We start from the raw sequence: 60,855 nt of genomic DNA, 5'->3' as shown, positions 1-60,855 counted from the left end.
GCTGTCCAAACAACCACATTCTTCTCTGCTAATGAATCAAAAAACCTCCTAGCTTCCACCATGTTGCCTTGCGATGAATACCCCAGAATTAATGAAGTGATTGAAAATGGGTTCTCAACTCCACTCATCAAATGTATCAACTCAGCATACTTCATGTTTTCACACTTGCAGTACACATCAACAATGCCACTAGTAATGAATGGATTTGAAATAAATCGATTCTTCAAGGCCCAGGCATGAACTTCCTTCCCACACTTCAAACTTCTCAAACCAGAACAAGCACTCAAAACACTTGCAAATGTATGCTCATTCCATCCAACCCCATTCTCTGTCATACTAACAAACAACTTTAAACCCTCTTCCATATAACCATTCTGTACATAACCCCAAATCAAAGTATTCCAAGAAACCACATTATTCAACTCAGGTGCCGTCTGAAAGATCTTCAAAGCCATTTCCATCTCGCCTTCTCTACAACATGCTGCCACCATTGCGTTTTTGCAAACCAAATTAACCACGCCATCACTCCTATTGAAAACCCTATACGCATCCTCAAAACATGCACACTTTGAATACATATCAATAAGAGAACTCACAGCGAACCCACTAACATCCTCGCTCGTCTTCACCATAAACGTATGCAACTGTCTTCCATAACCTACATTCAATAACTTGGCACACAAGTTAAGCATTCTAGTAGCAGTAAACTCATCAATCTTTATATTTTCACACTCATTTTGCATTTCTTGAAACAAATTAAGCGCATCAGCTTCATACCCATCTGCACTCACATAACCAGATAACATTGAATTATAAGTTACCAAATCCTTGTGAGGAGCGGAGTCAAATAATGCCCGCGCTTGTTTTAAGTTCTGGGATTTTATATGGGCTGAAATCATCGTGTTCCATGAGACGACATTTCTCTCAGGCATTTCATCGAACAGTTTTTGAGATTCACATAAAAAGTTGTGTTTCGAGTAGACATGAATGAGCTGGTTTGTGGTGAAAGTGGGTAGCGTGAAACCGGCTTTAATGGCTTGTACATGGTACACTAGAGCATCTCTCAACGACCTCATATACACATATGCTTGTAGTATTAATAAAGCTTGAGCTTCAAGACCCAAATCCGAAGCCACAAAAGAGACCGTAAATTTGTACCTCAAGTTTTAACGTTCTAATCACGGTGTTAAAATAAAAAACAAACACGAGGGTTATTATATTAAACAAATTTACAATATTATAAAACACAACTAGATTTAAACTATATAAGAAAAAAATTGTATTTTTAGTGTACTGTTGAATTGATAATAGAATATAAGAGTATATAAATTATTCCGACAATATTTGAAATATATATCCCTTTTATTTCGTTTATCATTACTTTTAAATTATTCAAATATGTTAATTGAGTTTTATTATGTTATAATAAAATTAGTTTGTATAAAAAATCCTAAGATCTTTTGTTTTTGTTTGTTTTTTTTTTTTTTTTAACTAACCAATTTATGCGCATCTTGATTAATTCTTATGGGAGACTAACATAGACTCAGATAAGAAATCGAACTTGAGACTGTGCATCTATTCACATTATCCCCGATTACAAACCTCCACTGCCAACAGCAGGCCAAACACTGCAGACCGTCGTCCGAAAGTCGTTGAAGTCGCTAAAAATGACCGAGAGTCGCTGGAGGCTTCGGGAGGCTTTGATATGACCGTTTCTAGCCATATTGATGGCCGAAAACGGCCATATCAAACTAGATCTGGCCATTTCCGACAAGATCTAGTCTGATATGACTGTTTTCGACCATCAATATGGCCAGAAACAACCATATCGGAGCCTCCCGATCACAGTGGACTACTCAAGGCAATTTCTGATGGTGGTTTGCAGTGGTGGGGGTGATTTTGTTATAAATCAAAGTTTTATATAAGCAGGGGTGTTTTAGCTAAATCTGAAATATTGGGGGTTAAAAAAAATTCAAAAATTAATAATAAAAATAATATTATATTAATATTTAAAAAGAAAGCAATTTAGTAATTTAAACAAGGAAAATAATACAGTTACCGAAGAATACGTATCGAATTCATGTACCGAATGACGTAACACTATCCTAACAGTCTATTAATTATGAATTTCTTTTTTTAAGAAAACAAGATGAAGTTACATCATTCGGTGCATGAATTCGGTGTGCATTCTTCGATAACTACAGCATTACTCTTTAAATAACATACCCACTAATTTGTTCCTCCTAACCAAACATATTAATATAACATACCCACCCATTTATTAAAACTAACCAAACATTTTTTCTTAAAGATTTCCAGCAATTTTCAAGTTAATATAATATTTCAATAATGTAACATTCCGAGTAATCCAATCGCGCTCATAGTGTTATTCAGCTAGTAATATCATGTCAATAATGTAGAATTGCAGAGAACAGGGTCAAAAGCTGAAGTGAATAAAATTATTATCAAGCCCAATTCATGGAATATATCGCTTCTGTTTTGGAGTAGGATCTACCACCAGAGGTAAACATATGAACTCCATTTTCCACAAACATCCAGCTGCAACCAGGAAATTTCTTCACCTTCCCTCTCATTTGCTTCCTTACCCTCCCCATGTCAGCTCAGTTTCCCTCTGCTGCATAGACATTAGCCAACTGCACATAAACGAGCCCCATCACCACCTTCACTCCCAAGAATTTTCTCCTCTACCTCTCTAGCAAGTTTTGCATTCTTACTTAGCCTACACGCATTCAAAATTACCCCCGAGATTACTGGATCCTCTTCTATGGGAATCCTTTTCATGAACCCTAAGGCCTTCTCCAGCTGATTTGCCCTTCCATACAGATCAATCATACATGCATAATGGTCTATCTCGGGCAAAATGTTGTAATCTACTGTCATGGAATTAAAATACTTTTCACCCAGTTCTACCAAACCACAGTGACGACATGCCGATAGGATTGCAAGAAACGTAACCATATCAGGTTTGATTCCGTTTCTCAACATTTCCTCAAACAACTGAATAGCTTTGATTTCATGCCCATGGTGAGAATAACCAGATATCATTACATTGTACAGGATTGTGTCACGTTTAACAACACTTTGGAAAACTGTTTCTGCATATGTCAGATTCCCACATTGTGAATACATATCAACTACCGTGCTAATCAATTTCTTATCCATATCAAGACCCATTTTCAACATGTAAGCATGTATCTCCATTCCAGGATGCAGGGCAGCTTGTAGCGCACAGGCGCCAAGCACACTGACAAGAATCCGAGGTTCAGAAACCATTGCTTCCTTAGACAAATCACTAAAAAGTTCAAATACAGCCTCGTATTGCCTTGCTTTGACATACCCAGAAAACAAAGCTGTCACAACAACCACATTCTTCTCTGCTAATGAATCAAAAAACCTCCTAGCTTCCACCATGTTGCCTTGCGATGAATACCCCAGAATTAATTTAGTGATTGAAAATGAGTTCTCAACTCCACTCATCAAATATATCAACTCAGCATACTTCATATTTTCACATTTGTAGTACACATAAAAAATGCCACTAGTAATGAATGGATTTGAAATCAATCCATTCTTCAAGACACACGCATGAACTTCCTTCCCACACTTCAAACTTCTCAAACCAGAACAAGCTTTCAAAACACTTGCAAATGTACGCCCATTCCATCTAACTCCATCCTCTGCCATACTAACAAACAACTTTAAACCCTCTTCCATATAACCATTCTGTACATAACCCGAAATCAAAGTAGTCCAAGAAACCACATCATTCAACTCAGGCACCCTCCAAAAGATCTTCAAAGCCATTTCCATCTCACCTGCTCTACAACATGCTGCCACCATTGAGTTTTTGGTAACCAAATCAACCACTTCATAACTCCGATTGAAAACCCTATACGCGTCCTCAAAACATGCACACTTTGAATACATATCAATAAGAGAACTCACAGTAAACCCAGTAACATCAGCGCTCGTCTTCACCATAAACGTATGCAACTGTCTTCCATAACCTACATTCAACAACTTGGCACACAAATTAAGCATTCTAGTAACAGTAAACTCATCAATTTTCATATCTTCACACTCATTTTGCATTTCTCGAAACAAATTAAGCGCATCAGCTTCATACCCATCTGCACTCGCATAACCAGATAACATTGAATTATAAGTTACCAAATCCCTGTGAGGAGCGGAGTCAAATAATTCCCGCGCTTGTTTTAAGTTCTGGGTTTTTACATGGGCTGAAATCATTGCGTTCCATGAGGAGACATCTCGTTCAGGCATTTCATCGAACAGTTTTTGAGATTCATGTAAAAAGTTGTGTTTCGAGTAGACATGCATGAGCTGGTTTGTGGTGAAAGTGGGTAGCGTGAAACCGGCTTTAATGGCTTGTACATGGTACACTAGAGCATCTCTCAACGACCTCATATTCATATATGCTTGTAGTATTAATAAAGCTTTAGCTTCGAAACCCAAGTCCGCAGCCGCAAAAGAGAAGAATACACAAAGACGTGAAGTACGGTAAATTTCTATTCAAGTTTAATGTTCTAATCACTGATACTCTTTTAAGTCTATTGCCGTTTGGATGAGATTAATATTTGGTAATTGGGGTAATATTTTTAATTAAATTGAGTAGACAAAGATGTTTGATTGATTTATAAAAAATTATTCTCGAAATCTTTTATGACAAATAGTGGCATTTGGGAGGTAAGTTGCATGAAATATTATTACCTTGGGGTGCTGTTATTAAAACTTACTCAAGGTAATCCAATTTTGTGTCCCATATTGCTCCTAAATAGTTAAGCATTTTGTTCAAATTAGTTTTATATTTATTAAGATTTATAAAACACCCAATTCACTCATGCAGACTCTTTTGTCTTCACTTTTTAAAGTTTTCGGACGACATGGCCCTTGTTATTATCATTATTTACAAAAATCTCATTGTACCCAGAACTAGCCACCATCGCCAGCCACCGTCGACCGTCGTCGGAGGCTACCAAAAGTTGCTATAATGGCGTATGACCGGCCGTGCGCCGGTGAGGCTTTTTCCGACCATGGATCATCCATGGTCGAAAACGACTAGATCTATGGTTGTTTCACAGCTAGATCTGTGGCATTGTTAGTGGCCACCGACGGTGGTGGCTGATTGTCGGCAGTGGCTTGGGGTGGGTAGGGGTGCTTTTGTTAAGTTTAAAATGTTTTTGGTTGCTACGGTGTTTTTGCTAAATCTGAAAAGTAGGGGGTTAAAAGAATTATTCAAAAAATAATAATAAAAAATACTATTATATTAATATTTCAAAAAGAGGGCAATTTAGTAATCGACATAACATACCACCCATTTATCCTCCCAACCAAACATATTATTCACCAATTTATTCGAACCAATCAAACACATTTTCTAAACATTCCCAGTAATCTTTAAGATAATTTTTTATTCCATTAATATAATATCTCCCTATAATAAAATATTATATAATTCAAATGCTCTTTATATGTAATTATATTAAACAAATTTGTAGTATTATAAAAAACAAAGAGACTCATCTCCGAGTAGTCTAGATGGTTAAGACGAATTGAAGATAGTGTTGGTAGATGCACTATCTCAAGTTTGATTCCCTATATCACTATTAGCGATTTAAGTGGGGGATTGTGAGAGTAAGTTATTACACCAATATCCCTCAAAGATTAGTCGAGATGCACGTAAATTGACTCAAACAGCTTGGTTTAAAAAAAAAAAAAAAAAAAAAAGGTGATTTAAAAGATACAAGAAAACAAAAATAATTTTAGTGTATTGTTGAATTGATAATAGAATATAAGAATATAGAAACTATTCCGACAATATTTGACCGAATTTACTTTACTTTTAAATTATTCAAATATGTTATAATGAATGTGTTTCATTATGTTATAATGAAATCAGTTTGTATAAATGATGTTATAATGAAATCAGTTTGTATAAATGAGTTTGTATCAAAACTTCTACATATAATATCACCAAAATATAAATGATAACACAATATAAACATAATAACTAAGTAAGAAGACTCTACTTGTTAATCCACTCGGCTTCACATTGGAGAAGCTCATTTTTTTTATTGTATAAATGAGGTTGTATCAAAACTTCATACATATAATATCATCAAAATATAAGGCTCCGTTTGATACACTCTTCCAAATATTATTCTGGTTTTCTCAATAAAGTTAAACAGTAAAATTGGCTTATTCTCAAAATATTATTCTATATTATTCAATTTCTTATAAACCCCCTGAATTTGTTAATTTAACTAAACATCCCCAATTTTTTTTTTAGAAATTGCAAAAACACCACAACAACCCACATTTACCAGATTCCGGCCACCACTACCGGAAGCTGACTGGAATCTGGTATAATGACGCACTACCGACTGAATCTGACCGATAGTGCACCGATCTAGCCGTAGCCAGTCGTCAACAACAGCCAAGATATGGTTATCGTTGACCATCAACAACGGTCGTATCTTTGGCCGTTGTTGACAACCAAATGCGGCCAGATCTGGTCGTCAATGGCTAGATCTAGTGGTAGATCTGACATTTTTCGGCTAGATCCACCGTGGATCTGGCCGAAAAAGGCCATATCGACTCACGACCGACAAGATCCAACCAATCATGCGTTGATACGGCTCTCCGGCCACCCTCCTGCAGTGGTGGCCAGCTGTCTGTATTTAATGGGTGGATTGGGGTGTTTTTGTTAACTTTTAATATTTTATTATAGGGGTGTTTAGTAAATAAACAAACATAGGAGATATTTTTGTTAATTTTTAAATCTTACATCATAATACCTATCCAATTTAACTTTTTTTCAAAATATTATTCTAAAAAGTATCAGAATAATGAACCAAATGAACTCTAAATGATAACACAATATAAACATAATAACTAAGTAAGAAGACTCTACTAGTTAATCTATTAGGCTTCACATTAGAGAAGCTCATTTTTTTTAGGCAAATGTAAGCCATGGTCATGAATAAGAATGGAACTCAAGAGAGACAAATCAGTTTCAGAAAAGTTGAAGAAATATTGCTGTATAATTCTACGTACTTCAAGCACAAAAGGGTGTATCAATTTATGCACCGGAAGCAGATAATAAACTAGCCATGCATGTTCTACAACTCCAATCTGAAAAATGATGACCAGAAAACAAAGACACTGAGTTGGTATACTCTTCTTTGTTTCAAGGGTTGAGTTCAACCGACTTACAGTGATCCTATGGGAAAAAAACAAGGTCTCAATGCTATCCAAAAAGTTTGTACCCTCCAAATGCTATAATTAACAATATAATATATCTCTATTCATAGGCATCCCATTACCCTCTAATCTGTTTCTCTTTCAGTGAAGTTTTTACTCATGGAGCTGTTATACATTCATGTAAACTGTCAATAAACTCAAGCATACCTGCAATTGCTGTCAAACTAAATTCAGAAGGCACATTGGTCTCTGCCTCAACAGCAGCTTTGGCTGCTGCAATTCCTACTGCCACACTCTGAATAACATCTAAACCTGCACAAACAGAAGCAAGTGTCCCACCAACCAAGCAATCACCAGCTCCAGTAAGCCTCACAACCGAAGCAGGAAGGGCAGGAATATGCATGGCAAAAAACTGAGAGCCTCCTTTTAGGTGCATAGCATCAGAATACCAACTTGAAGGAGAGCCTGAATTTACAATATCATATAACTTTCTACTGAATCCATATTGATTGGTTCTCTCCACACCGATCTTCTTGGAGTTTAGTCCTCCTTTAGAGCATAACATACCCACCCATTTATTCCAACTAACCAAACATTTTTTTCTTTAATATTCTCAGTAATTTTCAAGGTAATATAAGATTTCAATAATCCAACATTCCTTGAAATAAACGCATTCGTAAGGGGCGTTTAGTTCAAGGAATGTTAGATTACTGAGAATGTTGGATTACTAGAAAGATAGATTATCTTGAAAATTACTGGAAATCTTTAGGAAAATGTGTTTGGTTAGTTGATGGGTATGTTATATTAATATGTTTGGTTATGGGGAATAAATTGGTAGGTATGTTATTTAAATCACTAAATTGTCCCCTTTTTAAATACTAATATAATATTATTTTTATTATTATTTTTGAATAGTTTCTTTTAACCTCCAATATTTCAGATTTAACTAAAACACCCCGCTTATATAAAACTTTAATTTATGACGAAATCACCCTCACCCCCTGCAGCCACCGCAAACTGCTGCCAAAAGTCTCCGAAAGTCTCTGTGAGTATCTCACCGTGACCAAGAGGCTCCGATATGGCCGTTTCTGGCCATATTGATGGTCGAAAACGGCCATATCAGGCTAGCTCTGGCCGTTAATGGCCAGATCCCTGGCCATTATCTGCCAGATCTGGGCGAGACGGCCAGATCTATTCCGACCATATCGAAGCCTCCCGGAGCCTCCCACTGAATCTCGTTCTTTTTTAGGGACTCCGAGAACTTTCCGACGGCGGTCCGTGGTGGTTGGCTCACTGTTGATGGTGATGGTTGGGTAGCAGTGGTGGTCTGTAAATTGTTTTAAATATTAAGGCATTATTGTCAAAAAATTTAATTAAACAAGGGTAAAATTGAAATAGGATACTAATGTAAATTTATTTTAAAATAGGGGCACTATTGTCAAAAATTTTATTAATAAGGGATAAAATTATTACAAAAAAAGATAACCCTAATAATCTTAGAATACCTAAGAAAATGGAGATAATCAGATTACCTCCAAAATTACCAATAGTAACCACTATTGGTATTTGAAGATTACCGGTATCTTATATTATTTGATAACCAAACATGATAATCAAGTAATATAAGATGACTTAACCACAGTAATCCTACATAGCCCCCAACCAAACACCCCCATAGTGTTATTCACCTAGTAATATCATGTCAATAATGTAGAATTGCAGAGAACAGGGTCAAAAGCTCAAGTGAATAAAATTATTATCAAGCACAATTCTATCGCTTCTGTTTTGGAGTGGGATCTATCACAAGAGGTAAACATATGAACTCCATTTTCCACAAACATCCAGCTGCAACCAGGAAATTTCTTCACCTTCCCTCTCATTTGCTTCCTTACCCTCCCCATGTCAGCTCAGTTTCCCTCTGCTGCATAGACATTAGCCAACTGCACATAAACGAGCCTCATCACCTCCTTCACTCCTGAGAATTTTCTCCTCTACCTCTCTAGCAAGTTTTGCATTCTTACTTAGCCTACACGCATTCAAAATTACCCCCGAGATTACTGGATCCTGTTCTATGGGAATCCTTTTCATGAACCCCATGGCCTTCTCCAGCTGATTTGCCCTTCCATACAGATCAATCATACATGCATAATGGTCTATCTCGGGCAAAATGTTGTAATCTACTGTCATGGAATTAAAATACTTTTCACCCAATTCTACAAAACCACAGTGACGACATGCCGATAGGATTTCAAGAAACGTAACCATATTAGGTTTGATTCTGTTTCTCAACATTTCCTCAAACAACTGAATAGCTTTGATTTCATGCCCATGGTGAGCATAACCAGATATCATTACATTGTACAGGATTGTGTCACGTTTAACAACACTTTGGAAAACTGTTTCTGCATATGTCAGATTTCCACATTGTGAATACATATCAACTACCGTGCTAATCAATTTCTTATCCATACAAAGACCCATTTTCAACATGCAAGCATGTATCTCCATTCCAGGATTCAGGGCAGCTTGTAGCGCACAGGCGCGAAGCACACTGACAAGAATCAGAGGTTCAGAAACCATTGCTTCCTTAGACAAATCACTAAAAAGTTCAAATACAGCCTCGTATTGCCTTGCTTTGACATACCCAGAAAACAAAGCTGTCCAAACAACCACATTCTTCTCTGCTAATGAATCAAAAAACCTCCTAGCTTCCACCATGTTGCCTTGCGATGAATACCCCAGAATTAATTTAATAATTGAAAATGAGTTCTCAACTCTACTCATCAAATATATCAACTCAGCATACTTCATATTTTCACATTTGTAGTACACATTAAAAATGCCACTATTAATGAATTTATTTGAAATCAATCCATTCTTCAAGACACACGCATGAACTTCCTTCCCACGCTTCAAACTTCTCAAACCAGAACAAGCTTTCAAAACACTTGCAAATGTACGCTCATTCCATCTAACTCCAGCCTCTGCCATACAAACAAACAACTTTAAACCCTCTTCCATATAACCATTCTGTACATAACCCGAAATCAAAGTAGTCCAAGAAACCACATCATTCAACTCAGGCACCCTCCAAAAGATCTTCAAAGCCATTTCCATCTCACCTGCTCTACAACATGCTGCCACCATTGAGTTTTTGGTAACCAAATCAACCACTTCATAACTCCGATTGAAAACCCTATACGCGTCCTCAAAACATGCACACTTTGAATACATATCAATAAGAGAACTCACAGTAATCCCACTAACATCAGCGCCCGTCTTCACCATAAACGTATGCAACTGTCTTCCATAACCTACATTCAACAACTTGGCACACAAATTAAGCATTCTAGCAACAGTAACCTTATCAGTTTTCATATCTTCACACTCATTTTGCATTTCTCGAAACAAATTAAGCGCATCAGCTTCATACCCTTCTGCACTCGCATAACCAGATAACATTGAATTATAAGTTACCAAATCCCTGTGAGGAGCGGAGTCAAATAATTCCCGCGCTTGTTTTAAGTTCTGGGTTTTTATATGGGCTGAAATCATTGCGTTCCATGAGAAGACATTTCGTTCAGGCATTTCATCGAACAGTTTTTGAGATTCATGTAAAAAGTTGTGTTTCGAGTAGACATGTATGAGCTGGTTTGTGGTGAAAGTGAGTAGCGTGAAACCGGCTTTAATGGCTTGTACATGGCACACTAGAGCATCTCTCAACGACCTCATATTCATATATCCTTGTAGTATTAATAAAGCTTTAGCTTCGAGACCCAAGTCCGCAGCCGCAGAAGAGAAGAATACACATAGACGTGAAGTACGGTAACTTTCTATTTCAAGTGTAATGCTCTAGTCACTGTGTTAAAATAAACAATAAATCATCTGATACTCCTTTAACGCTTCTATGACAAGGAGCCGTTTAGATAATTGTGGTAATATTTTTTAAATTGAGCAAGGAGTTATAAAAAATTGAGCCGTTTAGATAGTGGTGGTTAGTTGCCGGTAATGGCTTGAGGTCGCGGTGTTTTTGTTAAGTTTAAAATGTTTTTGGTTGTTAGGGTGTTTTTGCTAAATCTGAAAAGTAGGGGGTTTAAAAAAATAATAATAAAAAATACTATTATATTAATATTTAAAAAGAAAGGCAATTTAGTAATCTATATAATAACATATCCACCCATTTATCCTCCCAACCAAACATATTATTCACCAATTTATTTGAACCAATTAAACACATTTTTTAAACATTATCAGTAATCTTCAAGGTAATTTTTTATTTCGTTAATATAATATCTCCCTATAATAAAACATTATATGATCCAAACACTCTTTATAGGTAATTGTATTAAACAAATTTACAGTATTATAAAAAACAAAGAGATCCATATCTAAGTAGTCTAGATGGTTAAAGCAAATTGAAGATAGTGTAGATAGATGCACTATCTCAAGTTTGATTCCCCATATCACTATTAGTGATTTAAGTGAGGGACGACCGGAAGAGTGAGTTATTACACTAGTATCCCTCGAAGATTAGTTAAGGCGCACGTAAGTTAACTCAAACACCTTGGTTTAAAAAATTAAAAAAAGAAATGTGATTTAAAAGATATAAGAAAAACAAAAATATTTTTAGTGTATTGTAGAATTGATAATAGAGTATAAGAATATGGAAACTATTCCAACAATATTTGACCTAATTTACTTTACTTTTAAATTATTCAAATATGTTATAATAAAATCAGTTTATATAAATGAGTCTGTATAAGAACTTCTACATTTAATATCACCAAAATATAAATGATGACACAAAATAAACATAAATAACTAAGTAAGAAGACTCTACTAGTTAATCTATTAGGCTTCACATTGGAGAAGCTCATTTTTTATAGGCAAATGTAAGCCATGGTCATGAATAAGAATGGAACTCAAGAGAGACAAATCAGTTTCAGAAAAGTTGAAAGGGGGGAATGAAGAAATATTGCTGTATAATTCTAAACACTTAAAGCACAAAAGGGTGCATCAATTTATGCACTGGAAGCAGATAATAAACTAGCCATGCATGTCTACAACTCCAAACTGCAAAATGGCGACCAGAAAACAAAGATGAGCATCTTGGAGGGTTTTCATTCTCCTGTCAAGTCTAATAATTGGAACAAGTCATCTAGTCCCATGTTCACCATTGTTTACAGCATTGAATGATGGTAGAGAACTTTGGAACCGGCATACACCGTCCTTGCATCATCTGCACAAAAGGATTTCACAAAAATACAGTGTTATTCAGCTAGTAATATAATGTCAGTAATGTAGAATTGCAGAGAATAAAAGTATTATCAAGCGCAAATGCGCAATTCATACCATGTGAAATGTTCTGTGCCACTTTCTCTTCCATTTGGATCAAGGGTTTGCCGGAGTAATGAACACTTATATTCAACTCAGTTTTGTTCTACTCCAAATTACACATAAAATGGGGCCTCCATTACAAAAGCCACTGAGTTGGTATACTCTTCTTTGTTTCAAGGGTAGAGTTCAACCGACTTACAGTAATCCTATGGGAAAAAAACAAGGTCTCAATGCTATCCAAAAAGTTTGCACCCTCCAAATGCTATAATTAACAATATAATGTATCTCAATTCATGGGCATCCCATTATAACGGAAGCAACAAAAAATCAAGCAAATCCCTCAAATCAAGCAGAGAAAGTGGAAACAGATTCTTAACCTAAAATCAAGGGTGTAACAGCAATCAAATATTGCATTTATTTCTCTGTAACAGTTAGCGTTTACTCTAGGATTCTTACTTAGAATAGCTTTTGAAATTTTGTATTTGTTTTATGATATACGACTGTAATTGCTGTGTGTAAAAATTCTAATAGTTGAGCAGTAATACAATTTGAGAATTCTCAAACTCCATCATGGTATTGTTATCCAACACCCTCCTAAATAACAAATCACCGTTTGAGATATTATTTCATTAGCCACCAAATTATCTCAAACGCAAAAAATTCGGGTGCTTGTGTTTTCCCCTCACCAAGCTGTACAACACCAATAGGCTCCAACCCAAAGCTACCCCTTGTCTCTTCATGAGCTATTCCTCAACCTAGAATGCTTACAAATGCCTTGACCCAAAAGCCCAAAAACTCTATATGTCAAGGCACATCCTGTTCAATGAAACCCAAACCTATCCCCATCTTCATTCGGTCAAGCCACAACCCCCATTGTCTTCTCCCTCGTTTGCGACAACAGGGTCACCCATCGTTGTGCCGTCTTTGTCGGACCAACCACCAGAATTTTCGCGTCATCCTCAAGTAACTGCCCCATTTCTTCTACTTCTAATTTTTGAGAAATGCATTCTTCCTCTTCTTGCCCTAATTCATCTCAATCTCATGAAAATTTGTCTTCTCACTCACATTCACACACAACTCAAGCTAACACAAACCGAAATTGCGCATGATGACCAACAAATTGAACCTACCCTGCAAAACCCTAACCGAACCTACCCAATGACCACACGGTCAATGAACAACATTCACAAACCGAAACAGTTCAATTGCGTGACCAAACATCCTCTTCCATCAACCATTGAAGCTACTTGTGTGGGACAAGCACTTTGTGAACCTCACTGGAGACAAGCTATGTCCGAAGAACTTACTGCACTGATGCATCATGGAACATGGGAATTGGTTTCCCCACCTAAGAACGGTAATCCTGTGGGGTGTAAATGGATGTTTAGGATGAAAAGAAAATCAGATAGGTCAGTTGATCGCTCTAAAGCGAGGCTTGTTGCAAAAGGGTTTAATCAACGTGAAGGGATAGACTACAAAGAACATTTAGTCCGGCTGTAACAACTGCAACCATTAGAATTGTTTTGATAGTAGTTGTAATGAAGGGGTGGTCCTTGAGACAATTAGATGTTAATAACGCATTTCTGCATGGCTAGTTAACTGAGACAGTATACATGGTCCAACTGTCGGGGTTTAAAGATGCTACCAAACCAAATCATGTGTGCAGAAAAGGCTATTTATGGTCTAAAACAGGCCCCAAGAGCCTGGTATACAGCTCTTAAATTGGCCATAGTGGGTCTCGGATTTCAAAATTCCAAAGCCGATTCATCACTTTTCATCTACTGCCTGAACTCTGTTACATGCTATTTATTAGTATATGTGGATGATTTGGTTATAAGTGGCAATGATACAAAATTTGTGGCTGAGATTATTGCACAACTTGGAAATTGTTTTTCTTTAAAAGTCATGGGGCAGCTCAATTTTTTCTTGGGAATGGAGGTCATTCCAACAAAAATTGGAATTTTCCTATCTCAACAAAAGTATATCCGAGACCTCTTGTCTACAAACATGGCTGGTGCAAAGGATGCCTCAACCCCCCTGTCAACAAGTATAGCTTTGAAGTTGATGGATGGAACATCTTCCACAAACAACACTGAGTTTAGAAGTGTCATTGGTGCACTTCAATACCTGTCCCTCACCCGCCCGGATATCTCCTTCGCAGTATATAAACTTTCACAATTTATGCACAAACTAACAGTGACTCATTGGACAGTTGCGAAGCAATTACTTCGCTACATAAAGCAAACCATTTTTCATGGACTTTATATCAGAAAAAGATCAAGGAACTCGCAACATACTCTGATGCGGATTGGGCGAGAAAGTTTGATGATCGAACCTCCACTTCAGCATATATAAGCTTTCTTGGTGCAAACCCAATTTCTTGGAGTTCAAAGAAGCAAAGGGCAGCAGCACGATCATCCATTGAAGCCGAATACAGAGCCTTGGCAAATGCAGCTTCAGAAACCGTGTGGTTACTTTCACTATTCAAAGAACTCGGTATTCCAATGCGCAACAAACCTAAACTGCTATGTGATAATTTGGGGGCCACACACCTTAGTTTCAATCCCGCGCAACACTAAAAAATGAAACACATTTAGATTGATCTTCATTTTGTGCGGGACATGGTCCAACGTGGAAATCTCAATGTTCACCATGTGAACACAGAGGACCGGTTAGCTGACCTTCTAACAAAAGCACTTTCACGTCAAAGAACAGAAATGCTGAGAAACAAGATAGGCTTAGCTGATGGCAGCTCTATCTTGCGGGGGCGTATAATGGAAGCAACCAAAAATCAAGCAAATCCCTCAGATCAAGCAGAGAAAGTGGAAACAGATTCTTAGCCTAAAATCAAGGGTGTAATAGCAATCAAATATTGCATTTATTTCTCTGTAACATCTAGCATTTATTCTAGGATTCTTACTTAGAATAGCTTTTGAAAATTTGTATTTATTCTTTGATATACAACTGTACTTGCTGTGTGTAAAAATTCTGAAAGTTGAGTAGTAATACACTTTGAGAATTCTCAAACGTCATCACTCATTACCCTTTATTATGTTTCTCTTTCAGTGAAGTTTTTACTCATGGAGCTGAAAACAGCCATATCAGACTAGACCTGGTCATTAACAACCATATCTATTCCGGCCAGAATAGATCTGGCCATTTCCAACCAAATCTAGTATGATATGGCCAAAATAGATCTGACCATTTCTAGCCAAATCTAATATGATATGGCCGGTTTTGGCCATCAATATGGCCAAAAATGGCCATATCGAAGCCTCCCGATCACGATGGACTACTCACGGTGACTCCAAGTGGTGGTTTGCAGTGGCGACAGGCAACGGCAGGGTGGTGCGAGTGATTTTGTTATAAATTAAAGCTTTATATAAGCGGGGTAGAATTGCAGAGAACAGGGTCAAAAGCTGAAGTGAATAAAATTATTATCAAGCACAATTCATGGAATATATCGCTTCTGTTTTGGAGTAGGATCTACCACCAGAGGTAAACATATGAACTCCATTTTCCACAAACATCCAGCTGCAACCAGGAAATTTCTTCACCTTCCCTCTCATTTGCTTCCTTACCCTCCCCATGTCAGCTCAGTTTCCCTCTGCTGCATAGACATTAGCCAACTGCACATAAACGAGCCCCATCACCACCTTCACTCCCAAGAATTTTCTCCTCTACCTCTCTAGCAAGTTTTGCATTCTTACTTAGCCTACACGCATTCAAAATTACCCCCGAGATTACTGGATCCTGTTCTATGGGAATCCTTTTCATGAACCCCATGGCCTTCTCCAGCTGATTTGCCCTTCCATACAGATCAATCATACATGCATAATGGTCTATCTCGGGCAAAATGTTGTAATCTACTGTCATGGAATTAAAATACTTTTCACCCAGTTCTACCAAACCACAGTGACGACATGCCGATAGGATTGCAAGAAACGTAACCATATCAGGTTTGATTCCGTTTCTCAACATTTCCTCAAACAACTGAATAGCTTTGATTTCATGCCCATGGTGAGAATAACCAGATATCATTACATTGTACAGGATTGTGTCACGTTTAACAACACTTTGGAAAACTGTTTCTGCATATGTCAGATTCCCACATTGTGAATACATATCAACTACCGTGCTAATCAATTTCTTATCCATATCAAGACCCATTTTCAACATGTAAGCATGTATCTCCATTCCAGGATGCAGGGCAGCTTGTAGCGCACAGGCGCCAAGCACACTGACAAGAATCCGAGGTTCAGAAACCATTGCTTCCTTAGACAAATCACTAAAAAGTTCAAATACAGCCTCGTATTGCCTTGCTTTGACATACCCAGAAAACAAAGCTGTCCAAACAACCACATTCTTCTCTGCTAATGAATCAAAAAACCTCCTAGCTTCCACCATGTTGCCTTGCGATGAATACCCCAGAATTAATTTAATAATTGAAAATGAGTTCTCAACTCTACTCATCAAATATATCAACTCAGCATACTTCATATTTTCACATTTGTAGTACACATTAAAAATGCCACTATTAATGAATTTATTTGAAATCAATCCATTCTTCAAGACACACGCATGAACTTCCTTCCCACGCTTCAAACTTCTCAAACCAGAACAAGCACTCAAAACACTTGCAAATGTACGCTCATTCCATCTAACTCCAGCCTCTGCCATACAAACAAACAACTTTAAACCCTCTTCCATATAACCATTCTGTACATAACCCGAAATCAAAGTAGTCCAAGAAACCACATCATTCAACTCAGCCGCCCTCCAAAAGATCTTCAAAGCCATTTCCATCTTACCTTCTCTACAACATGCTGCCAGCATTGGGCTTTTGGTAAAAAAATCAACCACTTCAGAACTATTGAAAACCCTATACGCGTCCTCAAAACATGCACACTTTGAATACATATCAATAAGAGAATTCACAGTAATCCCACTAACATCAGCGCTCGTCTTCACCATTAACGCATGCAACTGTCTTCCATAACCTACATTCAACAACTTGGCACACAAATTAAGCATTCTAGCAACAGTAACCTTATCAGTTTTCATATCTTCACACTCATTTTGCATTTCTCGAAACAAATTAAGCGCATCAGCTTCATACCCTTCTGCACTCGCATAACCAGATAACATTGAATTGTAAGTTACCAAATCCCTGCGAGGAGCGCAGTCAAATAATTCCCGCGCTTGTTTTAAGTTCTGGGTTTTTATATGGGCTGAAATCATTGCGTTCCATGAGGAGACATTTCGTTCAGGCATTTCATCGAACAGTTTTTGAGATTCATGTAAAAAGTTGTGTTTCGAGTAGACATGAATGAGCTGGTTTGTGGTGAAAGTGAGTAGCGTGAAACCGGCTTTAATGGCTTGTACATGGCACACTAGAGCATCTCTCAACGACCTCATATTCATATATGCTTGTGGTATTAATAAAGCTTTAGCTTCGAGACCCAAGTCCGCAGCCGCAAAAGAGAAGAATACAAATAGACGTGAAGGACGGTAAATTTCTATTTCAAGTTTAATGTTCTAATCACTGTGTTAAAATAAACAATAAATCATCTGATAGTCCTTTAACGCTTCTATGACTATGAGCGGTTTAGAAAATTGTGGTAATATTTTTTAAATTGAGCGAGGAAGGTGTTTGGTTGATTTATAAGAAATTATTCTCTAAATCTTTTATGAAAAATAGTGGTATTTGGGGGGTAAGTTGTCTGGAATATTATTACCTTGGGGCGCTTATTAAAACTTACTTAAGGTAATCCAAGTTTGTGTCCCATATTGCCCCTAAATAGTTAAGTATTTGGTCCAAATTAGCATTATATTTGTTAAGATTTACAAAACACTCAATTCACTCATACAGACCCTTTTGTCTTCACTTTTTAAAGTTTTTGGACGACATTGCCCTTGTTATTATCATTATTTATAGAAATCTCATTGTACCCAGAACAAGCCACCATCGCTAGCCACCGTCGACCACTGCCAGAGGCTATCAAAAGTTACTATAATGGCGTATGGTTGGTTGTGCGCCGGTGAGACTTTTTCGTGATCTATGGTCGGAAACGGCTAGATCTATGGCTGTTTCACGGCCAAATCTGTGGCATTTTTGGTGGCCACCGACAGTGGTGGCTGGCTGCCGGTAGTGGCTTGAGGTAGGTCGCGGTGTTTTTGTTAAGTTTAAAATGTTTTTGGTTGCTAGGATGTTTTTGCTAAATCTGAAAAGTAGGGGGTTAAAAAATTATTCAAAAAATAATAATAATAAATACTATTATATTAATATTTAAAAAGGAGGGCAATTTAGTAATCTATATAACATATCCACCTATTTATCCTCTCAACCAAACATATTATTCACCAATTTATTCGAACCAATTAAACACACTTTTTAAACATTCTCAGTAATCTTCAAGGTAATTTTTTATTCCGTTAATATAATATCTCTCTATAATAAAATATTATATGATCTAAATACTCTTTATAGGTAATTGTATTGAACAAATTTACAGTATTATAAAAAACAAAGAGACCCATCTCTAAGTAGTCTAGATGGTTAAGACGAATTGAAGATAGTGTAAATAGATGCACTATCTCAAGTTCGATTCCCCATATCACTATTAGTGATTTAAGTGAGGGACGACCGTAAGAGTGAGTTATTACACTAGTATCCTTCGAAGATTAATCAAGGTGCACGTAAGTTGACTCAAATACCTTGGTTTAAAAAATTTAAAAAACAAAAAACAAAATGTGATTTAAAAGATATAAGAAAAACAAAAATATTTTTAGTGTATTGTAGAATTGATAATAGAGTATAAGAATATAGAAACTATTCCAACAATATTTGACCTAATTTACTTTACTTTTAAATTATTCAAATATGTTATAATAAAATCAGTTTATATAAATGAGTTTGTATAAGAACTTCTACATATAATATCACCAAAATATAAATGATGACACAATATAAACATAAATAACTAAGAAGACTCTACTAGTTAATCTATTAGGCTTCACATTGGAGAAGCTCATTTTTTATAGGCAAATGTAAGCCATGGTCATGAATAAGAATGGAACTCAAGAGAGACAAATCAGTTTCAGAAAAGTTGAAAGGGGGGAATGAAGAAATATTGCTGTATAATTCTACATACTTAAAGCACAAAAGGGTGTATCAATTTATGCACTGGAAGCAGATAATAAACTAGCCATGCATGTCTACAACTCCAAACTGAAAAATGGTGACCAGAAAACAAAGATGAGCATCTTGGAGGGTTTTCATTCTCCTGTCAATTCTAATAACTGGAACAAGTCATCTAGTCCCATGTTCACCATTGTTTACAGCATTGATTGATGGTAGAGAACTTTGGCACCGGCATACACCGTCCTTGCATCATCTGCACAAAAGGATTTCACAAAAATATAGTGTTATTCAGCTAGTAATATCATGTCAGTAATGTAGAATTGCAGAGAATTGGGTCAAAAGCTCAATTGAATAAAATTATTATCAAGCGCAAATGCGCAATTCATACCATGTGAAATGTTCTGTGCCACTTTCTCTTCCATTTGGATCAAGGGTTTGCCAGAGTGATGAACACTTATATTCAACTCAGTTTTGTTCTACTCCAAATTACACATAAAATGGGGCCTCCATTACAAAAGCCACTGAGTTGGTATACTCTTCTTTGTTTCAAGGGTAGAGTTCAACCGACTTACAGTAATCCTATGGGAAAAAAACAAGGTCTCAATGCTATCCAAAAAGTTAGTACCCTCCAAATGCTATAATTAACAATATAATGTATCTCAATTCATGGGCATCCCATTATAACGGAAGCAACAAAAAATCAAGCAAATCCCTCAGATCAAGCAGAGAAAGTGTAAACAGATTCTTAACCTAAAATCAAGGGTGTAACAGCAATCAAATATTGCATTTATTTCTCTGTAACAGCTAGCGTTTATTCTAGGATTCTTACTTAGAATAGCTTTTGAAATTTTGTATTTGTTTTATGATATACGACTGTAATTGCTGTGTGTAAAAATTCTAAAAGTTGAGCAGTAATACAATTTGAGAATTCTCAAACTCCATCATGGTTTTGTTATCCAACACCCTCCTAAATAACAAATCACCGTTTGAGATATTATTTCATTAGCCACCAAATTATCTCAAACTCAAAAACTTCAGGTGCTTGTGTTTTCCCCTCACCAAGCTGTACAACACCAATAAGCTCCAGCCCAAAGCTACCCCTTGTCTCTTCATGGGCTATTCCTCAACCTCGAATGCTTACAAATGCCTTGACCCAAAAGCCTAAAAACTCTATATGTCAAGGCACGTCATGTTCAATGAAACCCAAACCTATCCCCATCTTCATTCGGTCGAGCCACAGCCCCCATTGTCTTCTCCCTCGTCTACGACAACAGGGTCACCCATCGTTGTGCCGTCTTTGTCAGAGCAACCACCAACGACAATGGGAGGCAACACCATTTATGCGTCATCCTCAAGTAACTGCCCCATTTCTTCTACTTCTAATTTTCGAGAAATGCATTCTTCCTCTTCTGGCCCCAATTCATCTCAATCTCATGAAAATCTATATTCTCACACACATTCACAAACAACTGAAGCCACACAAACCGAAATTGCGCATGATGACCAACAAATTGAACCTACCCTGCGAAACCCAAACCGAACCCACCCAATGACCATACAGTCAATGAACAACATTCACAAACCTAAACAGTTCGATTTCATGACCAAACATCCGCTTCCATCAACCATTGAACCTATTTGTGTGGACAAGCACTTTGTGAACCTCACTGGAGACAAACTATGTCTGAAGAACTTACTGCACTGATGCATCACGGAACATGGGAATTGGTTTCCCCACCTAAGAATGGTAACCCTGTGGGGTGTAAATAGGTGTTTAGGGTGAAAAGAAAATCAAATGGGTCAGTTGATCGCTTTAAAGCAAAGCTTGTTACAAAAGGGTTTAATCAATGTGAAGGGATATACTACAAAGAACATTTAGTCCGGCTGTAAAAACTGCAACCATTAGAACTGTTTTGATAGTAGCTGTAATGAAGGGGTGGTCCTTGAGACAATTAGATGTTAATAATGCATTTATGCATGACTAGTTAACTGAGACAGTATACATGGTCCAACTGTCGGGGTTTAAAGATGCTACCAAACCAAATCATGTGTACAGACTACGAAAGGCTATTTATGGTCTAAAATAGGTCCCAAGAGCCTAGTATACAACTCTTAAATTGGCCACAGTGGGTCTTGGATTTCAGAATTCCAAAGCCGATTCATCACTTTTCATCCACAGCAAGAACCCTGTTACATGCTGTTTATTAGTATACGTGGATGATTTGGTTATAACTGGCAATGATACAAAATTTGTGGCTGAGATTATTGCACAACTTGGAAATTGTTTTTCTTTAAAAGACATGGGGCAGCTCCATTTTTTCTTGGGAATGGAGGTCATTCCAACCAAAACTGGAATTTTCCTATCTCAACACAAGTATATCCGAGACCTCTTGTCTAAAACAAGCCTGGCTAGTGCAAAGGATGCCTCAACCCCCCTTTCAACAAGTACAGCTCTGAAATTGATGGATGGAACATCTTCCACGGACAACACTGAGTTTAGAAGTGTCATTGGTGCACTTCAATACCTATCCCTCACCCGCCCGGATATCTCCTTCGCAGTGAATAAACTTTCACAGTTTATGCACAAACCAACGGTGACTCATTGGACAGCTGTAAAGCGATTACTTCGCTACACAAAGCAAACCATTTTCATGGACTTTATATCAGAAAAAGATCAAGCTTTGAACTCGCAACATACTCTGATGCGGATTGGGCAGGAAACTTTGATGATCGAACCTCCACTTCAGCATATATAAGCTTTCTTGGTGCAAACCCAATTTCTTGGAGTTCAAAGAAGCAAAGGGCAGCAGCACGATCATCCATTGAAGCCGAATACAGAGCCTTAGCAAATGCAGCTTCAGAAACCGTGTGGTTACTTTCACTATTCAAAGAACTCAGTATTCCAATGCCCAACAAACCTAAACTGCTATGTGATAATTTGGGGGCCACACACCTTAGTTTCAATCCCGCGCAACACTAAAAAATGAAACACATTTAGATTGATCTTCATTTTGTGCGGGACATGGTCCAACGTGGAAATCTCAATGTTCACCATGTGAACACAGAGGACCGGTTAGCTGACCTTCTAACAAAAGCACTTTCACGTCAAAGAACAGAAATGCTGAGAAACAAGATAGGCTTAGCTGATGGCAGCTCTATCTTGCAGGGGCGTATAATGGAAGCAACCAAAAATCAAGCAAATCCCTCAGATCAAGCAGAGAAAGTGGAAACAGATTCTTAGCCTAAAATCAAGGGTGTAATAGCAATCAAATATTGCATTTATTTCTCTGAAACAACTAGCATTTATTCTAGGATTCTTACTTAGAATAGCTTTTGAAAATTTGTATTTATTCTTTGATATACAACTGTACTTGCTGTGTGTAAAAATTCTGAAAGTTGAGTAGTAATACACTTTGAGAATTCTCAAACGTCATCACTCATTACCCTTTATTATGTTTCTCTTTCAGTGAAGTTTTTACTCATGGAGCTGAAAACAGCCATATCAGACTAGACCTGGTCATTAACAACCATATCTATTCCGACCAGAATAGATCTGACCATTTCCAACCAAATCTAGTCTGATATGGCCAAAATAGATCTGGCTATTTCTAGCCAAATCTAATATGATATGGCCGGTTTTGGCCATCAATATGGCCAAAAATGGCCATATCGAAGCCTCTCGGTCACAATGGACTACTTACGGCGACTCCAAGTGGTGGTTTGCAGTGGCGACAGGCAACGGCAGGGTGGTGCGAGTGATTTTGTTATAAATTAAAGCTTTATATAAGCGGGAGTGTTTTAACTAAATCTGAAATATTATGGGTAAAAGAAATATTCAAAAATTAATAATAAAAATATTATTATATTAATGTTTAAAAGAAGAGCAATTTAGTAATTTCAATAACATACCCACCAATTTGTTCTTCCTAACCAAACATATTAATATAACATACCACCTATTTATTCCAACAAACCAAACACTTTTTCTTAAAGATTCTTAGCAATTTTCAAGATAATATAAGATTTCAATAATCCAACATTCCCTGAAACAAAAGCACTTATAGTGTTATTAAGCTAGTAGTATCATGTCAATAATGTAGAATTGCAGAGAACAGGGTCAAAAGCTCAAGTGAATAAAATTATTATCAAGCACAATTCATGGAATATATCGCTTCTGTTTTGGAGTAGGATCTACCACCAGAGGTAAACATATGAACTCCATTTTCCACAAACATCCAGCTGCAACCAGGAAATTTCTTCACCTTCCCTCTCATTTGCTTCCTTACCCTCCCCATGTCAGCTCAGTTTCCCTCTGCTGCATAGACATTAGCCAACTGCACATAAACGAGCCTCATCACCTCCTTCACTCCTGAGAATTTTCTCCTCTACCTCTCTAGCAAGTTTTGCATTCTTACTTAGCCTACACGCATTCAAAATTACCCCCGAGATTACTGGATCCTGTTCTATGGGAATCCTTTTCATGAACCCCATGGCCTTCTCCAGCTGATTTGCCCTTCCATACAGATCAATCATACATGCATAATGGTCTATCTCGGGCAAAATGTTGTAATCTACTGTCATGGAATTAAAATACTTTTCACCCAATTCTACAAAACCACAGTGACGACATGCCGATAGGATATCAAGAAACGTAACCATATTAGGTTTGATTCTGTTTCTCAACATTTCCTCAAACAACTGAATAGCTTTGATTTCATGCCCATGGTGAGAATAACCAGATATCATTACATTGTACAGGATTGTGTCACGTTTAACAACACTTTGGAAAACTGTTTCTGCATATGTCAGATTCCCACATTGTGAATACATATCAACTACCGTGCTAATCAATTTCTTATCCATATCAAGACCCATTTTCAACATGTAAGCATGTATCTCCATTCCAGGATGCAGGGCAGCTTGTAGCGCACAGGCGCCAAGCACACTGACAAGAATCCGAGGTTCAGAAACCATTGCTTCCTTAGACAAATCACTAAAAAGTTCAAATACAGCCTCGTATTGCCTTGCTTTGACATACCCAGAAAACAAAGCTGTCACAACAACCACATTCTTCTCTGCTAATGAATCAAAAAACCTCCTAGCTTCCACCATGTTGCCTTGCGATGAATACCCCAGAATTAATTTAGTGATTGAAAATGAGTTCTCAACTCCACTCATCAAATATATCAACTCAGCATACTTCATATTTTCACATTTGTAGTACACATAAAAAATGCCACTAGTAATGAATGGATTTGAAATCAATCCATTCTTCAAGACACACGCATGAACTTCCTTCCCACACTTCAAACTTCTCAAACCAGAACAAGCTTTCAAAACACTTGCAAATGTACGCCCATTCCATCTAACTCCATCCTCTGCCATACTAACAAACAACTTTAAACCCTCTTCCATATAACCATTCTGTACATAACCCGAAATCAAAGTATTCCAAGAAACCACATCATTCAACTCAGGCACCCTCCAAAAGATCTTCAAAGCCATTTCCATCTCACCTGCTCTACAACATGCTGCCACCATTGAGTTTTTGGTAACCAAATCAACCACTTCATAACTCCTATTGAAAACCCTATACGCGTCCTCAAAACATGCACACTTTGAATACATATCAATAAGAGAACTCACAGTAAACCCAGTAACATCAGCGCTCGTCTTCACCATAAACGTATGCAACTGTCTTCCATAACCTACATTCAACAACTTGGCACACAAATTAAGCATTCTAGTAATAGTAAACTCATCAGTTTTCATATCTTCACACTCATTTTGCATTTCTCGAAACAAATTAAGCGCATCAGCTTCATACCCATCTGCACTCGCATAACCAGATAACATTGAATTATAAGTTACCAAATCCCTGTGAGGAGCGGAGTCAAATAATTCCCGCGCTTGTTTTAAGTTCTGGGTTTTTATATGGGCTGAAATCATTGCGTTCCGTGAGAAGACATTTCGTTCAGGCATTTCATCGAACAGTTTTTGAGATTCATGTAAAAAGTTGTGTTTCGAGTAGACATGAATAAGCAGGTTTGTGGTGGAAGTAGGTAGCGTGAAACCGGCTTTAATGGCTTGTACATGGTACACTAGAGCATCTCTCAACGACCTCATATTCATATATCCATGTGGTATTAATAAAGCCTTAGCTTCGAGACTCAAGTCCGCAGCCGCAAAAGAGAAGAATACAAATAGACGTGAAGTACGGTAAATTTCTACTTCTAAGTTTAATGTTCTAATCACTCTGTTAAAATAAACAATAAATCATGTGATACTCTTTTAACGCTTATGGCCGTTTAGATGAGGTTAATATTAGATAATAGGGTAATATTTTTTAAATTGAGCAGATGAAGATATTTGATTGATTTATAAAAAATTATTCTCGAAATCTTTTATGACAAGTAGTGGCATTTGGGGGTAAGTTGCCTGGAATATTATTACCTTGGGGCGCTGTTATTAAAACTTGCTCAAGGTAATCTAATTTTGTGTCCCATATTGCCCCAAAATAGTTAAGCATTTGGTCCAAATTAGTTTTATACTTGTTAAGATTTATAAAACACATAATTCACTCATGCAGGCCCTTTTGTCTTCACTTTTTAAAGTTTTCGGACGACATTGCTCTTGTTATTGTCATTATTTACAGAAATCTCATTGTACGCAGAACTAACCACCATCGCCAGCCACCGTCGACCGCCGTCGAAGGCTACCAAAAGTTGCTATAATGGCGTATGATCGGTCATGCACTGGTGAGGCCTTTTCCAACCATGGATCTGTCCAGATCTATGGCTGTTTCACGGCCAGATATGTGGCATTGTTGGTGGCCACCGACGGTGGTGGTTGGCTGCCAACAGTGGCTTGGGGTGGGTAGGATTGTTTTTATTAAGTTTAAAACATGTTTTGTTGCTATGATGTTTTTGCTAAATCTGAAAAGTAGAGAGTTAAAAGAATTATTCAAGAAATAATAATAAAAAATACTATTATATTAATATTTAAAAAGGAGGGCAATTTAGTAATCTATATAATATACCCACCTATTTATCCTCCCAACCAAACATATTATTTATCAATTTATTCGAAACAATCAAACACATTTTCTAAACATTTTCAGTAATCTTCAAGGTAATTTTTTATTCCATTAATATAATATCCCCTATAATAAAACATTATATGATCCAAACGCTCTTTATAGGTAATTGTATTAAACAAATTTACAGTATTATAAAAAGCAAAGAGACTCATCTCTGAGTAGTCTACATGGTTAAGACGAATTGAAGATAGTATGGGTAGATGCACTATCTCAAGTTTGATTCCCCATATCACTATTAGCGATTTAAGTGGGGGACCGTGAGAGTGAATTATTACACCAGTATCTCTCGAAGATTAGTCGAGATGCACGTAAGTTAACTCAAACACCTTGGTTTAAAAAAATAATAATAATAAAAAAAGGTGATTTAAAAGATATAAGAAAAACAAAAATATTTTTAGTGTATTGTTGAATTGATAATAGAATATAAGAATATAGAAACTATTCCGACAATATTTGACCTAATTTACTTTACTTTTAAATTATTCAAATATGTTATAACGAATGAGTTTCATTATGTTATAATGAAATCAGTTTGTAATACCCAACATATCAAAAGTATATTCCTAACTCAAAATATTCATTTAGATGTTAATTTTATGTTAAAAAGGCATAAAATCTAACTAAGGGCAAAATAGTCATTTTGCCTATGGATAAGCATTAAAAAAGTCAAAGATGAGTAGGCTTAATTGCATTTAATGACATTAATTAAGTAATAGTTATGTTTAGTACAAAATGCCCTTATATGAACAATTATTGACTTATGAGTTATACAATTAAAATAATTGGGTCAATAGATAATTTTAGAAAATAAATGAAATATTTTCCTATAAATGAAAGGAAATTCGTTCAAGCCAAGGGAGAGAGCATTTCTTCAACCTTTCTTCTATTTTCTCTTAAATTTTCCATGAAACAAGCATTCTCTCTCTAAGTTCTAAAAAAGTTTTGCATAATTTTTCAAAGAGAACAAGATAGGAGTTTTGGATCTTCAAGTTGAAGGGTTTAAGGTAAGGATTAAAAACCCTAGTTTTGATGTGATTTGAAGATTTGAAGTAGATGTTTAGGTATAATGTTACATATGTAGGATTAAGGTATAAAAGAAGACAAAAACAAATGATTTATTGGAGGAATTCTTTAAAAAGGTAAAGAAGAATCTCCCATGACTTTAGGGATTATGCTAGGGTTTGTAGATTTTTATGAAACCTTAAATTAAGGCTTTAAGGCATAGAATTAGTTGATGGCAAGTGTAGTTGAACTCATTTATTCTACTTATTGCCTTGAATTCATTATACATGAAGTTATTGCTATTTATGTTTTATGAGTTGTTATGTTTGATTGAAGAAAATGAAGTGTGGATACTGATTGTGGCAAAAATTGTAGTATTGGAGGCCACATGGTGTTGAATGGTTGCTATTAGAAGTGTTGATGTGTTGTTTGCATTAGCTTACAATGTTATAACAATAATGGATGATTATGGGAATGAGATTTTATACTTCCTTTAAGATGTTAAAGACTACTGGAGGGAGGGGGGGTGGGGGTTATTTTATCCATAAGTTGATATATTGGTTAATTGTCAATAGGAATTGATGTGGCATAGTTTATATGAAAAATTCGGACTTGGCAAGCTTAGGGGTTATGTTAAACATGCTTCAGTGTTTCGATCATAACTTGAGTTATAAAAATCAAAATGAGATAATTCTTGAAGCATTAGAAATTTAAGAGATAGCCGTACAACTTTTATGTTTATGCTAAGAGCCAATTCGTTGTTGAAATGGATGGAAAATGGCTAGAAGTATAAACTTCTGGTTATTAAAGTTTAAGATTTAACATGATCAATTCTTATGATTATGAATTGATTATTAATGTATTATTGTAATTATGTTATGTACTAATGTTTACCCATTAGTTAGATGATCTTTGAAAGATATACATGGTTATAATATCAATGCATGATTAATGTTATGAAATGGCATGAAGATGCAATGTAATACATGTTTTAAGATGATGAATGTGAGCAAGAGGTAATGTAAATAGATTGATAATCCATAGATGAATTAAAAGTGTTAAGCTCACTAAAATATGTATTTACATGCCATAAGATATTAAAGCTGCATATAGACATGATGACAAACGCGTAAACATATCCTTGTATACTGGTTGAGGAAAGATGAATATATATTTTAGATGCTAAATAACGCATAAGCACGCCTCTTGATGATATGAGCTCTAGATGATTTTAAGGCTAGATGATATGAATTGCTTAAGCCGCTAAGAAAAGTCCGATTGACTACACATTAAATGCTTCATATGCATTTAATTGCATTACATGAGTTATGATATTATGTACATCATGAGATGATTTATACTCATGTTAGATGATATTTAGATGTTATATTATGACGTGTAATATGTGTATACTATGTTTACATACTTATTTGTATGTGTATGCATTGATGCTTGTATAGTCATGGAATAAATGAAGGTCAAATAACACATTTAGAATGAAATAGATCATTCCTTACTGAGCGATTAGCGCTCACCCTTTCATTGTTGATTGCTTTGTAAGTAGACCAGAAGCGAAGGATGCAAGAGACAGCGGGGCTACACTTGAGGGGAGATGATTTATTGTCACCTTGATGTAAATAATATAAATGATAAATGTTTGTGAAACGCCTTTGGAAGCTTCCACCCAATAAATATGTTTTGATTGTGTAATTTCCAGATAAATTCCTAAAGTTTTTGAAATTATAATTTTGGATCCTGCGTGACATCTTATATGCATGTTTTGGATATTATTATTATTATTATCCTTATTCCTTACATTGGTTTTTTTTCTAAATACAACTCGTTCTCCAAACATGTATCCCTGATATTCTTATTGAGGGATATTCAAAGGATACCTGACTAGAGGGGGGTTTTACACAGTTTCTATAAATGAGTTTGTATCAAAACTTCGTACAAATAATATCACCAAAATATAAATGATGACACAATATAAACATAAATAACTAAGTTAGAAGACTCTACTAGTTAATCTATTAGGCTTCACATTGGAGAAGCTCATTTTTTATAGGCAAATGTAAGCCATGGTCATGAATAAGAATGGAACTCAAGAGAGACAAATCAGTTTCATAAAAGTTGAAAGGGGGGAATGAAGAAATATTGCTGTATAATTCTACATACTTAAAGCACAAAAGGGTGTATCAATTTATGCACTGGAAGCAGATAATAAACTAGCCATGCATGTCTACAACTCCAAACTGAAAAATGGTGACCAGAAAACAAAGATGAGCATCTTGGAGGGTTTTAATTCTCCTGTCAATTCTAATAACTGGAACAAGTCATCTAGTCCCATGTTCACCATTGTTTACAGCATTGATTGATGGTAGAGAACTTTGGCACCGGCATACACCGTCCTTGCATCATCTGCACAAAAGGATTTCACAAAAATATAGTGTTATTCAGCTAGTAATATCATGTCAGTAATGTAGAATTGCAGAGAATTGGGTCAAAAGCTCAAGTGAATAAAATTATTATCAAGCGCAATTCATAGCATGTGAAATGTTCTGTGCCACTTTCCCTTCCATTTGGATCGAGGGTTTGCCAGTGTAATGAACACTTATATTTGATGATTATTATCCTAAGTGCCCAAATTTACTGACAAGGTAACATTTTGGTGATGACACAGTTATTTTGAGATAGATCAACTCAGTTTTGTTCTACTCCAAATTACACATCAAATGGGGCCTCCATTACAAAAGCCACTGAGTTGGTATACTCTTCTTTGTTTCAAGGGTTGAGTTCAACCGACTTACAGTAATCCTATGGGAAAAAAACAAGGTCTCAATGCTATCCAAAAAGTTTGTACCCTCCAAATGCTATAATTAACAATATAATGTATCTCAATTCATGGGCATCCCATCACCCTCTAATCTGTTACTCTTTCATTGAAGTTTTTACTCATGGAGCTGTTATACATTCATGTAAACAGTCAATAAACTCAAGCATACCTGCAATTGCTGTCAAACTAAATTCAGAAGGCACATTGGTCTCTGCCTCAACAGCAGCTTTGGCTGCTGCAATTCCTACTGCCACACTCTGAATAACATCTAAACCTGCACAAACAGAAGCAAGTGTCCCACCAACCAAGCAATCACCAGCTCCAGTAAGCCTCACAACCGAAGCAGGAAGTGCAGGAATATGCATAGCAAAAAACTGAGAGCCTCCTTTTAGGTGCATAGCATCAGAATACCAACTTGAAGGACAGCCTGAATTTACAATATCGTATAACTTTCTACTGAATCCATATTGATTGGTTCCCTCCACACCGATCTTCATGGAGTTCAGTCCTCCTTTAGAGCATAAAAACACTCCATCTGGACCGAGCGTCACAACAACAGCTCTTATACCTTTCTCTAGCAAAACCCAGATTGCTGGTTTAAGCGTTTGGAATAAAGATTCTATTGAATATTTATTATCCCTGTTGATTGGATGAAAAATGTCTTGACCAGACAATGCATTTGCCATGGAAACTAGTTCATCTTCATTAGGAAATGTAGCACTTATCTGTACAATACCTCGTCATCAGTTGCAGATAATAAAAACTTTAGTAAAAAGAAGAGAATGAGCCATATTGTATGACCAAGTGCAATTTATTATCAGATTAGTTTAAATTTTCTAAGCATCTAAAAGAATGTGAAAAATTGTACACTGAAACACAATTTGGAGAAGGAAAGATATCGGCACTGCTTCTAGTTTACAACATGATCGTAATGATGATAAAAAGTGAATTATATTCCATTTACAAAGCAACTTTTCCAACTTTGTATCCCAAGTGATTCATAAACATCACATACACGGTGAGATAATGTAATAAGTGATATAGTTTGCTTCCTTAGAATTTACGTAAAATCCATATAACGCCCAAAAATCATAACACTCACATACTTGGCAACTGAGGCAATTCTTCTGGATTTTGTGACTGATACAGTCTCAAACCATACAGGAACATTGGACTCTGCTGCCACTGAGATAAAGAAAGCAAAACTTGGAAGTAAATAATAAATAGAACAAGGTGCAAATGAACAAAGCAAAAAACTATTACTAATAGCATAGAAAATAAGCCAGTGAGCTATAGTGAAGAGAAAGGGGAGACTCGGGGAGATCAAGAATCTAAAGTGATATCTTAAGTTACTTCTACAAGAAGCTTCTAAAGCAGGAGGACTTAGATTTGCATCAACCATCAAGACAGGAGCAGAAGATATATTGCGCTTGAATAGCCGAATCCACTCAGGTGTGAGAAATTTTTCCTGCATTCAAGTCATCATTTTGACAACGAAAGCTATCATGGAACTATTTAAGTAAGTTGGCAACAAATTCCGTTCCTATTTGGAACATGAATCAATAAAAGGCAACTTACAATAGCCTCAACACTTGCAACACCAGCTACTACTTCTCCTTTGGCATCGAATATATTGGAGACAACAGCAGTACTGATATCTTGTTGCCTTCGAATGCCTACTCCAGAAACAAACAATGAAAGAATGTAGTCAAATTTATTATATCATCTTCAAGAAGAACAAAATAAAAGGTGAATGATACTTGACTTTTTGTTTGATGATCCATTTGCTTGACTAGAAGAAATAGAGAGAAAAGAAAACTGACATTGTTACAAGAGGCCTAGGAAGTGGCTTTTCAGAAAAACTTTGAAAGCTCACTACTCCAGTCCTATCAACTAAAGTACAAAAAAATTATTTTAAACAGGATTCAGATAAAAGCATCGTGATCTATCAGATAAAACTTCAGAATAACACATGCTTCTCTCCATTCTCAATCCTACTACGAATTATTTTCTTTTGAAAAGTTAAAAAAAAAAAAATATCCAAAAATGTTTTAAGGTTATTCTGATTTCTGTTGTCTTTGACATTTCCCAACAGCCTGCACTCTATAAGATATGCCACAGTAAATCCTGTATCAGAAATGTCTCAACATTAAATCAAGTTTGAAACCAACAAGTCAATAATCTATTTGGAAGCAGAGAACGTCTAATCAACTTGGTGGACCTCTAATGAGAGTAGAAACTAGTTTATTGTAGTAGGCATTCAACCCAACTTTTAACACATTTCCAAGTCTTCTATGGTGTTATTTCTTATCAAATGTGGAGATAGAATATACATGGTCCACACAGATTTTGGAAACATAAAATAAAAAATGGCATTGATGAAATCTTATGGCATGATAGTTCACCACAGGTAAAGAACAAAAGGTCATAAACATGAAAAGATCAACCTTCTGTAGATAGCTCAGCAGATTTCCAGGGCTCCAACAGCAAATTTCCTAGTAAAAAGAAAAAATGGAAACAAATAGAAGAAGAAAGAAAATTTTCAACTATACAAAACCTTATTACTACTGACCAAATATAATCATGACTAAAATAAATTTTTATGATAATAATACTGAAAATAAAAACACCCCTACATACAGGCCTGTCAAGAACATCAAATATAGAATAATCTACAATGTAAATCTTATATCCACTTTCAGATATTCGATATAAAAATTCTACACAACATAAAAGTAAACAAATATATGAATTATTCATTCACCTATAAATATTAAATTAGTTTAGTAATGAAAAATAATGATTCACAGTGGTCACAAATCCGATACTCTATGTAAAAGAACCGCAATAAAAATGTCCTAATTTCTGGATTGCCTACCACAATCTTTACATGTAACCAATTATGAATTTTTAACCAGACCTGGTATATGGTGATTTCTTATAACCACAAACAACAATACAAACAAAAGCAACAAGACATTTAAAGAATTACAAGACTCTCATCATTAGCATAAAGTGAAAGAAAATCACCTGCCATGTCAAGTCCCACAGCACTAATCATGTAAGGCTTAGCTCCAAGCTTTGACATACACTCCGCAACGTTTCTTGCTACACCCCCTTCTCTATAATGCACCTGTATATACAAAATTTGATACACTCACAAGCGCATTTTGTTAAAGCTACCAATTTTACAAAATAAAAAATAAAAAAAATAAATAGTGCTTAGTGATCATCAATTTTATCCACAAAATCAAAACCAAAATTCACAATTTTGAAATGGGTTTCTATAGAATTCGGGAACTTCAAACTTACAATCACTACCCCTGTTTATTTATCATTAAAGGGATAGTATCATCGAGCTAACATAAGAACCCAGTACCAATGCAATATAAGGGAGAAAATCCTAACTATCACATAAAAATTTTTAACAAAAGAAGAAATTTTAAGCGTATTGATCAATGTTTATAAGATTAAAAGCACCTTGCCAGGAGTAGTGGTTCTCGGGTTAGCAGGGACAGAAGGAGTAGCATGAATGTCCAACACCATGCCTCCTATGATCACCGGCTCCACTTGCTTTTCTAACTCCACGCCCTTTAACAAAACCTTTTACACAATCAAACAAAAATGAATGGCTATCAATGAATCAAACAAAATTGAGAACACAAAGAATCAAAATGTGATAAGTTTACTTGATGAAGCCCAGTATTTTCTTCACGTGGCTGCAAAAGATGGCGAGACAAAGCCTCCATTCGTCGCCTCACACTACTCTCCATTATCCCCTTTCTTACTTCACGAGACTCTGCACAGTTAGAGAGCCGCAATCTTACAGGGACTTCAGCACAAGGACAGAGTCATGCATTTGACTCCAATGAGACATGTTCTTGATTTGGTTTGGGGGCTAATTTTTTTATCTCCCCTCAGGTTTGTTTGAATAATAAAGACCCCTGATAATTTGAAAGTTATCACTGATCTCCTCCAATTCTTTGTTCTGTTCTGGGGCTAATTTTTTTTTGCCACTTAAACAGTTAACACTTTGGTTTGGGTTGGCTGTGTGTCTATCTAAGTACACTCTACCATGATATTAAGTAAACTCTAGGCTCTTTGTTGTTGATGCTGGGTATGCTTAGAAGTATCTGGGAGTACATTTGGTAATACTCTTCTAAATTCCTCAACAGGCTGAAAATGATCTTCAACAAGCCCATAAACATATTGGGCCTAGCTTGTGAAGCTTAACCCCAAATTCATATTTCATCCTTAGTTATAAAACAGATGACCATATGATTTAGAACAATGCTATAGTTATCGAAAAATACGTACTAAATTCATATATCGAATGACATGACATCATCCTATTTTCTTAAAAAAAGAAATTAATAATTAATCAACGGTCAGGATGACGCCACGTCATTAGGTGCATGAATTCTTTACGCATTCTTCGGTAACTGTATTATTTTCCTATGATTTATAGCAATACTATACTTACAACCTAATCTTACAAATTTTCTCTCACAATCTCGACGTGACAGCTCGCAATTGGTCAACTCACTATAGGTCCCACATTCTTAATTGCGAACTGACCAATTGCAAGCTGTCACGTCAAGATTATGAGAGAAAGTTTGTAAGATTGAGTTGTGAGCCGATCTTTATTGTATGATTCAAATAAAAATCACCTCACATATATACTCTTTTTAAATAAAATCTTCTTTGACCCTTGTTGGGGATGCTAAAATGGAAAATCGAACATGAGATCGTGTGCTTATCCACATTATTCCTAATTCGCCCTAACCATCTAGACTACCCACCAATGGGTTTCTTTACCCCCTTTTCAAGGATATGGCCAAATCTAAATAGGTTTAATTGGTTTAATATGTTATTGGGTAGCAACCGAGGTAAATCTAACTCAAGACTTCTTGGATGATACCCTAAGAATATCCCTAATCAACCGCTCGATAACATGGATGATAAGTTTAAGTATATTTCTAAAATTATTGAAAAAACCAGTTGTGACACCTCGTGCCGTCAACCCAACCATTGTGTGACAGTTGTATCGGTGTTTTTTATTTTTTTCTTTGTCCTTAAGGTAAAAGTTACTTTGAGATAGAAAAAGAAACTTACTTAGAAAAACAAAACAATTATAACTTCTGTGAGGTATGAAGATGATGAAATTGTTGACGTGATTGATAAATAATTTCGAGAATGAGAATGACAAGCAATACAAGGAAAGGTGGAGGAAAACGGGTGGCAAAAGAGAAAATAAAAGCTAAAAGCGAAGAAACGAGGCAGCCTCTCAAGCATTTGTGTTTCTTGTCCACCAGAGTTGGGGTGAAAGAGTACTTACATTTGCAGGTTTTTCTTTATGAAAGAGCCACATATTTGTGTTAATGTAAAGCCAAAAACTAGAGTGAGACATATCGAGAGTAGTGGAAGTGACAATTACAAAAAAGATTGGCCCTAAGAGAACTCATTTGGGGTCTCAAAATTCAACCCCGAATGCCACTTTATATCATTTGGTTGGCAGGATGTTGTGGACTAAGGAAACGCATGATCAAGAATTTCCACTGACTAATAAAACAAATTATTAGAATATATATATTTTATATCCAGGGATGTCTGATAAAGGTGTTCAAAAGCGGTTAATCAAACCAGTTAACTGCTTTTCTAAATTAAACCGGTTTTTCGGTTCAGGAAAATTTCCAAACTGAAACCGAACTGGTTTGAAGGAAAAATCAGCTTTTCGGTTTGAACCGGTTTTCCCTTTTTTTTATAAAACTTATTTTTTTAATTTTTTCCTAAATTAAATTGTAAATATAAACAATACATATCCAAATAAAAATTAAACATTCATATATATCTATTGACCACTACTAATAATACATTAAAAATTGATACAAATAAAAGTTCAAAATGAAATTATTTTTTTATTTAATATATATTTTTATTTTTATTTAATATACATATATATATAAAATCAATTCAAAAAACTAGTTTCAGTTAACCGTTTTTTATTTTTTTCCGAACTGAAAATCCGGTTTTTTTAATTTTTCGAACCATAACCGAACCATTTTTTCGGTTCGGTTCAGTTCAGTTTAGTTTTTGCATTTTTTTTTAACACCCCTAATGTTTGAGCTTGTTTGCGCGCATTTTAATTAGTTTTTCAGGACCCTGAAATTAACAGTCAGATAAACTTTCAATGACTACCCTTTATTAGTAGTCATAGAGATTCGAATAACTCAAGATCTCTTAAGTAATACACCAAAGTGTCTCAAGCGAATAGTTTGTTTGATGTTCTTTACTAGTTTTTCTACATGTTAACGAGTTAATTTTCATTTTATTATCATAGCATATACAGTTATGTCTAAACGGAGAAATTTGAGGATCTGAACACCAATTTGATGTGTAATCGTGGAAGATCGTCATACACCAACCAACATTGTCTATCAATTCATCAATTACGTAAAGGTTTTCTTTAACATTTGGAAAGTTTAAAACTGAAAGTATTATTAGCCCATCAAAGAAGACGAGATAACTACTTTGACTAGCCTTTTTCTGATGTAAATCTTACACTAGTTCAAAGACTTAAGTAAGGGATTTAACTCTTGTGTATGAAATACTCCCTCTAAGGAAATGCATGATTAAGAATTTCCATTGAATAATAAAACAAATTACTAGAATATATCTTATCTCCAAGGATGTTTGAACAGCTTACACATACCTCAATTATTTTTTCACGGTTCTAAAGTTAACGGTTAGCTTTTAATGATTACCTTTTATTAGTAGTCGTAAAGATTTAAACTTATGATCTTTTAAATAATACACCCAGAGTCGGTTTCCTATAATATTCATTATTGATGCACTTTACGAGTCTGTCTCCATGTTAACGGGGTTTTCATTTCATTATCATTGGCTGTACAGTTATGTCTAAATGGAGAAATTTGAAGCTCTGAACACGAATTTGATGTGAAATCGTGGAAGATCGTCATCCGCCAACCAACAGTGTCTATCAGTTCATTAATTACGTAAGATTTTCTTTAACATTTGGCAATTAAAACTGGAAAGTATTATCAGCCCCTCAAAGAAGACGAGAGAACTCCGTACTTTAACTAACCTTTCTCTGAAGTCTATTCCACAGAAAATATCCTTATCCAAGTAAAAGGCAACTGTATGGGGAAAATATATATTTAATGATGTTCTTATCCCCAATGCAAACTTCTTCAACTGAGTAGAAACTAAATTCAATCTGTAACTCGAATCCATTGACAGATAAGGGTGATTTGAAAAATATATCACTCCAAGCCAGCCTAGCTTTGACACTTGCCACCAACTGTGAGAATGGCACTCTGCACTTCCAGTTGGGGCCAAGAGACTCACCGCCCTACATTTTTTCAAGTCAAATCCTACATCACATGTGTATCTTTTGGTCCCCCTAACCAGAGTCCACCTACAGTTTCTAACCCTAAAATAAGGAATACGTAATATTTTTTTTATATGTGTTGTTGGTTCACTGCTGATGCTGCAATGTGCGCAGCTAATTTGGAAGGAAGTTGGGGTGGAGAGATCAGGTTTAGATTTGAAGGTTAAAAAGAAGAAAAATGGTGGGGCAAAAATGTGAGGTGGTGAGATTTCAGCTTTGCCATCAATTTCTGTTTATGTTTGTGCAAGTCAATTCTTTTGTTATAACAGTGACTTGAATGTGGACATTGTACCTACAATTATGGGCATCATAGAAGACTCTTTTGCATTTGCATTATAGACCATAAAAATTTACCCAACCGAGTATGTATAGTCTATTCTTGTTTTTGGATTATATCCAGACGTACAGATACGCTTTCAGAATTTACAAAAACACGTTTAGTTAGTAGAGGAAATTCAAAGTTTATGAACTATGTCAAACTCTTATAAGAGGTTGCGATCAACTTATGTATACTTAGGTTTGAGTGTTTATAAATTATTTGAGTTTAGGGTTCCAATTAAAATATGTATTCAAGGCAATAAGAAAAAGAGTTTTAATATGCAATTCGTCGACTCTCTGCTACCATTAAGTCGGATTTCAATCAAATGGCAAATATAAGTTTCGTATTGTTATTGATCTATATAACATATTGTCTCGGTTCATTTCAGACTTTGACCGACACTATTATCATCTTTAACATATATTAGTTCCATAATGTTATCGGACTAACTAATAACTTATCATTTGCGTAAATCTTGGACTTTGACTAATTAACTTGTTTAAGAGAATAAATCTTACATTAGTATAAAGAGTCAAGCAAGGGGTTTGACTTTTGTGTATGAAATAATTCCTCTTTGGTGTATTATAAAATTCTGTAATCGTCACTAAACCTCCAATTCTTATCAGTATCAGTCAATTAAATTAAATTAAGCCATGGTTTTGTTCCTTTCAATGACCTTAGCTTATCAAACATGGTATTTAAAAAATTAAAATTATTATTGTATATAATTAAATTGCCAAATTATTGATCTAGGAGTCAACAAACAACCCAAAATCTGATGAAAACAAAATTATCTGAGAAGATTCAGAGACAATTGGCGTGCCCTAATGAACTTGGATGAATGCAATTATTTTGTTCTATAATTAATTTATTTGGTATATAATAAACTATATAACTACTAGTTTGAGAGCTGGCACTGAAGTTTGTCTTCCTGTTAATATTATAAAACTAAATAAATGAATATTAAATATTAAATCATTATCATGGTAGCCACGATTATGCATTGTTGATGCTTGATTTTGACACCCACTATTCGCACGTGAGAAATGCTAAGCGGATTTAGAAGTTACACGTGGTTGTGGAAGTATTTAGTTGAATAAAGGGTGAAAAACAATGTTTAAAGTGGTTCGGATGCTCACAAGACGAATCTTACGTCCACTAATATTGTATTAATGAGTAAAGTCAGGTCGGGCTCAGCAAGCTGAGTTACAACTTAGAGAATACAAGAGAGAGAGAGAGAGAGAGAGAGAGAGAGTATGCTATTTCAGAGTGAAATTAGTCAATCCCATAAATGGGAAAGAAGTCATCTATTTATAGTGGGATAAATCAAGGTAATGATTACTAAATCTGCGAGTGGGATAGATGCCGTGCAAATTCTTTTCTACGTCCCATTGCTCACCTACCCGAGTGATTTTCTTGACTTGTGCAGGGATTGGACCGTGACCATTTCTAGCCATTTGTCAACCTAGCGCATACCCACTACACTGGCAGGAGTGTGCCACTCACGTCATCACGCGACGTGGCCGTATTTGAGTGATCGTAGAACCTTCTTAAGTTCGACCAAAAAAGCTGACAAGACTCGCGTCAGACCTACTTTTTCAGGATAACATGCATGAGCTCCATATAATATTTTTATAATATACATAAATATGATATTGTTCCTTTTAAATAAAAAAATTATTGATTCATTTAAATATATAATATATATAAAATATATATATATATATATATATTATATATATATATATATATATATATATATATATATATATGATTTTTATTCTCAAATTACCATAAAATGATTGTACATTTTTAATTTCATCGGTTTTTAACATCTCATACTTTCGAGAAATTAAGTGTGAATTTTAAATATGACATTCCGACGATCCATTAATCAATTAGGTGATTTGAACAGTGTATATATATTATAACTTTGGGACAAGCTCGTACGGATTTGTATTTAGGCTTCACGTAAGTATCCTTCATCTAAAACACAACCATACTTGACCAAACGATGAGACCCTATTCTTGTAAGACACAATTCTCTTTTCCATAACACACACGACCATGTAGTAGCCTCATAACGTACACAATCGACCAGGTAACAGCTCTGAGAGAGGGTATATATAACCCATCCGCCACAAAAAAATAAAATAAAATAAAAATCTTGGTATGTGAGGAGAGGATGTTCAAATATTTTTAAGCTGAAATATTGAATCTTAACCTAATAATTATATAACTCAATTGGGTTGTTCGACAAAATCCATAAGACAACCAATAAACAGTCTTAAATTTTTATCTTTTCTCATTTATAATTAATTTTTTATATTATTTTTTTTTTTTATGTGATTTTCTTCAAATGTTAAATTCTGAGTTATTGAAGACCGCACACGCAAGTTTCGTAAAATAAAATCTTGAAATTCAATTAATTTAAGGAAATAAAAATAATAATAGATGAGTCCAAAATTCAAAGGCACGTGAGGTGGACTATGGTGTTGCTGAGCTGTAGAATGTCAATCTCTTATAATTAACGGTGGTCCCATGTCTGGAATCGAATCGAATCTAATCTACGGCGGTATTTTTTCAACGCATGCTTCCCATCATCTCACTTCTCTAACTTGACTAGTATACATACAGTTCACTTCTGTCATCACCAACCGTCCATTATGACAAAGTGCTTTCAAAGTCCTTTTTGCCTGTCACTTTTAATTGTCAGACAAAGTATTAAAAACAAATTAATTTTTTTTTAATTTCAAAATTTCTTTTTTAAAGAATTTAAGAAAAGAAATTTGAGTTTGTCATATACGTTTCTAATACTTTCTATTTTAATTTATTTAAAATTTTGAAATATAAAAAATATTCCTATATTAAACCTTTATTTGTTAATTTAAAATTTAAAATTAAAAATTAAAAATTCTTTATAATTTTATATTTTTTCATATAAATTTTATCATCATAATATCTACTCCAATAAGTTTTTTCTTGAAAAGATGTACCGAACAATTCCTAACATAAATAAACATAAAAGCTGATTGATTCAGATCTTTCGATATTTTTTTAATTTTTTTTAAAAGAATGTTATATTTTTTTTAATATTTGTTCAACATGGAGGGTAATTTGGTCAAAGTAAGTGTCTACATGGAAGGATACCTTGAAAATTAAGTAAGATTAGATGTGACTTTTTATTGTTAAATTATTGTGATTAAAAGTCTTAATCCTTGTTCAAAATTTCTTGTAAAGCTTCATTATTGTAATTAAGACTTTGAAATTTATGTTCCTTAAGCTAACCTACCACTAAAATTTAATTACTAAGATGACAATATTTTAATTATAACCTAACTTACATGTGAGGAAATAGTAAAAAGTGATAATTGAATATTATAATGGTGCCCTCTTATACTTTTCTTTACAAGGACAAATTTACCTTTTGTATTTTGTAAAGTAATAATTGTATATTATAAAGGTGCCTATGATAAATACGTGTATATGTGGTCAGATTTCTTCCTCTCTTGACCTAACTTTTGGGAATAAGTTGTACCTAAGTTTACTCTATCATGTTGTTAAAGCCATGTGTGAGGGATGGTGTTAAAAGTTTTACTTATCCCATATTGTCGAGTTAGTAAGCTGTTATTGTGTATATGGTGTTTTAAAACTCGGTCCGGCCTGGCCTAGCCGGTTCAACCGGTTCCTGGAGCCTTCATTGGGTCAAGTTACAAATTTTCCTATTAATTGAAAACCCTAAAAATTAGGATATCAATCCATGAACAATTGAAGGCTGAAATGTTAGAGCTTTTGAAAAGAAATGGCTAGTGAGTGCAATGGTGGCAGTGGTGACGATTTTTAGTGAGTGAATCAATCAAAAATTGTAAAATAATGTCACCAGAAAAAGCCCGTTGTCGCTAGGGAGGCGAACGAGGCAAGGGTGAGATGGGTTTTGGTTAGGACGTTGGGGGGAGTGTTTTCATGGTGATAGAGAGTGTTTTCATCGTCGGAAATTGACCTATTTGCCAACACCGACGATGGCATTTGGGGTATTTTTGCAAGATTTCAAACCTATAGGGTTTTCCATGTAATTTTTAGGGGTATTTTTATTAAATTTCAAACCTTTGGACATCGGTTTGACCCGCCGATCAAACTAGTCAACCCAAGACCTGGCCACTTTGCCGAGTTTCACCCCAGGTTGGGTTTTAAAACATAGGGTGTATATATGCAATTGGGCTTCCTCCTCCTTTGAGTTAGCTTTTGCGCTTGAATTCTACCTAAGTTCACTTTATCATCATCGTACAATCTCTTTCACTTACTTTTTACACCGATTGACACCTATCTCTTTCATTTTCTTTTTACACAGGCCGACACCTAAAAATACAGGCAACATGGTGATTTTTTAGCTCAAAAATTAAACATAAATGTACCTATCTTAAAGTGGGCAAAAACTGGTTAATTAGGTCCAATTCCACCAACTTGTTCCCAGAATTCATTAAAAATACAAACAACAAATTGATATAAATCTTGAAAGGGACTAACAACTTGTACATTTTATATTCATGTGTTATATTTTAACTCTAATTCTTTATAAACTCCATGTTATAAAGTGGTAACCAGATGTGGACATACTAAGGCTAGACGAGAATTCCACTTTCCAGCTTAGATTTGTAAAGCAAGAGTTTTACTTTATTTATTATTGTTTTCTATTAAACAGATAGTAAGGTTAGACGAAAATTCTAATTTTAAACTTAGAGTTTAAAGAACTTTCTTATAACTTAGCATCCACGATTTAAGTGGGCTGTCGTGGGATGAATTGTTACATTAGCCTTCCCTAAGGATTAGTCGAGGTGCACGTAAGCTGACTCGGATACCTTGGTTGAAAAAAAAAAAAAAATTCGTATAACTTACCCACTCTTGGGTAGCTCAAGTGGTAGGATGTGTGGTTAAGGCACACAGTCTCATATTTGAATATGCCTGCTTCTAAGATTTAAGCGGTACCTTGTTATATGTAAAGGGATTTGAGTATAATAAGGTAGATACACCCAGGAACCAATGAAAGGGGAAAAAACTTTCTTATAACTAGTTATATGTAAAGAGGTTTGTGTATAATAACATAGATAGCTGTACGCACCAAAGAGTGAGGAAAAAACTTTCTTATAACTTGTTCTATGGAAAAGGGTTTGAGTATAATAAGGTAGATACACCCTCCAACCAAAGAGAGGATAAGGGTTCTTTAATAGAGATTCCAATTGGTTTGATTTATTTTCTATTTATTCAACTTTTTGACCAACTTTTGGATGGTCAGGCGATCAACTGAGATTCTTGGGTATATTACTCAAGTGATCTTAAGTTTGATTCCCTTCATTGTTAATAAGAATGACTATTAGAGTATTATATGGTCCATTAACTTTAAGGCCCTAGAAGATTAGTTAAGGTGCACGCAAACTGGTCTAAAAATCCCCAGTTACCCAAAAAAAAAAAAAAAAAAAAAAAAAAACTTTTGACAATTATCAAGCAACTTCTACACTTTTTGGTTTAAAATATTAAGGGTGCGTTTGGTTCCATATTTCTACTCATATTCCCAATCCTATTCCCCAAATATTGTTTGGCACATTATTTGGGAAATATTACAATATTTTTTAATTACTTTTAGACCCCTTAAGTTTATTAATTTCACAAATACACCCAAATTAACAAAAACACCCCCACTAACCCATACTTGCCAGATTCCCTGTCACAACGGCCTACACCACGACCGGAACTGGCTAGTAATTCACCGATCTAGTTTTTTCTAGCCAGATCCACGGTGGATCTGACCGGAAAAGGCCATATCGACGTCATACCCGTCAAATCTGACCGGTATGTATCGTTACACAATTTTTCGGCCAGATTCTGCCGGTGGTGGCCAAAATCTGGCATTGCGGGTGGTGGGGGTGTTTTTGTCATTTTACAAAGAGTAAACGACATATTCCCACCCAAGGTTTGACGAAATCCCAAGTTAGTATCATTGGTTCCATTTATTCCAGATTCCCACCTTTAAAGTAACAATGTTATGAATTTTTAGGGTTTAGAGGGTGCAATTACCATAATGCCCTTAACCCTAAATTAATACATTATGTTTTAGCCCCTAAATTAGTAGAATTACAATCTTACCATTTTATTTTCAAATTATATCAAAAACACCCTCGATCACTATACACCCTCGTCGGAAACAACCTGATTTGGGCTGTTTCCGACGACGTCGAACCCTCTGGTCATCTCCATCACCTTCCCCATAGTCCGTCGTCCAAAACCCCTCTGGTTCTCGACTTATTTGCCCCTCCAATCCCTGGCACCATTAGGCTTAGGGTTTCGGTGTTCTTCATCGGATTTCGGTCGATTCCGGCAGTGAAAATCCAATTGGACACCACAATGCAACCACCGTCTCCAAATCTATAAAACCCCTTATGTCCTCAGCAACCGTTTCGTCATCATTCACCGACCAAGAGTTCATGTTCATCGACCGTTTTTCTTTGCCGTGGCCGGTGATTGGCGAGTGATAAGGGGTTGTGAATGGTATGGTTTTGTAGAGAGGAGGATGGGGGTTCAAATGATGGTGACAATGGTGATTTTGGGTGGAAGAATCGCCGGAAAAGAGCGAAAAATGTCGGGAACGACGACTGCTAATATGCGCAGGAGAACTGTTAGAGGCGGTGGTCTGCTAACGTGCGCCGCCCATGTAAAATGACCAATTTACCTTTTTACCGTTACATCAAATGTTTTTCCGTCACTTTAAGGGTAGGAATTTGGAATAAATGGAACCAATGGTACTAACTTGAGATTTCGTCAAACCTTGGGTGGGAATATGTCATTTACTCTTTTACAAAAATTTTATATATTGGGGTGTTTAGTTAAATTAGCAAATCTAGGGGTTTTTTTAAAAATTTTACCTCATAATACTCCCCTATTCAACTACCCAATATTATTCTCAAAATCCTATTCAAAATAATAAAACAAACGGACCCTAAGATATTTTCTTATCATATATCTAAGATATTATTAAAATTTTGATGATATTATTTATTTTTATATTAATTAATAATTATTTTATATTCCTATATTTATATACTAATGGAAACAAAACATGAGGTACAGCTCAAGTAACTTGTTTAATTATTTTCATTATCCTTCACATGTTATGGGTTTTTTAATTATCCGAGTTTGACCCATAGAACCCCCATATTCCGGGTCAATTCCCAACCCAATTTATTTTAGTTATTTTAATTTTAGGTACCAAATGGATCAATGAAATTAACCCAAAATTAATTATAAAAAGATTCCCAGAATCTCACCATAAACAATGAACAAAAATTAATGACATGTTGCAATAATTTAATTGACTTGACAACCAATCAACGTTGTAATTAATGTTAATTAATTTCTAATCACATGCCCGGTTTCGGGATTAGCTCGTTATTCGGTTCATGATTTGGATATGGTTCACTATTATTTAAGAATATAATTAAATTTAAGAATATTTATAAAAAATTATTTGCTTAAAACATTGTCGATGCAAAAAATTACACCAATCAGAAGTACGTGATTGATAATGTTAGAACCATTAAGACTAGTGCGTAATCCTGATGGATCAATGAATTAGCGATGATGAATGTGTAGTAATAATCATTAAATAACAAAGAATAAGAAATATTTTTTGAGGTAGTTCGACTGCTTATAACGCAAAACATACTTCCATTGTTATGTAATCGAGTATACCAACGAGCTAAGTTACAAAGAGTTATTATAAGTACTAAAGAGTTATCTCACCGAGTTTTTTGTTTTCTTGTCTCTATCTCAGTCGCTCTTGCCCAAAACATATCATAATTGAGTTTATATAATACTGTTACTGTAATGCTTTCTTTCTAGGTAGTATACTCGTAAAATAATCACTAGAAGTGGCGTGAGAGGGAGTAGAGAATGATAGGGTCTTTTTGATTGAACTCTTAATATCTCATATTAATATGCATACTTTCCCATTTTGCCCTTGTACTTTCTTTAAAATTTCATCTATGTCCCTTAGTCAATTATCATAATGTCCTCATTTTTAATATATTCTCCATGAAATTCTACCTCTTTTCACTCCCCACTTTATCAACTAATTTTGTGTGAAAATATCATTTTACCCTTAATGCAAGTTTAAAACATTTTCTTCACATCTTCTCAAAATAACTTTAGCAAAAAAATAAACTAAAGGTATAAGAGCATAAATTAAATTACGTACTTCCATGTGGGTGTTACAATTACAAAATTGAATCGGAAATAAACTTAAAAATAGGAAATAGCGAGATTTTTGACTTTGATCGTGGAGTCTATATCGCCAGATATCTTTAGGCTAAAAGAGGAATTATCCGCTCCGGATTTATTGAACAACAAACATTAACCTAAATAATCCTACTAACAATTAAAAATAATGAGAAAGAAACGTATAATTTAAAACTATAAGGTGATACGTAATCTAATTAGTGAGATAATTAAGTTTTGAATTCAACGTTCCTGTATAAAGATCTTGATTAATAAATTAAACAAATATTATTTTATTATAATAGGGTTGTTCTTTTCGTAAAGTTTTAGTTACAATCTTTTAGGACTAGCCACCAGCAAAAGCCGACCAATTTTAAGTCAAACAATATTATTTTAAGAAAATTAGTACGATATTTATGTTGAATATTATAAGTATATTATTATTATAATTCCCTTTTTATGGTCGATTTTAAATAATTTCTAGGGTTAATAATATTTATTTAAAATTAGCAAGAATGGATTTTTAAAATTTTTTTTTTTCTAATGATAAAAATAAAAATTGGAAGACTTTAGCCATTTGAGTGGGTTGCCCAGAGGTCGAGTCTTACAAAGTGGATACCTATCACATTTATGATTACTTAGTCCAGGGGTGGATCCAGCCCAATTTTTTTTTTAAATACTAATATATGTAATTTTTGGATTTTGGCACACTCTAACAAAAATATTAATGAACAAAAATATTAATATGTAATTAGTTTTTATTTTGGCCAACCCTAAAAAAATTTTTGGATCCGCTATTGACTTTGTCGATTGAGCTTGTAGGGTGTTTAATATAATAAGGAGATTAATTGAGGTACACGTAAAATTGATTCGAACATCCAATTATTAATAATAAAATATAATTGGAAGTAGGATAAATAGGCAATAATTGAAGAGAGCAAGTTGAAATGTGAATTGCAAAGAGGGAAGGGGGGGCTTGACTCTTTTGAGTATTGACTATATAAAAATGTGAAGTGGGTCCATTAATTTATTTATTTAATTGAAATATGAAGCCTATCTTTGTTGACCCAAAAATTTAGAAATAAAAAATAAAAAATTTGGTTCACATTGCTACATATAGGATTGAGATTTCATGAAGCAGCTGGCAACCCTTTTCTGTCTATGTCTTATTCATTGACTTACTTTACTTTAAAATAAAAAATAAAAATAAAATCTTAGTAATAGTGAAATTTTGGATTTTAGCCTGTGGAAAATATTTTGCAATTTGGTTACTTTTGAAAAAAAACAATGTGAATGTTGTTTCATTTTTCAAGATTTATGTGGTTGACACATATATGGTCACCCGGTAAATTTTGCATGATTATAAAATGTGGTGTTGGGTTTGTCTTATAGTTTTAATATATAGTTTAAATTATATATTAATTTGGTGTTATTTTAGTCTATGCTTGTATGTTTGTCAGAAATTAATAACGGATGTTTAGATAAGAAATTGAACTTAAGACTATAATCCTATTCATATTATCTCTATTTTGTCTTAACCATCTGGACTATCTACGGATGGATAAGAGATTATAAAGCTTAGGCTCTACTATAACATAAATGATTAAGATCGTCGTTGGCACGAGAAATTAAACCTAAAGCTATAAGAACGAAAATTTAGGTTCGAGTCTAATTTCTTAGATCATAGATTGTCTTTGTCATTTGGGCAAAAAATTTGAAAATTCAAATTCTATTTAGGGGAAAACTTGACCAAGGTATTGTGACAAATTAATGAAGACTAATTAAAGTAATGCTATAGTAAATTGAAGACAACCATTAAGGTTAAAACAGATTGTGATAGACTAAAAAACAAAAGAATAATTGGGTGTTAAAAGAATCTGTCCACTAAATATCACTATTTATTTTCAATATTAAATTAATATGAATTTAAAAAAAAAAAATTTGAAAAGGACTATTGTTTTTCAATTATTTGCTGTTAAAATATCAGAAACTGCCAAATATTTGATCGTCAGAATATCCTTTTTTTTTTTTTTTTTTTTTTTTTTTATAGAATGCTCCAAATTTAGTTAATAACAGTATGTGAAGGCTAGAATTGTCGTTATTAATAAAAATAAAAATTATGTTTCAACGTGTTAATCAATTATAAATTATAATTTAGACTATGATTTTAAGGGTTAAAAATTAATATAAAAGGTAACGTTACTCTAGCACTGTGGTGATTGATTAATTTAAAAAACCAGTGTAACTTGATAGTAAAAGACCAAAAAATGATTTAATACAGTCTTTTTTTCTTTTTCTATTATCGGGGAATTCGGACCAGCTTATACGTATTTTAACTAATTCTACGGGACCTTAAAATTGTCAACCGAGTAAGAGTCCTAGTGGCCACAGGCAGTGGCGGATCCAGCCACTTTTTGGGTGGGCCATGGACAAAAATAATAATGTATAATAAATTTTTATTTTGGCCCACCCTAAAAGAAATTCCTGGATCCGCTACTGGCCACAGGCTACCCTTATTAGTGCATGGAGGAACTTGAATTCAGAAGTTCATGAAACCTCATTTTACTATTTTATTATCAAACTATCCAGTGGTGGTTGTTGGAGTCCCATACCGACTAGACACGCTCAAGCCTACTGGTTTATAAGAAGGGGTAATCATCTCATTCAACAAGACCTTATTGGATGAAGAGTCAGACCCATCTTAAATTCTATCATGGTATTAGAGCCCAGATTTAGTTGAGCTGAGTGCTTAACTAGCATATAAAGAGTTAGAACTGACAATTACCTCCAATAACAGATATGACCCAACATATAGGCTTGACTGTGAGGGGAGTGTTGGAGTCTCATATCGACTAGGCACGCTTAAGCCTACTGATTTATAAGAGAGGATAATCCTCCTATCCAATAAGACTTTATTAGGTGAGAAGTTAGACTCACCTCAAATTATATATTAGTGTTTGATCCTATTTTTATGATAAAGAAATTAAAAAAGTATTAAGCTTATTGAAAATAAATAATTGAGGGATAATATATATATATTTATATTATTTTTAAAGTTATTATTATTTTTTTTGCAACGTGATGCAAAATATATAACCCACAGAAAAAAAAAAACAAAAAAAAAAAGGAGAAAAGGAGGGTTTTCTCATTAAATGAAACGCCAGTGCATAAATTGTCATATTTTGGGACCACAATAAACCCATTTGCTCGATTTTGCTGTATCCTGGATCCTTACCAAGATTCAAAATATCCAACTCTTACCACTAAATTATTTTATAAAAAATATAATAAATTCAAGATATGTACAATTTAATTTACTATTTGCAATTTGCAATTTGCAATACTATATATTATACATCCAGTGTCTCCTTGGTTGGATATGTTATTCAAACAAACTTGTTGAAATACTAATAAAATAAATATACTTTATTTTAAAACAACTCGAATTTACCAATCTTTAACTTTTCGGTATCCGAAGACTCATGCAAAAGACTATACTTTTATCGTAAATTTTTTCATGTACGTAATTATGATGTTATTGTTTTAATTATCATAACGTGTGTCCAATATATTTTTAATGTAAAAAAGATTTTTATTAGATTTGTTTTAGAATTTAAGTTTGAACGAAAGTTTCCGTCAAATTAATGGATTAATTTTACGATAAATAATCCATTAATAATTTATATAAATGGTTAATTGATAAACAGTGTGGTTGGACTCATTTGGTCCAAGAAATGATGTAAGCCGAAGTCTAAGCCAACCTTTTGTTCTATATAAGTTCAACTCTGTTCAACTTTATGGCAGCTTCAAATTCCACTCTTCAAAAACCAGATAGCTACACCATACACTCTTAATCTCCTTTCTTCCTCTCTCGCTAGCGCTGCTATTTTCAAACATGGCTAGCCAGGGAGCCCAGACTATGCTGCGCTACTACTACTCATGCTGACCAACGTCCCAAATCCCTGCAGATTTTGATCCTCCGCAGAGAAACACAACGCAACAAGTATGCTTTCGCTTGCGCCATGTTAGCTTCCATGACTTCCATCTTGTCGGCTATGGTAACTTAAACTTAATTACTAACGAAAATAAACAATGAAAGAAACTGTATAATATTGAGATTTGATAAATCTTATGATGTGTGTTTTTTTTTGTTTGTTTGTTGACAGACATTGGAGTAATGAGTGGGGCGATAATCTATATTAAAAAGGACCTCAAAATCAGCGACGTGCAAGTGGAGGTTCTGGTGGGGATCCTCAGCCTTTACTCACTGTTAGGTTCGGCGGCGGCCGGCAGAACCTCCGACTGGATCGGGCGGCGCTACACCATCGTACTAGCTGGGGCCATATTCTTTGCAGGAGCTCTTCTGATGGGTTTCGCCACAAACTATGCGTTCCTAATGGTGGGTCGTTTTGTTGCTGGTATTGGCGTCGGTTATGCTCTCATGATCGCTCCTGTTTACACTGCCGAAGTTTCGCCCGCTTCCTCTCGTGGCTTCCTCACTTCTTTCCCTGAGGTAATTTGAATTACTTTGTTCTTCATCTCCTTGACAACTTTACGCATTAATTAGAGCTCGTAAAGTCACCACTTTCGTGGAATTTTCCATAAAAGAGTACTCTTCCAATACTAAAAATAGAAACTTTTATTACTGCACCACAGGTGTTCATTAATGCAGGGATATTACTGGGATACGTTTCAAACTACGCATTCTCGAAGCTGTCACTTCACTTGGGATGGCGAATGATGCTTGGCATCGGCGCCATCCCCTCCGTGCTGCTGGCCGTCGGCGTCTTAGCCATGCCTGAGTCACCTCGTTGGCTGGTCATGCAGGGTCGACTCGGAGACGCCAGGAAAGTCCTGAACAGAACCTCCGACTCCAAAGACGAAGCCGCCTTAAGACTCGCCGATATTAAAGAAGCTGCTGGCATTCCCCAAGAATGCAACGACGACGTCGTTCAGGTTGAGAAACGTAGCCACGGTGAGGGTGTATGGAGAGAGCTCCTCCTTCATCCTACACCGGCAGTTCGTCACTGTTTAATCTGCGCCGTTGGTATTCATTTCTTCCAGCAGTCGTCGGGTATAGACGCCGTCGTTTTGTACAGTCCCAGGATCTTTGAAAAAGCCGGGATTACATCCGATGACCTCAAGTTACTCGCAACTGTAGCCGTCGGATTTGTCAAGACTCTTTTCATCTTAGTGGCTACATTTTTGCTTGATAGGATCGGACGGCGGCCATTGCTTTTGAGTAGCGTGGCGGGTATGATCCTGTCCCTTGCCACCCTCGGATTCTCTTTAACGGTCATTGATCACTCCCACGTAAGGATACCATGGGCCGTTGGATTAGCCCTCACCACGGTGTTATCATACGTCGCGTTCTTCTCGATCGGTATGGGGCCCATCACGTGGGTCTACAGCTCAGAGATCTTCCCGTTGCAGCTACGCGCTCAGGGAGCGAGTATGGGAGTTGCAATGAATAGGGTTACAAGTGGGGTCCTGTCAATGAGTTTCATATCACTTTACGAGGCCATATCAATCGGCGGAGCCTTCTTCCTTTTCGCGGGAATCGCAACGGTAGCCTGGCTGTTCTTTTATACCATGCTCCCGGAAACACAGGGTAAAACCCTTGAAGAGATGCAGGTCCTTTTCGGTAACTTCCATTGGTTGAGGGATTCCAAGCGCAAGAAGAGAAACACTAAACTTTTCGGCAAAGGTGACGGAAACAGTGACGGTTCTAGTAACGTTCAGTTAGGGCCAGTGTCGAAGCCCATTATTAACTAGAGGGTAACTTGGTAAATATGATGCTGTTTTAAATATTTTAGTGTAACTTTCTAAAAGGATAATGATGTTTGAGTGAGAGGGACGAAGGAGGAGAAGAAAAAAAATGACAAAACCTGATGCAATGAAAAATCATAAATTATGCAGTGAAATACAATATATTCTATCTATAGTTTATCCAAGTTTGGTTTGTTACGTTGCTATGATTTTGATGCCCATAAGTTATTCTATATCATAAAATTTGTTCATTCGAATTTGTTCAGACTCTAAACCAGTTCACTTTTATTAAACCTGACCGTTAAGTAACTTTGCTCCATTCTTTGAGTTTTTTGGTTCAAACCTTAGGGTCATTTACTATATTGTGACTTGGTCTTTTGAGTTTGGAGGGTGTTCAATACCATGAAAATTAATTGAGATACATACAAATTGGTTAGGATACTTCGGTTACCAAAAAAAATTAAAAACAAAGAGACCAAACGCCTCCTAAATACATGAATGTTTTAATTGAAATCCATTTGGGTATCATCAAATAAGGATGAAAATTTTGGTGGAGCAATATCTTTGCTTAATGTTATTTGGGTACTATGATTTGTCCTATACTAGGGCAAAACGGGAAAAGGTGCAACAATTAGGAAGCTAATGAGTGGTTTGGTAGGAATTCTTTGGTATATTACTTAAGAGGTCTTGAATTTGATTTCCCCTTCAGATGTTAATAACGGTAGCCACTGAAGTTTTTTCTCAGCCAGTAATTCTAAGGTCTTAGAGATTAGTTAAGGTACGCATACGCTAACCTGGAAACTCCTAATCATTAAAAAAAAAAAAAAAAAAATTGGGAAGCTGAATGTTGTGATCAACAAATTGAGTTTGATTATGAAAGCAATTAACGTTGAAAATTGGCATGTGATTGGATCCTTTGAGCTGGGGATGGTGGGTATTTTTTTGTTTTTGTTTATGTGCTTTTCCTTTCTTTTGAAGTCATTTCTTTTCTTATTTTCTTTATATATTTTTAATAAATTAAATTATGTGGTTATGTTGCTTTGAGAATGAGTGGTCCATTAGCTTGCATGGGTTGATTGAATTGACTACCAATAATAATGCAAAAGCAAAGGAGACCTTATATTATTTCTTATACATGTGTTATGTTTCCTATTTCTAAAGTTTGGCTTAAATTATTTCTACAAGAAAAGTTAACCTTCTACTACATGACAAGTTTAAGAAGTCGTCCAATCAGCTTGCGTATCAGAATTTTAATTTGCAAATTCTGGAAATAACTGAATGTGTATATTCTTAATGCGAAACTGGATTACTTACCTCCAATCATATTGTCCAAACGTTATAAGAGAATCAATCCAGAGATGATGGAAGTCAAATGTAGATTGTGGTTAACCTAAGTGATAAAAGTAACCATATGTGAATTTCATGATGATGATTTGTGAGAGAATGTTTGAGAGATGTCTTCTAGTCTATGCCAATTATAACTGATATTCTGTTCCCAACAACAACCTTTCATAACTTCGATCAAGGATTAAGATAGACCGCTTACCTTGAATAACTCCTTAAAACCACTCCTTAACTGCATAATGTTAACTGAATAATTGTGGCATGTGGCCACTTTAAATCTTACATGTCTAACCCAAATAATAAGTTTCACTAGGTGGGAGTTTCAAATCACTTGAAATATTTCCTAACCTAATGTCAAAATGAAGATTGAAGCCAGCAAGAACATAACAAATATTGAAACACATTGGCCCTCAAAATTTCACTTGGTATAGTTATATATTTATAGAACAAATGAAAATGAATGAATAAATGAACATCTAAGAGATGGGCAGAGATGGAGGCTGTAGTTGTAGTCATTGTCGAAGACAGAGTATCCATGCCAATAATTGAAGAGTATGTGAAATGTAAATTACAAGGAAGGAAGGGAGGCTCGACTTTGAGTATTGACTTGACTATATAAAAATATGAAGTCCATTAATTAATTACCTAATTAATCAATTAGTCAATTATCTAATTAATAAGAGTATCTCCAAATGACACTTTATATAACCTAAACTCTTTATTATAAAAAGTTTATCCATAGAAAAGAGTCTAACAGACTCTTTATTGTTTAAATATAAATTAAAGAGTGAGTTTGACTCTCCACATTTAGAGAGTCAAATTTCACTCTTTATCCTAATTTTAAATAATAAATTACAAGTTTCTATTCATTTTATTTATGATTTATCCCTCCTATTAAGTTTTCTTCTAAAAAAAAATATTTTATCTCCTAAAATTTAAAGAGTCTATTAGATTTGAATAAAAAATTTGTTCTTTATATTAAAAAATCAATGAAGTTGCTCTTTATTTATACAAAAAATGCTTTGGAGATAGCCCTAAGAAGCCTACCTTGGTCCTTGGGTAAGAAAACGTCGCTTACCCTTTTCAGACTGCAACACCTTTGAAATTTCAAATTCTATATGGATAAACAGTGTAGTTGGATTCATTGGTCCAAGAAATGATGTAAGCCGAAGTCTGGACTTCCTTCTTGTTCTATATAAGTTTACAACAAAGCTACGGACACCAATTATTTTGCACCGAAAATGTATACCGGGCTACGTATACTCCTGTCTCACACTAACAAAGCTATGGACCGATTATTTTACATCGAAAATGTGTATCGGCCTACGTGTACCCCTGACTCACACTAGTAGTCCAAACGCCTGATTTTTCTATAAATATTTTTCTAGTGAATGGTCGTCCATCAAATATAGACGGCCGTTCACTTACATGGAATCCCGTCCATATTATATGGACGGGGATCTATTTACTACGGACGGGCGTCCCCATTTAAAGGACGCCCCTCCATAAGTAAAATGGAATGAATTTTTTTATAAAAATTAGGGACGGCCGTTCATCCGTTATGGATGACCGTTCCTTCATTTTGGACGGGCACCCACAAATAAGGGACGCCCGTCCTTAACTGAAATATGAAAATAAAAAAAAAAACTTTGAGGATGGCCGTCCATAAATTTTGGACGGCCGTTCTTTACGTTTGGATAGGCATCCATTAGGAATGGACGTCCGTTCACATTTAAAAAAAAAAAAAAAAATTCTAAACAAAAATAGCAAGCCCCTCTTCTTCTTCGTCTTCATTCCCCGTCTCCTCTCTTCTTCTTCGTCTTTGTTTTATTAGATAGGCGTGCCAAATCCAAAAGCTCCAAAGCCCAGAAAACTACAGAAGCAAAACAAGGAGAGCACGGACAACTTTATCAGAAACTCCAAGTAAGTTCTTTACTTGTTGCAATGACTGGCAAATAAATTTTCTGCAAAGGAATATATATTTTTTTCATTACTGGGCTTTAGATTTTAGCAAAAGGGGGCTAATTTTGATTTATTAGCTTTTAAAGTTGTCACTTTGTTGATAGTTGATACTTGAATCTTTTTTAAGCAAATGTTTTAGTCTGTATACCTTTTAAATATTTGTAGTACATTACCTATCAAAAGAACTAGTTTCCCAAAGCATTCTCAAGATAGTGGAATTCCAGCAACTCAATCAGATCTATTACGAATTTATGATTTGTTTTATGTTTCATAATAAAACTGTCAGTATGCTGGCTAAGAAATGTTTTGTGAATGTCTCAGGAAGAACGTAATAAATACATAGACGGTGAACTAGAAAATGCCTATAAGGAGTTTGTCAGTCAATATATTTCAAGAGCAGATGGAGGCGTACCAAGTATTTTCAGGAACGATCTTGCTGGGGTAGGAACAACAGCGATAACACCCTCTTTGAATTCCAACGAGAAGAATACCTATCTACAATATAATACACTTGAGAGAATCGAAGAGTGTCTCAGCCTTCAGAAGCAAGCTATCAGTTCCAGAGGTTACCAGCTCCAGAACCAGAATGTCGCTCATCCTGAAACAAGAAGCAACATGACTTCAGATGGGTATTCATTTCCTGCATATAATTCAACAAATGCTAACAATGTGCAGGTCAATCTCAAAGAACAAACCCCGAGTTTTCTGCCCCAGGATGTTGCTTCTGCAACCACAAGCTTAATGGCCTCGCTTGGGTTTTCTTTCCCAGCATATAATCCAATCAATGCTATTGATGTGAATATTGGCCTGAAAGACCAACCTCAGAGTTTTCTGCCCCAAAATGCAGGTTATCATAATCAGCCTCAGAGTGCAGCACGTGATTATCAGCCCCAGAATGTAGCTTACGGTTATCAGCCTCAGAATGCAGCTGATTTTGCAACCAATGACTCCCAAATTCAATAAGGAATTATCTGGGAATTGCAGCTAATTCGGCGGCTAATTCAGAGGAGTTGTGGAGTGAAGACGAAGAAAAAGAGAGGAGATGGGGAATGAAGAGGAAGAAGAAGAGCGAAGAACAAGAGGGGCTTGCTATTTTTGTTTAGATTTTTTTTTTTTTTTTTTTTTAAAGTATGGACGTCTGTCCAAACGGAAGGGACGGACGTCCATTCCTAATAATGGATGTCCGTCCAAATATAAGGGATGACTGTCCAAAATTTATGGATGGCCGTCTCCAAAGTTTTTTTTATTTTCATATTTTCGTTAAGGACGAGCATCCCTTATTTGCGGGCGTCCGTCCAAAATGAAGGGACGGCTGTCCATAACGGATGAATGACCGTCTCTAATTTTTATAAAAAAAATTTATTCTATTTTACTTATGGACGGACGTCCTTTAAATGGGGACACCCGTCCGTAGTAAATAGACCCCTGTCCATATAATATGGATGGGAGTCCATGTAAGTGAACGGTTGTCCATATTTGATGGACGGCTATTCATTAGAAAATTATTTATAGAAAAATTAGGTGTCTGGACTGCTGGTGTGAGTCAGGGGTATACGTAGACCGATACATATTTTCGGTGCAAAATAATCGGTATCCGTAGCTTTGTTGATAAGTTCAACTCTCTTCCAACTTTCGTGGCAGCTTCAAATTCACTCTTCAAAAACCAGATAGCTAACACCATACACTCTTAATCTCCTTTTCTCTCTTTCTCTCGCCAGCTTGCTTGTTTTCAAACATGGCTAGCCTGGGAGCGGAGAATACAGCTACTGACCAACGTCCCAAAACTCTTGCAGATTTTGATCCTCCCCAGAAACAAAAACGCAACAAGTTTGCTTTCGCTTGCTCCATTCTAGCTTCCATGACTTCCATGTTTCTCGGCTATGGTAACTTAACTTAATTAGTAACGGAAATAAACAAAGAAAGAAACTTGTATAATATTGAGATTTGATAAAATCTTATGCATGTGTGTGTTTTTTTTTTTTTTTGTTTGACAGACATTGGAGTAATGAGTGGGGCGGCAATCTACATAAAAAAGGACCTCAAAATCAGCGACGTGGAAGTGGAGGTTCTGGTGGGGACCATCAACCTTTACTCACTGTTTGGTGCGGCGCCAGCCGGCAGAACCTCCGACTGGATCGGGCGGCGCTACACCATCGTACTAGCTGGGGCCATATTCTTTGCAGGAGCTCTGCTGATGGGTTTCGCCACAAACTATGCATTCCTAATGGTGGGTCGTTTTGTTGCTGGTATTGGCGCCGGTTATGCTCTCATGATCGCTCCTATTTACACTGCCGAAGTTTCGCCCGCTTCCTCTCGTGGCTTCCTCAGTTCTTTGCCTGAGGTAACTTGAATTCACTTTGTTCTTCTTCCCCTTCACAACCTATCGCATTAATTTTCCAGATTAGTATATTACTATATTCTCCCATAAACGATCAATTAATGCATTTCAAGATGCCCTAAGACAGGGCGGATCGGCCTTTTAGAGGGTACACCAGGCTTACCCTCACATTTAGAAAAAAAAAAATTGTTTATATAGCCCTTAAATTTTTTTATTAATATACATTTACATCTAAGTTCAAATTAAAAAAAAAAAAAAAAAGAAATATTATATATATATATCCAAACTTATAAAAAACTTGTTATTAATATATATATTTCACGCCTACGTTATATTAAAAAGTTTAAAACTCTCTCCACTCTTTTTCATGTCCACCTATTTTTTTACGATTTTATCTTTAAAATTATTTACTCTCTCATTCACTTTCTTTATGTTATTCGTTTTTAAAACTTTTGAAGACTAAAACTGTTAAAGCTTTCACTAATCAAGGTATTACAATTAGATTTATTTTCTATTTTATCAGATTTAGGTATGTGTATTTCTCATTTTATTTTAGTTTATTTTAGGGTTGAATCATGCTTATGTTTTGGAGGTTTTTTATTTTAATTTGATGGAAAAAGACATAGATCTTGTGAGCTTGTTTTGTGTTTAAGAATGTTCTTGCTTTCCCAAATTAAATTTTAACTATATTTTATTGAACATTATTCTTCACCCTTCACCCACCACTTTCCTACATTTCAAACGTCACGGTTTAGTTGCTCAAAATTATAAAAGAAGATTGAGTTATTATCTATGTTTATACTAAGAAAATTTTCCCTTTTTTTATTAATTCATATTAAAAGTTAAGGCAACGTTGACTTAATTTAAGTTTTGGTTGACTTTAGCTTATACTAGGTCTGATCAAAGTCATGAAAATTTATATNAGAAGATAAAAGATTGACATAAATAAAATAGACATTGATAGGAAGTAATAATAACACAAGAGGTATCAATCAACCTCAAACCAAGAATAAATTAACTAGAGACTGCTTGATTAGATGTCCAAATTATTGAAGAATAAATAAAAGAATGAATTGAGTACATCACATTAGTTATTACCATCACATTGTAAATTTGTAACAAGAAGAATAATTAAAAAAAAAATTTACAGGACATCAAATATCTGAGCCGTGGGCGAGGTCACCAACAAATACAAAGAAAAAAAGCCAAAGAGATGAGGTCACCCACCGGAAACAGACAATGATATGGAGACTTGGTGAAGGAAGAAGAATGGTGACCGCAACTGGTGACTGCCGTGCCGACCGTTAAGCAACAGATCTGAGAACTGAGAGTGAGAGACTCCAGCGTGACTGCATGACTCCGGCGTGAGAACTGACAAGTGAGACAGAGACTCTGAGAGTGTGAGAGAGAGACTGACGGTTACTGGGGTCTGAGGTGAGTGTCTGAGTACCGACGCCAGCGCAAGTGCGTCTAAGATCTGAGTACTGCCGTACTGGAGCAGTGGAGCTGCCGTATGCCGAGCTGGAGAGTGGAGATTGGAGTAGACTCGTACTGGAGCAGTGAAGCTACCGTCTGCCAAGCTGGAGAATGGAGACTGGAGTAGACTGAGTAGTGAAGACTGATGAAGACTAAAGGTAGTGAACTAAGTGAAGTGAGTGTCTGAGACTGAGTGAGATTGTGAGAGTTGAGACTGTGAGAGTGTTAGATGGTGTTAGGGTTTGGAATTGCAAATGCAAATGCAAAATAAAAACGTAAAAATTAAAATGCAATCATTTTTTTAAAATTTCGGTTCATAAAACCGGTTCCGGGTAACCGGTTTTCTTTTTTTCAAAAATCGAAACCGAACCGAATATCTCGTTTTTTTAATATCCGAACCGAAACAAAAAAAAAAACTGAATTTTCGATTCGGTTTCGGCCTGGTTTCGCGGTCCGGTTCGGTTTCGGTCCGGTTTCGCGGTCCGGTTCGGTTTTCGGGTTTTTTTTTCCACCCCTAAGGCCTACCCTCACATTTAGAAAAAAAAAAAAAAAATTTGTTTATATAGCCCCTAAATTTTTTTATTAATATATATATTTACGTCTACCTTCAAATTTTAAAAAAATAAGAAATATTATATATATCCTGACTTATAAAAAACTTACCATTAATATATATATTTCATGCTTACATTATATTAAAAGTTTAAAATTCTCTCAACTCTTTTTCATATCCACCTTTTTTTTTACGATTTTATCTTTAAATTCTTTACTCTCTCATTCACTTTCTTTATGTTATTCGTTCTTAAAACTTTTTAAGACTAAAATTGTTAAAGCTCATTATCAAGGTACTACAATTAGATTTATTTTATATTTATCAGTTTTAAGTATGGGTATTGCTTATTTCATTTTTAGTTTATTTATGGTTGAATCATACTTATGTTTTGGAGTTTTTTTTATTTTAATTTGATGGAAAAAGACTAGATCTTGTGAGTTTGTTTGTGTTTAAGAATGTTTATCTTTCCCAAATTAAATTTTAACTATATTTTATTGAATGTTATTCTTCTCCTTCACCCACCACTTTCCTACATTTCAAACGTCACCATTTAGTTTCTCAAAATTATTAAAGAAGATTAGATTATATTTATGTTTATACTAGAAATTTTCCCTTTTTTTATTAATTCATATTAAAAGTTAAGGCAACTTTGACTTAATTTAAGTTTTGGTTGACTTTCGCTTATACTAGCTTGATCAAAGTCATGAAAATTTATATTATAATCTTTGAAAGCAAAAAAAAAAAAAAAAAAAAAAAAA

The 60,855-nt window shown here is 35.2% G+C and overlaps 4 protein-coding genes and 5 pseudogenes across 6 annotated transcripts; 3 read left to right on the top strand and 6 right to left on the bottom strand.

Moving 5' to 3' along the window:
• Positions 1-1,171, bottom strand: part of LOC116125487 — a 2,190-nt pseudogene extending 1,019 nt beyond the window's left edge.
• Positions 1,172-2,322: 1,151 nt separating this feature from the next.
• On the bottom strand, positions 2,323-4,543 carry LOC116125486 (putative pentatricopeptide repeat-containing protein At3g18840). Its single transcript, XM_031411199.1, is given in 2 exon segments — positions 2,323-2,663; positions 2,665-4,543. Coding segments are annotated over 2 exon segments (1,986 nt in total). The 5' UTR covers positions 4,453-4,543; the 3' UTR covers positions 2,323-2,465.
• A 4,395-nt stretch (positions 4,544-8,938) lies between these two features.
• Positions 8,939-11,149, bottom strand: LOC116125493 (annotated as a pseudogene).
• A 2,588-nt stretch (positions 11,150-13,737) lies between these two features.
• Positions 13,738-14,079, top strand: LOC116125457 (uncharacterized mitochondrial protein AtMg00820-like). The gene has a single exon (XM_031411171.1). It carries the CDS (start codon positions 13,738-13,740, stop codon positions 14,077-14,079), a length of 342 nt encoding a protein of 113 aa, XP_031267031.1.
• Positions 14,080-15,554: 1,475 nt separating this feature from the next.
• LOC116125494 lies at positions 15,555-17,997 on the bottom strand (annotated as a pseudogene).
• A 5,821-nt stretch (positions 17,998-23,818) lies between these two features.
• On the bottom strand, positions 23,819-25,883 carry LOC116125489 (annotated as a pseudogene).
• Positions 25,884-30,111: 4,228 nt separating this feature from the next.
• LOC116125490 (pseudouridine kinase) lies at positions 30,112-34,550 on the bottom strand. Of its 3 annotated transcripts, XM_031411202.1 has the most exons (9): positions 34,350-34,550; positions 34,141-34,263; positions 33,691-33,793; positions 33,108-33,155; positions 32,239-32,336; positions 32,014-32,128; positions 31,763-31,845; positions 30,830-31,385; positions 30,112-30,245 (listed from the first exon to the last, which is right to left on the bottom strand). In XM_031411202.1, the coding sequence occupies exons 1-9, from the start codon at positions 34,431-34,433 to the stop codon at positions 30,187-30,189; spliced, it is 1,269 nt and encodes a 422-aa protein (XP_031267062.1). In that variant the 5' UTR covers positions 34,434-34,550; the 3' UTR covers positions 30,112-30,186. The 3 variants fall into 3 exon arrangements, with proteins under 3 accessions (XP_031267062.1, XP_031267060.1, XP_031267061.1); XM_031411200.1 differs by having other exon boundaries at positions 31,763-32,128; XM_031411201.1 differs by lacking the exon at positions 33,108-33,155 and having other exon boundaries at positions 31,763-32,128.
• A 10,468-nt stretch (positions 34,551-45,018) lies between these two features.
• On the top strand, positions 45,019-52,430 carry LOC116125456 (annotated as a pseudogene).
• A 4,917-nt stretch (positions 52,431-57,347) lies between these two features.
• LOC116125471 (putative polyol transporter 2) lies at positions 57,348-59,831 on the top strand. Its single transcript, XM_031411182.1, has 3 exons — positions 57,348-57,613; positions 57,725-58,071; positions 59,219-59,831. Exons 1-3 carry the CDS (start codon positions 57,466-57,468, stop codon positions 59,309-59,311), a joined length of 588 nt encoding a protein of 195 aa, XP_031267042.1. The 5' UTR covers positions 57,348-57,465; the 3' UTR covers positions 59,312-59,831.
• The last annotated feature ends 1,024 nt before the right edge of the window (positions 59,832-60,855 follow it).

This window comes from Pistacia vera, unplaced genomic scaffold (genome assembly GCF_008641045.1).
Source record: "Pistacia vera cultivar Batoury unplaced genomic scaffold, PisVer_v2 Contig166, whole genome shotgun sequence".
Taxonomy (NCBI): Eukaryota; Viridiplantae; Streptophyta; class Magnoliopsida; order Sapindales; family Anacardiaceae; genus Pistacia; species Pistacia vera.
This window is presented reverse-complemented; position numbering and strand designations above follow the sequence as displayed.

Excerpts from the sequence above, each read along its gene's own strand:
- LOC116125457 (XM_031411171.1), top strand. The coding sequence starts at position 13,738 with ATGACCACACGGTCAATGAACAACATTCACAAACCGAAACAGTTCAAT.
- LOC116125490 (XM_031411200.1), bottom strand. The coding sequence starts at position 34,433 with ATGGAGAGTAGTGTGAGGCGACGAATGGAGGCTTTGTCTCGCCATCTT. Across the intron at positions 34,264-34,349 it reads AAAATACTGGGCTTCATCAA|GTTTTGTTAAAGGGCGTGGA; the intron begins GTAAACTTATCA and ends ATTGTGTAAAAG. Across the intron at positions 33,794-34,140 it reads GAACCACTACTCCTGGCAAG|GTGCATTATAGAGAAGGGGG; the intron begins GTGCTTTTAATC and ends TTGTATATACAG.
- LOC116125471 (XM_031411182.1), top strand. The coding sequence starts at position 57,466 with ATGGCTAGCCTGGGAGCGGAGAATACAGCTACTGACCAACGTCCCAAA. Across the intron at positions 57,614-57,724 it reads TTCCATGTTTCTCGGCTATG|ACATTGGAGTAATGAGTGGG; the intron begins GTAACTTAACTT and ends TTTGTTTGACAG. Across the intron at positions 58,072-59,218 it reads TCCTCAGTTCTTTGCCTGAG|GACATCAAATATCTGAGCCG; the intron begins GTAACTTGAATT and ends AAAAATTTACAG.